Here is a 71,229-nt window from a genome sequence, read left to right on the forward strand (position 1 = left end):
ATGAAGAAGAGGGCGCTGAACTCTATGGTAGTTAGGTAGGAAGTTCTCGGTAGCGCTTAACGCTACCATTCTCGTAGTTTAGGTAGGAAACTCTCATAGGCGCTTAACGCCACTGCTATCTTAGCTTAGTTTAGTTGAGTTGTTGTTTTCTTAGCTTAGTTAAGATAGTTAAATGCTTTCTTAGCTTAGTTCAATGGTTTCGACGGTGGAATTGACGACTCCGCCTTTGGATCTCGACCTATTTCTGGTTTTATGAAGCTTTGGTGTTTATTTTCATGTTGATGATGCTATTTACTCATGTTTCTTGGATGCTTTTTACAATTGAATGTTCGTTTGAAGCTGAGATCGGAGAGATCTAGTTGATTTGTTGGTTGTTGGTTTGATTCCGAGTTGAATCGGGGATTGGAAGTTATGGATCTGAATCTATGTTGGTGGATCTGAAGTTCTGTGTTTCTACTTTGCATGATTATGGCTGTTTACTGTTCGATCTCGCATCTGCTCGACCCAGTAGCTTAGATCTGTTAGTTTAGGCTTTAATTTCATGTTTAAATTTAGATCTGAGATTGCTCTGTTTTCATGGTGTTTAATGCTCTGTTTTGTTCTGTATTTCCCGTTGGATTCATGAAGAAGATGAAGTTTGCTGGTGGATAGAATCAGATCTGCTTTAGTTTGTTAGTTGCAGCTTTCTTGTCAGTAGCTATTTAGGGAAATCTGTTCTGTTGCTTTTCTTACGCTCTGCTGTCTGGCTGTTTTAGGAAACTTATTTGCTTGACCCAGGAAATTTGGTGAATGATCTAAAGTTAATTTTCAGTTTCAAATCATGATTGCAATTACATTTGAAGCACCTTCAGTTCTCTGGATCCAGTAGATAGAATAGATTAGGTTTAAATTCTCAGGTCTAGTAGTTAAAACTCAGCCCTTAATGAATGCGTGGCAGTAGCCGATCCCTTTTCCATTTGTGTCGTAGAAACAATCTCGAGTAGGTACCTAGTCTCTGTGGTTCGACCCCGCTCTTGCCACTTATACTTTGTAATATTTGTTGCATTAGTGGAAAAATTATAAATCTTGTTGAAAGGAGGAACACGTGCACACGACACACGTGTAAAAATCCAATCTTCAGTAACTAACAAATGGAACGGAATTTGGAGACAATTTAGTTTTACTGCAGAAGGGCCATTAATAGTTGTGGACTATAAATTCGTTCCAATAAATTTGTTTATCCCCATTTCTCTCATGCTAGCATTTTATTTTCTAGTCCTAGTACTTGTAATAGCATCCTGAATTTTTCCCTATAAATCTGCTTATCCCCATCTTCCATGTCAACACTATGTTTATTTTTTTTAATATTTGTGTTATCAAATAAAATAAATATCAAAATAAAAAGAATTTAAGAACACAATATGAAAATCTTCGCGATATTATAATGCCAAAAAAAGTACAACGAGAAACAAACTAAAAAAAAGTACAAATATGCTTCAATAGTTACGTAGCCAAATTTCTTCAATCATATCTCGCTGGAGTTGAGTATGGGCTTCTTCCTTGTAGTTAGTAACCAGTGCACGAAGAATGTTAACCCTATTGAAGTCGCTGGTAAACCCTGATTTTGGGGCTCGTGGGCTACACCGAAGCTATGTCCAACGTCCTCCTCGCCCCAATTTATGGTTCATTCACCTTCATCCTCGAATATCATGTAATGCATGATAATGCATGTATACATGACATCAGCGATACAAGATTTGTAGAAGAATCGCGCCGGACCTTTCACTATTGCCCAGCGCGATTGGAGCACACAAAATGGCCGCCCCACACCCTCCTCGCCCCAATAAAGCTCTCTCATCCGTTTGGCAAGTGCGTGTTCATAAATACGAGCCATTTTAATTTGGGCATATGTCGTCAGCTAAGTAGTACCCCATATGACACAGACGACCATTGACATTGAATTTTTTACACAAACATGGAATTTGCGGAGCCTGAAATTGGTTTGGATATCAAATTGGCCAAATTGGGCTCTAAGTGCCAGATTTAGCTTGGACTTGCAACAAGTCGACCCAAGATAGTACTGGGAGATTTCCTTCTTCATCAAGGCGACATCGGAAGTAAACGGATGGATGGCTACAAAAAATTTATGTCCGGATCCATGGTAATTGGTCATCGGGGAGGGAGGACTGCACCCTCATGTCCCTCTCTGAATCTGTCACTAAGGTCATCAAGTATGTCCTTCATCGTAATCTTATTCAATAGTATGTTTTTAATAAATAAAAATAATGTCATACTTACTAATTTATTTTATTAAATATAAAATTAATATAAAAAATGAGATATATATCTATAACTGCTTTTTAGTCACATAGAATGACATTCAGACAGCGGCGGATCCAGGTGGGGACTAGTGGGGTCGGCCGACCCCACCACCCTGTCCCGGAGTGTCGCCGAAAAGCACCTTTCTTCGACCACCGACCCTACGGCGTTCGCGTCCTCGCCCCAACCTCAAGCAGTGTGAGATGAGACCGAGGAGAGAGAAAGAAAGGAAGTGAGGCAGGACGAAGTCCGGAATCTGGCGGCGGCATCATGGCGGAGGCGGCAGATGTCGAGAAGAGGCTTTCAGTTTTTTTCGCCGAAGAGAGAGAAAAGAAAATGGGTTTGGCGATGTGGGTGAGGAGCGAGAAGGGAGTTGTCATTATTGTTTTTTCTTCCCAATATTTACCTAGGGACCAAGACTTAAATTGCATCAACAAAGATGCACCCATAATTTACTCCCTCCGTCCCATTAAATATGCAACATTTGCTTTTCGGCACGGGATTTTATGTAGTTGTTTTGTGAGTTAATGAAGAGAGAATAAAGTAAGAGAGAAGAAAAAGTAGAGAGAATATTATTTCCATTTTTAGAAACGTTTCATTTTTAATGGAACAGACCAAAAAGGAAAACGTTTCATTTCTAATGGGACAGAGGGAGTACTAATTTTAAAAGATTAGAAATCTTGAATTATGTACTCTAATTGTAAAATGGCCTTTGAAATTTTTTTCTTAATTTGTAATAATTTTAATTAATATTACATATACTTTTTTTATATCACTAAATAAACTTATCTAAAATAAACACCTACTTATGTTAAGTAAATATTTCTTATTTTCTTCTAATTTTAGTTTTATAATTTAAAATTTCAACCTTATTATTCATATTCAAATTATTTTTAATTTTTAAAAATTTAGAATGTTACAGAAAAAGTATACTCATTTCATCCCACTATAAGCGACTCGTATTTTTTTTGACGTCTCAACTAATGTAAGTAATTTTTTCTTTGGCAAAATATAACATAATTATTCGTTTACTTTATCGTTTTGCTTCTATTCTTTATCTCATCTTCTATTTTATTTTTTCGTTCACTTAATTTTCTAAACATCATTTTCTTAAATTCGGTACTCAAAAGGTGCAACAAATGGAGTATGTTGTTTTAAGAATATCCATACTCACATAAATTATTGATATTAAAATATATTGTTATAAAAATAATTATATAAATATAATTTAAATATTTATAATGTCGTTCGACCCCACGATATTTAATTTTTGGATCCGCCATTGCATTCAGATGTCAAGATGAATATATACACACGGTATTACCAGTGTGAGTTAAGAAGAAGGGCTCACTCTCCACATATAAAACGTCTATTATACATTAAAACTCTTGCTATTTCAAAATGTGTTATTTTTATGGAACGAAGAAACTAGAGAGTACTCCCGTCACCCACAAAATTAATATTCCCTCCGTACACTGAAGATACTCATTTTTCTTTTTAGTTTATCTCATCTAAGATGACTCATTACTAAGAATAGAAACATTTTTATCTCTACTTTTTTTCCTCTCTTACCTTATTCTCCTCACCTAACACACAAAAGAAAATTGCATAAAATCTCGTGACGCCCAAGAAAGTGGTCATCTTCTTTGGAACGGAAGTACTACTCAATTTGCTATTTTGGGAAGTTCACAATTTAATGTCTCACTCTTTTTTTCATTTTAGATAATAGAGACTCCACACTCTATTTAATACTTACACTCACATTGTAGTATAAAATTAATACTCTATATAAAAATGAGATCTATATTTATCCCTAGGGGTATGGTCGAGTGACATGAGACTCGTCCATCCTTAACCAAATGGTAAGGAAATCGATCCCTGCCTTTGGGTATGGAGCAACTTTAAATCCTTGGGTTAACTGTCTCATCCATTGAAGTGCCTACGAGCAGCTTTAAATTTTTGGGCCAGCTGTCCATCCATTAAAGTGCCTACAAATCAACGCGGTGAATAGTCACTAGGGCACCAGTGGATACCCTTGGTAATTAAAAAAAAAATGAGATTTATATTTTATTAACTTTTTCTTATCATTTTTATCATATTTTTTAAATATCATGTCAAGTTAAAATCAGACTACATAAAAGCTTGGAATAATATTGTGACTGAATTTTTGAAAAATAAGATGAAAATGTCTCGAGTCAAAATTCTCGAACTCTTTAAACACGTGTCATGCCACAGAGTATATGAGTCCTTAATAATACAGATCATCCTTACGCATAACTCTAAATGCACATTTGACCATAATTTTAAATACGAAAAATTCGACTTTGAAAATTTTTGTTGAATGGTAACGTTGGATGGTTTTAATGTATTTTCCCAAATATCAAGGTGCAATTATTCAACATTAAATTTGGCTACGGAGAGTGGACTATTTTGTTTTGTAAACGAGTAAATTTTCATATGCACAGATTTGGCTTTTAACCAAAAACCAAAAGCAATAACAATTAGCCTCATCTCTAAAAATGAATATCACCCAACACTTTTAGGTGACTGGGGGAGGTTGGCCTACTCTTCGTCAATTAATGGATCCCCAAAATGTCCTCTCCATAATTTCCAATCACTCTCCACATACTCTTTTTGTAGAAGCCAATTCAATAATTTCAAAAGCTCACCACTATACTCTCATCTTCTTTAAAACAACTACCACTAGTAACTAGTCATGTACACATCTTATTAACTTACTCAGAAAAATAAAAAATAATAGGAGTAATAATAAAGGAGAAAATCCTCCCAAACTTCAATTCCAACATCCCATGGTAAATTCATATGTAGAATTAAAAAAAAAACAAGGTCAGAGAGATGGGGTTCTAAAACCTCATTCTCTATGATTTTATTTCTGTTTTGGAGTATCATCAACTCAAAATTAAAATCAATGTAAAACCATGTCTAGGTATAGTATGATGGCATCAAGCCATCATCATCATCAAGTGACTAGAATTCGGCTCACATCACGGAACAGCTGGAGGTGTTCTCGTCGTTGAACATCGAGAACTGATCGACCAGCACGCCCGGGGGCGCTGGGTAAGGGTAAGGAGGATAGGGTGGCATGTAATTCACATCCGGTGGCAGCGGAGCATACATCATCGGCTGGAACCCCTCTTTGCCCGCGGCGCGCTGCTGGTTCATCATCATTGGCGCCACCTGCTGTTGATAGAGATGGTTCTCACCCATTTGATTCGGCCCAGGAGGTCCACCTTGGAAGTAGCCTGAGCCAGCACCGCCGCCATTAACAGCAGCCAGATTTGCCATTGGTGGTAATTTGGGCATTGGCATATTTCCCATAGGGCCTACATCATTTCCACCCCCTTTATTAGGTATGAAATTGTGTGTATTTGCAGCCCCACCGCCACCTTTTTTGCCATCCTTCCCTTGATTTTGATTTCCACCTTTTTTCCCAGCCCCACCGTGATTCATCCTTTGAATAGGTATAGTCCCACCACCTGCACCGCCGCCGCCTTCTTTGTTCTTCCCATTTCCACCAGCATTGGCGGCCTTCTTCTTCATCTGTGGCATCATCATGTTAGGTCTTTGCGGCGGCGTCCTTGTCGCTGCATCATCCAGATCTTCATCATCCTCGTCTTCATCGTAATCTTCATCTTCATCGTCGAACTCATCATCGCTCAGTCCCTCATCCTCCGGCAAGCTCGGCTTCATCGCCTTCTGGTTGCCGGGGTTGGGGTTGGCGTTGAGCGGGGGCAGCTTCACATCATTCATAAACTGCGGGCCCAGCTTCAGATCTTGAAACCCTTTAATTTGCTGCGGCGTCAACCCCTGCGGCAGCCCTCCTTTGTTGCCACCGCTGTCCTTAGGCGGAGGCGGAGGCGGCTGGACCTTGTTATTGGCATCTTTGGGATTGGCATTCTTGGATGGACTGGCGTTGTTGTTGTTGTTGTTGTTAGGTTTGGGGGAGCCCCAGATTTCGGCATGCTTTCCTTTTTTGGAAAGCTTCTTGATGAGCGTGCCGGCGTCCACATTTCCGGAAACGGTAACCTTACCCTGCTCGGATTCTACTTTCGTGGTGTAAACGCCTACAATCAACATTCCGTTAAACAACAAGTTTACAAACAATAAATAGATTGTATGGATTGTGGAATTGATAAATACCATCGATTTTCTTCAAGATTTTCTTCACTTTTTGTTTACACCCATCACAGTGTATATGGACTTTGAGAACACAAGTCTGTGTGCACAAGTAAATCAGCAGAGTGAAATAAAAATCAAAACTTTATTACTACTCAAAGGAGCCAAACACAATAAAATGTGGAAAGAATGAACAAACTAAATCAAATAAAAAATGCGTCTTGATTAAAGAGAAATGAGAGAGGGATAAGAAGGTACCTGGATCTTCAAGAACTCTTCTTGACTCATGTTTCGCCACTCAAAACGCAAGAAACGGGACTTCTACAAATCCAATGTGATATATAGTCTATTTTAGAGGCGGTTGTAGCACAACATTAAAACGCATCTGACAGAGAGAGAGAGAGAGAAAATAGTAAACAAGACAAACTGCAGACTGTCGCAGAGTGGAGTGTGTTACATTCTCTTCCGGGATTTATTTATGCTTATTTTTTATTACTATTAAATTTGTGTTTCTAATAGACTTAATGAAATCATATCCATTACATATATATTTATATAGGGTTGCCTCTGTTGGCTTGGCTTACTCGGTTTACAAGTAAGTATGGTTAGATACAGTAAAAAAAGGTTGCAATTTTTGAAAATTCAATATTGTAATCCCCACACAAAAAATAAGGGAGTAGCTTGATTGGAATAGTAATTCATGAAATTTAGGTTTAAGATACTTTGTATTTATCAATCTCAACTTCATAATTTTCATTTAAATTTTATATAGAGTGAATAGGAATGTATAAGCATGGTACTCATTCGCTAATAGTATCTCAGTTCGACCAATAACTGCACTCAAGATAACTGGTGAGTGATAATTGTGATTGATTAGATCGAACAATGAAATAAATACGATGGAATTGGTAATGAATTAAAGGAACGATTTCCTAACCAAGAAAGAACAATGTTTTCCTAATCTCACTTACGGCACTTGCCATAATGAACCTCAATGAGACGTTATGTGTGCAGATGATCGGAGAAGACCCCTGCATGGCATGGCAAGCAGATTACAAGTTGTAGAGATAAAATTGATTATAATTCCTTCGTTAGGAGCGCGTTTATTTATTTCCTTTCACCTTTTTGTGGAAATTTAAATTTAAGGTCGCATCACCAAGGACTCGAACTTGAGACCTTTGGCCTCAGTCAATTTCTCTATCACTTTGTCAACTCACACACACTTTCTTTCACCTTTGGGTTTATTTTTGGGATAATACTCCCAAATCATTGTTATCTAAATCAGTTAGGGTCTTCAGATAATTATAAATAGAGTCGTATCTTTTATAGTGAGATATCGAAGGAAAACTATTTAAACCCTAATCCTTGTCTCACGTTGTTTGGCGTTTCTTTCTTCGTTCTTCACCTTATGTATGTTCTCTCATACATTTTTCTATCTTCTTCGTCCCTTGTATGGAACTTGAAGACGCTTGAAATTTTCCTAACTACTTTTTTTTATTTATGTTCATGTTAATTGTTGCTTTCATTAATGTCAGCCAATTCCTGGACACTTAACTCACCCGTTGAGGTCGACGAACGTGTGAATGCTTTGAACCAATCAATGGTTCAGATAATCCTAAGATTTTGCTACCCAAATGGAATCCTGATTCGACAAGCTGATGATGACGTGGGCTCTCGCTGCAGCGGTTATACAACTCAACTACCATCGAACGGGAAGAGTATTAGATAATGTAATAAATAAATTGGAATGATAAAGAAGAAAGGGACCAATGCCTAGCCGTGAAAGGACAATGTCGAACAAACCTCACTCATCTCGCATGAATACAACTCAATAAACTCAATGATAATAAAAAAAAATTTTATTTAAGGATACAAAAATTGGGATGCAACTATTATAGCTTTTGAAATTTTTTAAAGAATAACCATAATTAGGATGCAAGAGAAAGCGTCTCTATGTTGAGGGCAAATTATCTTAATATTTTACTTTTTTTAGGACGTTTGTATTTGTATATATCTTCTAATTTTAGTTGAAACTCTAACAATAAAAAAACACTTCATAAAACATTGATATTATAAATAGACACATAAATTAGTGTCCATAATATCATTAAAAATTATCATTGGCCTTTCTTTTTGTTGTAATGTGTATCTTTTTTGTTAAACCTTAAGGAGACTTTAATTTCTCAACAATGGCATAATGAAATATACTACAGCTAAACATGACTATAATAGTAAAACGAAATACTAATGAATAAATCCTTCAACCAATTGGGATAACATTGCAATTAAGACTCGATATTATCCGCAAAGGTCTTCGGCTCGAGAAAATATTCAGTGGTCCTTCCACACCACCATGGCACTATGTGGTGGTATGTCCAACCAATTATTTATTCACAAGTAGGAATTTAAAAGAGCACACATCCAACTAGACATGCAAATTATTAAGGAAACATTCATTATACGACTTTTATGGAAAATGCATAATATAAATATGGATATTACCAATATATTTTCAGCTTCTATATATATTTCATATTTATATTTGCACTTATAATAATAATAATTTCCAATACGCACCGCAATTAAAAATGTAATCCTACATCATTTTGTTAATATTATTTTATGTGTGTGATTTTATTTCTCTTATTTATTTACATAAATAAATATGTGTATGTATATAACTAAAAAATTTACAACATAAATTAAAAAAACGTATGGCTATAATGATTTTTCTATCTTTTTTTAGTGCATAGATTAATATGAAAATAGATTTAAATTTTACAACAAAAATTAAAAAAACGTATGACTATAATGTAATTTTTCTATCTTTTTTTAGTGCATATAAACGGTTATATATTCACTCAGATAGATTAAGATGAAAATAGATTTAAATTACATTAATGCTTTATATAATATATATATATATATATATATATATCATATTTATTTATATACATAATTAATAAAAAAAAAGATAATCATACCCATAAAAAAATACCTGCAAGTGTTAGTAACATTTTATTTTTTAATAACGGTACATATAAGTTATTATTATTATATTATGCGTAATATATATGTACATATATTTATTTATGTATATAAAAGTAAGAAAAAGAAAATCACACACATAAAATAACATTGACAAAATGATGTAGGATTACATTTTTAATTGCGGTACGTATTGGATATTTTTATTATTGTAAGTGCAAATATAAATATGAAATATATATAGAAGCTGAAAATATATTGGTAATATCCATATTTATATTATGCATTTTCCATAAAAGTGGTATAATGAATGTTTCTTAAATATTTGTATGTCTAGTTGGATATGTGTCATTTTAAATTTCTACTTGTTAATAAATAATTAGTTGGACACACCACCTCGTAATTCCATGGTGGCGTGTAAGGAGTACTGAATGTTTTATCGCTCGGCTGCAATCTTCCAAATCTCTTCCTTATCTGCATTAATTTGTTATGATACCTGGACATCGGTCCACGTGCTACAGGTAGTCACTTTTTATATATTTTTTAAAATGTTGCCTCGTTTAAGATGTATGTATATTTGAAAAAAATTCCAAGATAAAATCTATTGGAGATTATTGAATATTTTTGGAATTGAAAGTTTTTATTATGATAGTCAAAGACAAGAATTTTACTGTAAATTACATTTTTCTGAAGGTCGAAAATTCATGATAAAAATATTTCCTGCATTTCGACATAAACTGAAATTGGGTAAAATAATGTTTTGATGGCAGTTTTCTTAATCATTTATCAGAACATAAATTAACAATTTGGTGGTGCAAAATTAGATATAGAAAAAGAGTAAATGTGGAGTACAATATTCTAATGCAGGATGAGTATACCTGCCATATATAATTAGTATTTATTTCTTCATTCATTATTAGTTACTTAGTTAGCTCTTCTTATACTTGTACAATATGATAAGGATGCCGGTGATAAATAGTCAATTAAATTTCAAAAAATTATTTTTAAAAATTGAATATTTGGGATATGAATTTTATTTCAATAGAAATGAAATTTGACACAAGATTCTCAAATCGAAATACAGTATTTCAAGGTGACTTGATTTGTCGTTCCTTCAATTTGTTATTCTCAAGTATACTTCAATATTTTAAATTTAAAGAAAATATTTAATAACTAAAGTACAGTAAAAATAACATTATACGCAGAGAAAATGAAACATTGAGTGGCCAAGCAAAAATGATCTCACTCTGCGATTTGCAGTTTCATTTGAACTTGATGCAATTTTTAGTAAATGTAAAATATTATAAATGGAAACAATTACTGAAATAATAATCTTATTTTTATAAATTTATTAAGTATGATGTTAGTGATTTAGTGTAGGGAAAAACCCACGTATGCCTAATGAAAAACAATGAATGAAACTTTTAATTACATAACTAAATAATCAAAATAAGATATTTTAGGAAAGGAGTGTTTGCGAAGGTTTCGAACTTCGAACTATTACAATTTGACCGTTCAAAATTTAACATAGTAAAAAGAAATAACACACCATACGCAGCGTACACCTGGCAAGTAAAACAATACGGTGTGGAAAAATACGTAAATTACAATTTACAATAATGTAGAATTTAAAATATGTTCTGTTATACTTTATAAAAATCTTGAATTCTAAATAAACTAGTATTACATGTTGCACAGATTAAAATATTTTAAAATATTAATTTTTTATTTATAAATTAATTAAACGAAATTAGCAACAATATTACTATAAGGAAATTGTAAACATAAAATATGTATTATACAATTATGATTGTGATGAAAGAAATTATTAACTAATTTTATAGAGCAAATAAAAGTTGCCATAATAAGTTATGATTGTGAGGAATGAAATTTTAAAAATGATTTGATACAATTTATAGGAAAATTTTGGGTGAGGAAAATAAAATGAAAAATCAAATCCTTTGCTATTGATTATTTGTATTTAATGTGATGGATTGATCCAACTGCATGAGAAATGAAATGGACAACCGGTTAATGGAATTAAAAGAGTTTATATTTTACACTGATTCTGTAATTAGTTAGTAGTTTCCAATAATAGTTCTGACGCTTTATGTAATCTATCTGTCTATACATATATAAAAGCCTATACATATATAAAAGCCGAGTTTTAAAAATATTTATAAATTTAGGTCTTATTCTAAAATATTTATAAATTATAAAATAAATTTAAATATTTATGAAATAACTAATTCCTCGGCATGACCAAAATAATGCATACGCGCATTTTAAGATTTCCTAGCTTTCTTTACTTGAATATGCTAGGAACTGTTCATGCATTCAATTGGCATATAGTACATAGATTCTTAAAGTCGTGGATTCACCTGTAAGATTCGATTAAACGTCGTAAACGATTAACATGGCAAGTATTCTTCGACTACGTTTAATTAGGGGTGGCAAATCGTGCGTGTTGTGTCGTTATCGGGTCAACCTGTTAATGACACGACCCAATAAGGACAAATATGAACACGACCTGTTAAGAAAACCTCAAACCCGAACACGAACACGCCCGCTACCCTCAAACCCGAACACGGCACAAACCCAACACGAACTGATAGGAATAATGATCCTAACGAGAACTGAGAGCACACGTTGTAGCAAAAATAATGAAACAAAAGTAACCGAGCGCTTAAGATGAGAAAAATGTTTTTATTTCTTTAATTCTCAATGACTCGATCTATGGGGATTCTATAGTATTTATAGAGATCCCAAAAAGACTTGACTCAATTCTAAAAGGAAAAGGAATGACAAAAATAAGGAAACAAATCAAAAAATAAGGAAACAAATAAAAAAGAAATCAAAACAAATCTATCTCTAATGGTTGACGTAATCCCGATACTTAGAAGGTCGGGACGCGTTTCTCCTTGGTCGATCCCTCTTGGTTCCTCTACTTTTCGGTCTACCTCTTTTACGCACCTCCACCTCCTCGTCTACTTCCTCGTCTATCACGGATGTATCATGGGCATTGGTTGAAGTCGTATCAACTCCCCCTCCCATAGCAGCGACCTTGTCCTCAAGGCGGAGATGAGGAAAATGAGTCTTCAATAGCTCTTCCGGCTCCCAAGAAGGCGCAGCATCCGCGTCAGAAGACCACCGCACCAACTATTGGTCCTGCGGAATCCCACTCACCAGTACCGTGCGCTTCTGCGTGGCATCAATGGGCGTGTCCCAAGGCTAGCTCCGATTGAACTCCAAAGGCAAGGATACGCCCTCGGGCTTATTCGGAACGAACGTCCTTAGCAACGAAACATGGAAGACATTGTGAATTTTGCTGTCGGCAGGGAGCTGTAGGCGATAAGCAACCTTCCCGATGCCTTCAAGAATCACATACGACCCATAATACCGACGAGCAAGCTTATTAGATAGTGGTTTACCCACCGACTTCTGTCTGTACGGCTGAAGCTTAAGTAGAACCGAGTTACCGACTTTAAACTCAACGTCTCGACTCTTTCGATTTGCGAACTCTACCATGGATTGCTGTGACTTTTGGATGTGCAACTTCAGAGACTTCAAAGTTTCCTCCCGTTCCATTAACAAGTCTACTACTTCCGCGTTATGGTAGGGGCGAGCATAGGTATCGAACAAACTTGGTGGTTCTCGACTGTAGAGTGCTTGAAAGGGCGACATCCCTATGCTCGAGTTGATGCTGCAATTGAGAGCCAATTCCGCCCAAGGCAAAAGGGCAAACCAACGCTTCGGCTTCGGGCGATCATAGACAAAGGCGCGCAGATATTGTTCCAAGGCACCGTTCGTCACCTCCGACTGCCCGTTCATCTGTGGGTGATAAGCGGTAATAAACTGTAACTTAGTCCCACTTAAGCACAACAATTCATCCCAAAAGTCGCTCATGAAAATTGAGTCTCGATCCGAGAGGAGCTTCTTGGGAAACTCGTGTAGTTTGACCACCGTATCAACAAAAAGCCGCACGATTGTTGGCGTGTCGAACCCTGTCTTTAAAGCACCAAAATGATCGCATTTAGAGAGTCGGTCTACCACCACCATAATCGTCGAGTAAACAAAAGAAGGGGGTAGCCCTACAATGAAATCCATGGATGTCGCCTCCCAAACCATATTCGGGATTGGCAACGGCTGCATCAGTTCGTTTGGCTTATCACGAACGTATTTCATAGCTTGACACGTGAAACATGCAGTGACATAATTGCGAACATCGCAGCGAAGACCCTGCCAATAGAACAAGGAAGCGACACGGGCAAAGGTGTGGCGTTCCCCCGGATGGCCAGCCGTCGGCGCGTCATGGCACTCCTCCAAGATTGCCCTACATACTGTCGATTCGCGACTTATCAATAAGCGTCGTTTGAAATACAGAAGACCATCAGTGGCAGAAACTTGTTTCGGTCCCTGGCCTGCAGCCACCAACGCATGCAGATTCACCAACTCCGGGAGCGAAGAATTTTCCGCTCGGATAACCTCCAAAACCGCCGGCATAGGCCTTGCATACAATTCAAAAATGTTGGGCACGTCTGGTCTGGAATCGTCCCCTTGACGAGATAATGCGTCGGCCACCTTGTTTACTGCCCCGGCTTTGTACTCGATAGTAAACTTAAACCCCATAAGCTTCCTCACATAAAATTATTGGTCCGGCGTCTGTACTACTTGTGAAAGTAATTCTTTAAGGCTTTGCTGATTAGTCCAGATTCTGAACTCGCAATCCAGCAGATATTGACGCCATTTTTTACCGCTTCGACTATTGCGTAGAGCTCTTTATGGTACGTCGAAGCAAGACGGCGATGCAGGCCCAATATTTTGCTAAAATATGCGATCGGATGATTATGCTGCATCAAAACAGCTCCTATTAAAAAATCCGATGCATTTGTTTCAACGATGAATGTGACAGAGAAATCCGGTAGACGCAGAACCGGAGTAGAGCTCATAGCCTCCTTTAAATCGGCGAAGCTCTTCGTCGCTTCGTCGCGGCCTCAGATCACAGAAACGAGTTTTTTTTCAATAGCTCTGTCAAAGGGGCCGCTATGAGAGAATAATTCTTGACGAAACGGTGATAATACCCAGTTAATCCCAGAAAACTGCAAAGCTGTTTGCCAGTGGTAGGCGTGGGCCATGCAAATATGGCATCGATCTTAGTCGGATCCGCATGCAGCTCTCTCGCGGCGATAATATGGCCTAAGTAATCAATGGAGGCCACCCCAAATGCGCATTTAGATTGCTTAATATAAAAGAAATTGGCCTGGAGTGTAGTGAGAACCTCCGTGATGTGCCTTATGTGATCGTCCATTGTACTGCTGTAGACCAAGATGTCGTCGAAGAAGACTATGAAAAACTTTCAGAGGAACGACTGAAAGATACTGTTAATGGTGGCCTGGAAGGTTGAAGGAGCATTTGTGAGTCCAAATGGCATGACGAGGAACTCGAAATGGCCGCTTGCGTGCAAAAAGCTGTCTTGTGGATATCATCCACATGCATCCTGATCTGATGATACCCAGAACAGAGATCCAGTTTGGTGAAAATTCGGGCCGCGTGTAGCTCGTAAAAAAGCTCGTCAGCAGTGGGTATCGAAAAGTGATCGGGCATCGTTGCAGCGTTTAAAGCGTGATAATCGACACAGAAACGAAAAGATCCATATTTCTTGCGAACCAGTAAGACCGGTGATGAGAAGGGGCTCGTGCTCGGCTGTATTACCCCTTGTTGAGGCGTGTCCTTGACTTGTTTTTCGATCTCTGTCTTTTGAAAATAAGGGTAACGGTAAGGTCTAACATTTATAGGAGCGGTGGATTGTGGAAGATAGATTCTATGGTCCCAACGGCGAGTGGGTGGCAGGCCAGAGGGGACAGTGAAAACGGACTCGAAGGCTGATAGTGTACAAAGGATTTACAGGCAGCATTGGTGCCTTATCCGTCATTGCAACGTGGTCAACATGGATGAGTTCAAACATTTGGGCCTCCGGCTCCTGAGCGATTAACAAAAATAAGTTGTTGTAAGAAACCTTACGCGGTGGGCTATCCTCCCCTTGCAAGCATACCGACCCACTGTCAAGTTCAAACTTCATCTGCAGGTTTCTGTAATTCTTAGCGACATCGCCTAAGTTCTGAAGCCACTGCACACCCACAACTACATCCGGTCCGTTAATTTGTAACAGAAACAGATCGATACTGAAGGCGTGGCCTTGTGGGGCTATGGGGGTGCTCAAACTCACGTAATCACATATCAGGGACGCGCCATTCCCCACAAACACTCGGAATGGGGAAATAACGTGGTGAGGTAAACATAATCTCTCGGCTACGGCAGGCTTGATGAAATTGTGGGTACTGCCTCCGTCAATCAGTACAGATAACGGGGTATCGTTGATGTGGTCGGTCAGGCGAATGGAGCGCGGCTTAATCTTGGGGCCAATGACAAAGATCTGAGAGACATCCCCCGTGATTGCCATATTCGTCCCATCCTCATCCAAAATTTCGTGTCTCGGGTCGCCTGCTCCTCATCGTCACTGTCTGTCCCAACCAGAACATAGAACTTCTACATGATCCGGCGTATATTTTTCTGGACAGTACTAGCATAGGCCACGCGCCGTCCTCTCGGCCCTTTCCGAGGCTGATATGCGGACGACGGGGTAGTCGCGAGGTGCCCCCTCACGTTGTGATTGTAATATTTCTGGACTTTTTTTATCCATAAATTGACCCCCTCACCACTGAATTGTGGGGGTTCGATCTTCATTTTTGGCCATGCGTCGGCGTCGAATCCGACTGGCTTGTCGAGCACGGAACGCGGTAGTGACCACCCTCGTGGTTTTGACGCTGTCACCGTCGTAGTCCAGTCTGATGGTTTCTTGCCCAGATCCTCTACCGCGACCAATAATCGCACCATATGGTCCTCCACGTTTTTATTTAGCGCTGATTGTTGTCGCTCAAACGATTCGTGGGTGAACCTGTTTGCTTAGATTTTTTTTTCATCGTTGGCCAGTCGGACCGAGATGTCATAAACCATCTGACCGACTTCGTTGAGTTTGAACTTGTCGGGTGTCTCGCCTGACATCGAACCAGTTCCTTCCAGCATCACGACTGTACACAGGGGAAGAGAGGCTCAATGATGCACCAGATGATATGAGTAATGATCCTAACGAGAACTGAGAGCACACGTTGTAGCAAAAATAATGAAACAAAAGTAACCGAAAGCTTAAGATGAGAAAAAGGTTTTTATTTCTTTAATTCTCAATAACTCGATCTATGGGGATTCTATAGTATTTATAGAGATCCCAAAAAGACTTAACTCAATTCTAAAAGGAAAAGGAACGACAAAAATAAGGAAAAAAATAAAAAAAAAATCAAAACAAATCTATCTCTAATGGCTGACATAATCCCGATACTTAGAAGGTCAGGACGCGTTTCTCCTTGGTCGATCCCTCTTGGTTCCTCTACTTTTCGGTCTACCTCTTTTACGCACCTCCACCTCCTCGTCTACTTCCTCGTCTATCACGGATGTATCATGGGCATTGGTTGAGGTTGTATCACGAACCCATTAACGACACGAACCACTTTGGGTCAACACGATACGAGAACAACACGTACATGACATGACACTATAACAACACTGCTATTGATTAACAAAAGTTACAAAACCGTGAATCTGATATTTAAGAGTCTAATTAAAAACCTCAAATCTGATAACACAATGTGGTCTGATGAACAATAACACCAATAGATTCATAGCAAAGAAATCCAACAAAAAAAATATTATTTTTAAAATACTAAAAATTAATAATATTATAATATTATTTCTTAACGGGTAACCCGAACACGACACGAATTTTTCGTGTCCTTAACGTGTCGACCTGATAAGAACACGAACCCAATAAGCTTTGACTCAAACCCATTAATTTAGTGCGGATTCATGTCGGGTTATCGTGTCTTGCCAAAAATTGCCAGCCCTACGTTTAATTACTTAATACATACTTCCTCCGTCCCATAATAGGAGTCACTCTTATTGTGGCCACGGGTGTTAAGAAATGTAAAGAATAGTGGAAAAGTTAGTGAAATATGGGACCTACTTTTTTATATTGGTTTTATGATAAAATGTGAGTGAAGTGACTTAGTGGAATGGGGACCTACTTACCATTTGTGGTAAAAATGAAGTGTGACTCTTATTGTGGGAGGACCAAAATGGCAAAGTGTGACTCTTATTATGAGACGAAGGGAGTATTATAAATCCGGTTCATATTTCTATATGTAGTCTCCAGATGATCAACATAAATTCCTGCATATTAATCTACACTTGTTTTATGGTACACTGCGTTGAATCTCCACTCGCATAAGGTTCGGATTATGGAACGAGTTCAAGGTTAAGTAGACATTAATTAGGCTAATTTTTTATAGTAAAATTGCGAAATAATACAATACAGAGTGAACTAGATAAATAGTACTTGAACTTCAAGGTTTGCACATAAATGGAACGTGAACTTGGACTTTTCGGTGGAAAAAATAGGCCAAATAGTGAAAAGTACCCAAACTAAGTGAAAAATAGCATTCAGATATCCAATAGTACTAGAGCGACATAGAGAAATATTACATACCATGTATCCTAAGTGGGTGTTCGGTTTGTAAGATTGTATCTCATGATTAAATTAGTAGTCCGTTTGGTTCATGAGATTTAGTCAATCAACTCAATCCTAGATGGATAATCATGAGATAATTAGTTATAGCTAACCCCCTATGACTAAAATAATCTCACAACTCAATCCTAGATTATATTTTGATATTATTTTATTTAGAAAACCGAACACCACCTAAGTTTATGAAAGTCCAAAAATACTCTCCATGCCTTGAGGGCATTTTCAGTGGAAAAATAGGTCAAATAATGAAAATGTACCATGAATGAAATTAGCGCTATTTCCAGAGAATATCTATGATATATTCAAAGTTCAGGACTAGTACTCATGCACATAAATATGGACACATACAAAAACAGAGGATACAAACTAGTACTCATGCACATTACAAAAGTTTTTTTAAAAAAAAAGAGTGTTGTCACTAACATAAACATTTAGAACTTCCATCTCAAAACAAAAAATCGCATCTAACAGAAACATTCACAAGAGAACTTCGGGAAACAACATTGACGAATTACAAAAGAAAAGAAACAAGAAACAAGAAACAAGAAACAAAGAAGCAAGAATCCTGGATCATAAAATCAACAGAAATCGGGCCTCGATTTCTTACGAACCGTTATGCATCCCCTCTGATGATCCCTAAAGACTTTGATCTCCGAACAATCTCTCAAATCCTCAAGACTAATATACTGCTGCTTAAGCATCCTAGAAAAATCACACCCAGCATCATGTATCCATATGTATGGATGGCATGTTTCATCATAGTAGTAAAGCAAATCCTTTACCCCCTTAGCCTTTCCAGGCATGTACGCCTTGTAGATGTTCTTGCTCTTCAACCTCTTCGATGACCCCACCTTCAATGTGTGAACCTTCTTCAGTATGCACCCGACTCTCACTTGAAGCTCAATGGTCTTCTCCGTGCAGTTCCAGATCCTCGTCCCGGGCCCTGAGACCTGCGTCTGATCCCTGCATACGTTGAAGCAAGAAATCAAGCTCAGATTAGTCATCTTTGGATAAGCTTGTGCATCAAGAGACCCTTGTTAAATAGGTCAAGAAATAAAGAAATGGGTTGATGGTGGGGACAGCATAACTTCCATTTTCTACAGTTGATCAAGCAAGATATTTGGTATGTGAGATTATCAAAAGCTATGCTTTCTTCTTGTTTATAGGAAAGAAAATGAGTGGAGTGGCCACCATGCACTCAAAGCTTGTCCATGGCGTTTGGATACCATCATTGCTATCTTGCCTTTATGTTTACTTTTTTTTTATCACTAAGTTGGTATCCTCCAATTACATGAGAAATACATTCAGATGAAAAGAAATACAGATTATCCATCTTCAACAGTGTACGCGCTTGTTAATGGTGGTCCAGCCCCACCATCCATTAGGTGGGAGTGTAACAGTAAAAATTGTGGATTTAGTTATCTTCAACTGTTCTACATTGATATGAAAACCAAATTTGGAAGCAATGTCATCAATCTAGACCAAAATCGAGCACTCAAAATGCAAGGTCGATCGGTCTCAAACAAGTCGACGTTGCATTGATCAGAAAACTTCTTGTGCTAGCTTTGACATGAACAACAATTACAGGAAGTGAAATTTGAAGTACTCATGGAATAACCATGAAGTTCGATGTAGCTAAAGACTATAGATGAATATGAAAGATCATATAGATGGGGTAGTTACAAATGAAAAATTGGGAGCAGAGAGAATTTACACGTGATGAACTAGTGTTCGTGGTTGTCTTGATCGGTATCAATCTTGATTATCAGTGGCTCGTGGAGGTTGACCGAAGGTGTTGACATGAGAGGTAACGATTGTGGCAAGGCATCTCTATCTAGGCATTCCCCGGTTTCAGCTAAAGCCTTTTCTAAAGCAGATCTTGCAACTCTTGTGATGCATATTATCAACACCACTGCAAGCAAAGCAAATCACACATATATGAATTTGGTATACTGAAAATATGAAAGAGTACTTCTTCAAGGACTGCCATAAATAATACTCCCTCCTTCCCCGAAGAATATGCACTTTGGATTCGGCACGAGTTTTAATGTAAAATTGTTAAAGTAAGAGAGATGTAGAGAGAAAAAGTAATTAAAGTATTGTGAAAAAGTAATTAAAGTATTGTTAGTGGAGAATGGGTCCCACCTCATTAGAGAAAAAAGACTTTCCAAAATTAGAAAGTGCATATTCTTATGAGACGGACTAAAAAGGAAAGAGTGCATATTTTTGTGGGACGGAGGGAGTATTGGTTCCTCCATTGTGATAAATGGTTCACTTAAATGATCGAGAACTATGTATTTAAAGCAGAAGCTCATGACACCCAGCTTTCTGCCTCATTAAGAGCCTAGTATCTTTTGCAACTCCAAAATTCTACTTAACGAACGATAGATTCAAAAGAAACTCAATAACTCGAAGGCCTCATAGGCTCAAGCACACACCATCATGCTTTAAATGATTTGTGTGATAGACAACATAACCAAAGGTAAGTATATGTCAAACTGAAATGACAAAAATGACTTGAAACATACCAGACATCAGAAGACCCAGGAAGATAAATGCCTGCATCAAAGTAGAAGATAGAATCAAAACAACAGAATTCAAACAACGACCATTGCATTCCAACTCTTCAGCCATCAGCTCACAATCTTAGTGCCCAGTCTAAAAGAAAACAGACTTGCAAACATAGTCGCTCAAATATCATATTCAAGATTAACAAACAATTCTCACATTCTGGGAATAACTACTTAACAATGACAAGGATAAGGATAAGCATAGCTTACGAAAAATTTAGTTAAATTTGTAATGGAACAGTTTCCTGAGATTATGCTATTATAATACGGACACATATACTCATATACAGCCATGCCACAAATTGCAAGCTAGTATGCCCATGATTTTCTTAATTAATCTACTTTTAAAGACTTGTCTCTGGTAAGGATAGAATTCAAATGTAGTTTTCCCTCACAAACAACAGGATCAGACATTACAATCATTATTCTTATACCATAGTTCCCCCAAACACTTCAGTTTATATAGCACTAATTTTCAAGAGGCTCGCAATAGTATGCTGGGATACATAAAAGACTGCCCTAATCAGAAATTCACTAGCTTAAAGTTACTTGATCTGGCACCTGTGAAGTTTATTTGATTTTATAAAGTTCATGATCATCATAGGAGCTTTGATGCTAATCCTATGATAATTTTAAACCAATCCAGGGATAGTACCATCTAAATCTGCATCTCGAATAACAATACCGGAAATAAGTCCAAACAAAAACAAATGGCCTCAGAACTATTTTCAGACAGAACTGAAGCATTACCAATCGGGTTCCGGAGAATTCATGCCATCCATGTGTTATATCCGAAAGATCCTTTAATGTAGTTCCCACATAAACCAAAGCAAAAGTGATCGGCTGCAAAAGGACGTTAACGGACACAGTTGAATATAGACTATAGAGAAACATGCATGTAAAAGTACAGGATGTGCATGGCATGGCATGACATCATCAATCTCAAAAAATTATATTAAGAGTGAACGGATTTTAAGGAATTCAAAGCATTGAAAATTTGAATATGGAATCACTATTGCAGATTTACATACCATCATGCCCAACCATGTTGCTAGCATGTAATGAGCAATAGGTACTGGAGTCACGGATAATAGGTAGTTCATCATGTTGAAGGGAAGTAGAGGAACAAGCCGGAGCAACAACACTATCTACAAGTGCAAGTCCGTATCAGCACAATATGAATCTGTATTTATCAGATTACTCAAGCAACAGAATCATATCTGATTATTAATAAGAAGCAGGTTCAGCCGTCCAGCATGTTCTGGAAATCAAAAATAATACTCCAAACTGATATAAACACAAACCTTAAATCCCGATCTCTCAATAGCAATTGCAACTGCTCGGAACTTGGGATAATCTTTTAACTTGGAAATCACAAAGGATCTTCCTATCTGTTTGTAGTAGAAAGCGCAAACAAAAAACAGCAATGAGCATCCAGCAAAATAAATCTCCCTCCACATTGTAAAGGTAAAACATCAGACTATTATGGTAAAGATGCTTCTTACCCTTGAATGTCAAACTCATAGAACTAACAAACTATAGTTCTATCAGAATAGAGAAACTTACTGTTCGCCCAAGAAGAAATGCAGCCCCAGCACCTAATGTTGCACCAATAGAATCAGCAAAAAAACCAATAGGCAAGCCAAAGAGATATCCACCACCCAGCTGAAAAACATAATAAATCGTTAAATAGTCTTCAGCTCAATCAGCAAAGCTAAGAGTTAGCCTATTCCAGCATATTATCACTATGGAAGAATCAAAACAAAAAAAAAAAGAATCTCTTCAGAAAGTTAGATGGCAGGTGATGTGGGATACATGACAACTTCATATCCCTCTTTTTCTACAAATGAGCTTAGGTTGGATGTAACAATTACTAATTTGCTAACATTACATAAAATAAAAAATATAAATCTGTACTACAGGAGAAATAAATATCAGATATGTTAATCCTCACAGTCAGTATGGAAGCTGGAACAGCCAACACCGTTAAAGGAATGTATGCAACAGCCCTGCAAATTCACAACCAATAGGAGATCCAAATCAACATCTAAATAGATAGTTCTCAAGCATTTTTAGTGAAATTAATCAGTCAATGTCTTGAAAAAATACCAAATAAGAAATAGATACAATTTTCTCCCACTATTAAAACAATATTTTACATATCAAAAGCTATAATAGAATATGCTTAAATATTTTAATCAATGCACTTCTAATTGAAAGTTGCATGTGATACGATCCCACATCGGTTTCACACGAAAGTGTGGAATAGCATATAATAGGGAGTCAACCCTTTACCTTTGACCATGGTTTTGGGTTAAGTTAGGGCTTCCTATCTTATATGCTTATCAATTTGGTGCGGTGAACGTGGATCCGGATGTCCTACGGAAAGGGGCTACCCGTAGGTGTGACCAAGGGGTGCCACCGAAAAAAACGTGGGCCCGAAAGGAAAAAGGGCCGTAAAGCGGATGGTGGGCCCGTGGCGTGTGCCGTCCGTGGACGTCCGGTTTAAAAGAGGGATGGATTGATACGATCCCACATCGGTTTCACACGAAAGTGTGGAATAGCATATAATAGGGAGTCAACCCTTTACCTTTGACCATGGTTTTGGGTTAAGTTAGGGCTTCCTATCTTATATGCTTATCAGCATGACATGAAAATGAGGCTTAGGTAGCAAATGAAGAAGCCAATGACATATCAGAATTAATTGAGTGATTGAGTCCAGAGAAGTTAGACAATAAAACTATAAGGAAAAGGATACTAGATTACTAAGCCTGCTTCTTAGCGGTTGGCATTTAAACTCGGCCTCGTATTCACTGGGTAGTCAACGTTCGAAGTTTAAGTCTCGAGTCTTCTGTTAGAGTCCCTTCGTCCGGGATTAAAAGCCCCACTTAAAACTCGGAACGGGTTTTAAGAAGTGTGAAGGAAAGTGCGTGGAAAAAGTCAATGGAATATAGGTCCTACTTTTATATATTCGTTTTATATTAAAATGAAAGGGCAATGAGTTAGTGGAATGTAGAGTCCATTATTAAAGTAGTAAAAGTGAAATGGGACATTTAATGTCTGACGGAGGGTGTATGAAACATGTCCTTGAGCTACTGATCATTGTCTCTGATGATTCTGGTAACCATTACATCAACATTTTCTTAATTTACCAATTTGAGTAATAAAAGTCGATTCAGCCATATCAAGCATTTTCTGTCTTCAAGTAGAAACAACTGGGAAAAAAAAGTAAACTTACTAGTTATGTAATGTATATGAATGTATAGATATTAGATAATACATAAGATATGATCGGATTACATTGGGGAGTCAATACTTTGCATCTTAAGATAACCCAAAGTTGAATTAACGTAACCTGAACACAGTTTTTAATATGCTCCAACTCCAGTTGTAGAAGTGAAATCATGTGTAAGTTTTCTTACTAAATGTAGTAGTATATAATACTATATCAGAAGACATCTCAAACAAAATAAGGGCCAGCAATGCCAGACATGAAATAAAACAACTAACATGCGCAATGAAACCTGCACTTACAGCACTAGGGGACCCCAAGGGCCAAGATCTTGCTCTATCCACACTAAAAAATCCTTCAGTATCTGTTAAAAATCATTGAGTAAGACCAATGTAAGATAAATGACAAAATCTCATACTTTCAGCGCACATTTGAACGAAAGGCTACTGCTACATTTGAAAAAAATAATTTGCCACATTCCAATTAGACATCTCTCAAGTCTTTCTACTTTGAAGTGAAACACATGGAAAGGCTTTTAACTAGCTGGTATTGACATAATTGGCTCAGTTCATGAAAATGACTGATACTGATCTACTAGCATTTCTTATCAACAAAATCAAGACCACATCATCTACAACAACATCAATCAAAGACAAAGACTGAGCAACATATACTACGCAAAAAGCAACCAAGATTTACTACATTGCACAACATAAAAAAAAGTGTTGAAAAAATACCCCTAAATAAGCAGAGTGAAGCAAACTAAAAGATACTCAAAAGAAGAATCCAACCTTCTCGACAGGGAGAGTGAAGCAAGCAACTAAAATAGCCCCAATCAGCAGCAGAAATAGCGAAACCTTCATCAGCGAAACCCAACTAAATTTGAATGCCATAGTTATCGATTGCGGCGAGAAAAATAAGATCTTTCTGCGCCACGGTCTGCACTCTTTGTCGTCTGGGTCCCCCGGTAGAGTTTGCTTCAATGCCAAGCGAGGCCGCAAATTTATCCCCCCTAAATTTGCCAGATTGACTGAATTTGGGTGAATAGTTGAAATTGAGAAGAAACCAGACGAATTTCGATCACTTAGAGAGTAGCAGCTGTTTGGAGACGATGAGGATTCATCCCAAATTTATGCAAGATCGTAGATGTGATTCACTTTGATCTTTCTGTGTTTGTGATGTGAAAAAAAAATGGTTATTTGCAGTCTATGTTGAGTCTTACTATTGCTTCCTCCTTCCTCAATTAATAGTGACATTTGATTGACTCGAATTTTAAGACTCACGACGATATTTTATAAAAATAATAATAATAAATAGTTAAAATAGAGAAAAAGTAATATAATTAAGAGAAATGTATATACAACTCTCTTCTATATTATTCTCTCTTTTACTTTATTTTCTATTCACTCTAACTATTTATTATCATCTTTGTAAAACAGTGGCCTAAAAGAAACGCTTCAATTGTAGTGTGGCAGAGGGAGAGGGAGTAATAGATAATGAATCTTACTTTTATATATTAATTTTATATAAAATATGATTATGATGAGTTAGTAAAATATGAATTTCATTACCAAAAATAGTTCAATTAATTATGAACGATTGTTCAATTAATTATGGACGATTGGAGTACTTAGTCATGGCCTCAAATATAATTTAACCTTTGTCTTTAGAGAATATGTTGATTTTATTCATTGTGAGAAAAAAATTCATTTTGGTTGGAATCGTATTTGTATTTACGTATTGTTGAGTTAAGGTACAAACTATACGACGTAGTATCTCACATTGAAAAATAAGTAAAGTTGTAAATACTGAGATATGTGTTGGAGTAAGTTGCCCAAAGTTTACAGTTCGGGCGGTTAATCGTGAAACAGCAACTTGTTGTTACAGTTTTGAACCGAAAACTGTGAGATTAAAATAGAACCGAAACCGCCACTTTTGGAACCGTGGGCCGGTTCAGGTTCCAAAATTTCAGAATTGAAACCGTGTCGGAATCGCCAGTTCCAAATCGGAACCGCAAAAACCCACCTGGAAACTATGAAATTTAATCGAAACCGCAAAAAAATGCCGGAAATCGGCGATTTTTGAATCGGAACCGGAACCATGAAATACGCTCCAGGTTCGATTCTAGAACCTTGGGCAAGTCTAGTTAGTCCAACTCTGTTAATATGAGGTATTTTGCAGTGTACCCCGAAAATAAAACTATGGAGGCTTAACTCAAAGTGAACTATATCATACTAATGTGAGTTCGGGTGCACATCGCCAAACTTTTACAATGATATTAGTGCCCTGGTTTAAGGGTCGGGCATGAGTGGCCCGAGATGCTGCCAATTGCCTTGCACTTTAATTCAAGATGAAGCATATGGAAAAATTGCAAGTTACTTCGATTATTTGAAAATTCTAAATAGTAAGTTTCCGTATTCGGATGCATTCAATGTTTTATGTGCAAATTGATTAATTTAAACAGATATATATTCATCAATTTATTTGTTTTGTAAATTCCTCCATTTTCAAAATTCTTTCAATCTCCCCCTTGCTTCATAAGAGGCTTTTGATCAAATTTCGCTTCTCCATTAAAATTTGATGGATGGAAGACGGTTTGGAGAAATGTGTGGGGAGTAAGTTTCAAAGTGAATGGGGTAAAGTGCTTTACTTGCCATTCATGATTACGACTTGGAAGTGTTGAAAGCAAGAATAAGTTCGTATAAGAGGTCTTGTACACGGTTTTTTTTATTGCGATTCTTGATTTTAGATCGTGGATTGAGAATGATTTACCAATTTTAAAAAACCATTTTTTACCAAGTTCGAGGGCATTTTCAACGAAATAATGCATTGCTAGAATAATTAAGGAAGTAATACCATATATTCTTCCGTTCTTGAAAAGTAAGAACTATTTTTATTTTAGTCCGTCCTTGAAAAGTAATCCCTCTGCCCCTAAAGAATATGCATTTTGCATTCGGCATGAGTTTTAATGCAAAATTGGTAAAGTAAAAGAGAGGTAGAGAGAAAAAGTAATTAAAGTAGTGTTAGTGGAGAATGGGTCATACATCATTAGAGAGAAAAGAGTTATCAAAATTTAAAATGCATGTCCTTGTGGGTCGGACTAAAAAAGAAAGTGTCCATATTCTTATGAGACAGAGGGAATATGAATTTTCTAATTTTGGAAACTTCTTTCTCTCTAATGAAGTGTGACTCATTTTCCACTAACAATACTTTAAAAACTTTTTCTTTTAATTTTTCAATTATGCATTAAAATTCGTGTCAAACTTAATATTAATATTCTTTGGGGATGGAATGAAGGGAGTGGTAACAATCAAGAAAAATTGTTAGTACTTACTTTGCGGTGATATTATTAGTGACGGGAATAACAAAAAAATGTCATGTACATATGAAGCTTTCACATATTAAGGGTAAAAGAACATTAGGCAAAACGAACTTACGTGTAACGCATGTTATAAATAGTTGTTATATGAAAATTGTTGTGAATGAATTAATGAAATAAGATACTCACTCTTTTTCAAAAAAATTGACAAACTTATAAATGATACTACATTCGTCTCATAATAGATGTCACACTTTTCTTTTTAGTTTGTCCCACAGAAGATGTCACGTTTACCTTTTTAGAAAAAATTCTCCCACATTAATATAAATATACTTATTATTTTTACTCTCCATTCAACACACAAAACTACATCTCCTAAAATCACGTGCCATTATCCAAGTGTGTCATCTATTATGGACGGAGGGAGTATGTGTTTTAATGTGAATAAGAAAGAAATTTGAAACAATAAAAGAGAGATAGGAAAAGGGGAGGGGAATGAGGGTTAGTGGATTGTGAGGTCTACGTAATAAATGATGTGTATGATTATTATTTGTTGCAAAACTTTCCATACTTAGACTTTTTTTAATTTTGGGGGACGACCCAAGATGGTAAAACTAATCTATTTTTTGGGGACGGATGGAGTATGTCATAATAAAATTAATTAAATAAATAATATCAAATTTATTAAAATTAAGTGAAATCGATAATTAATGATATAATTAAATTTATTATTATATGGTAAAACATTTATCGGCAGAAATATAAGAACCGAAGAAAATAATTAGAAGAAGTGAACAATTTTTCAATGGAACAATGAGTACTACCAATATTTCTACTGATGTTATTGCTAATGATGCATACTAGCATTTGTGACAAGACCCAACTCAGCCGTTTCAGGCCCATTGCCAGAAACGGATATTATTACAAAAGCCGTTTCAGGCCCAGTCCAATCAGCAGCCCGTGTCTACTTGATCAATTATGCTATCTCACCAATAAAAATAGACATTCTCTCTATTAAACATAGTCAACTTATATTTTGGGTAATTTTTTTCTCTAATAATGTAAGTCTTATTTCCACTAACAATATTTTAATATTTTTTTTTCTACCTCTATTATACTTTATAAATTGAGCATTAAAAGTCATGTCGCCTCAAAAGTCATGTCGCCTCAAAAGTCTCTATTTTTATAGAACGGAGAGAGCATGAATTTAAATTGAATTAATCGTTTGGTAAATATTGATTAATTAATTGATAAAATAAATTCTTGAAGACGCAAGTGAAACCACTAAAACTCGGCCAAACTCAGCTCGATATCCATCGTCCTATCTTCAAAGCCCTTCGCCTATATCCACCCCCTCACCTCACCCTTCTCCTCGTCCCCTGCCTACATTTCCAAATTCACAATAAAAATCTGATGTAAAATCAATGAACAAACCTAAAACTGGCCAAAATAAAAATCAATAGTGGCGAATAGAGGGTGATGAAGAGAAATAGAGAATAACCTGAATAAATCAATCTCACCAAAATATAAAAATCAACAGTGGTGAATAGAGGGTGGTGAAGAGAAATAAGAATAACCTGATTAAATCAATCTCATCAAAATAGTGAAGGCGTTAATCACGATATAAGAGTGAAAAAGCTTATATTTAGATGCAATACACGGCCGGAGTTACTCGTTCGTTCCAGTTAAATGTCTCATACTTTACCGGTGCTTTTAAACAATTATTTAATGTTGTGAGAAAGTGAGACTAAAAAGTTAATAGAACGTGAACCTCACTTTTATATATTAGTTAATTTTTATAATTATTCTGAGAAGTATGAGTTACTGCAATGTGGGATTCATTTACTAAAAATTAAAAAAAGTGAAATAGAACATCTATTAGGGGCTATCCAAGTTAGAAAATATAAGACATTTAATGAGGATCGGAGGAAGTATTCAAAATAAATGATTCATTTACACAATAGTGAATTAGAATCATATTATATCTTTTGTTACTATATAGTGATTCACCTTAAGGAGATTTTCTATAAAATAAGATGCTACTTCGATAAAATAACTCTTCGTTCCACTATATGTGATGGATTTCTTTTGAGCACAAGATTTAAACAAATTATATTGAACTGAATTAAAAGAAAATAAAGTAAGAGAGATGATTTAGTAGAAAGATAAAACAAAAATAAAATAAAGGGGAGTAAATATGTCACTTTATAATTAAAAATAAAAATTAATAAAAGAAACGAGTAAACATATTATGACATCACTTATACTAATAAAAAAACGAGTACACATATTATGACATCACTAATCATCAACTCTAGACCGACACAGAAATTGCAATTACACTTGCATAATTACATTAATAACATAAACTCTTTGACTATTTATATCTTAAACAAGATACCGAGTCAAAATGGAAAAAAAAAATAGCATAAAGTTGATTAAAATATTAACAGGAGCAGCCAAGATTCATAATTATAATAATGATGATCTAGTGAAAAGACAGCATGCTCGAATTTGGAATTAAAAAAATGCAGTGCACTGAGATGAAGTGGGGTCATTTTTGGAATCACATTAAGTGGAGCCAAACGACCCTTCGATAAATTATCTAGTTAAGTAACATGACTCTTAACCAATAAAAATATGTGATCTGTAACAAGGAATAAAACGTATATGTTTTTTTTATATAAGTTTACATTATCTTAGAAACGGTTCTGCACGGGGGCTTGTTTGTTTAAAGGTGGTTTATTTAAGAAAAATATTATTTTTCTTCCACAACATTGACTTGCTCATGATTGCTTATTAATATCAAATGTATCGAGGAAATGATTCTCTCAAATAGTATAAAGTAATACAACATAGGACAAAAAAGTCCAATTGACATGACTAATTTCCCCCATGAAAAAAAATTACTTTAGGCATATATCTTTCACTCAAATTCTTCGTAATCTTCAATTAATATTCGTTATAGTTATAGGGTAGCGGGGAGGGAGAGGAAGGTCACTCCAATAACATTAAAACCTATAAATTCTATAGTATAATAAGTAATTAATTTTGAGCTCCTTTCTTCATGAAATTAATCCATAACTTCTTTAGTATAATTATTTTTGAGCCCTTTAGTATATCGTGCTCATATTACACATATATAGATGGAATATTTAAATTTAAACTGTTTAAATATAGTTCATTACAATTATATACATAGATAGTCGTACTTGTTTAATAGTAACACTTATTTACTATGATAACTAATTACTCGATACTCTAAAAAAATTTATTTTGTCTTTACTAATACTACTCAATGATATTTTCAATTTGGTGTAGTATCATTACTAATGAAAATCATCATTTACCTATTTCATATCAAAAGTAAACTTCGTATCATTTCCAATTTGATAGTACGAAATTATGATTAATGAAGACCAACATTATTTTTCCCTTTTCAGAGTATCATTCTGATAGTTTTTTTTAGTTTAATAATCAATAATCTAGAAAAAAAGATCCATTTTATATCTCAAATTATAACATTTTTCATGTAACTAATATGATGCGAATTCATAATTAACATATGAGAGAAATATTTACTATAATGACGATACAATATTGCTATGAAAGATGAACATCATTTTCAAGTCGATACAAAACATTACTGATTAAGATGGAGTATCATTTTTCTTTTCCATATTAAAGGCAAACTTTGTCGACATAGCTGTAAAACTATGGATGATGAACTTCCTCGAAAAACAAAACAAAAATGTGATAGTGTAATTATACAATGCTTTCAAAATCATGCGAAAATTACAATTTGAAGTAATGTTATGTATTCATCACAAGTATATAAGAGTCATATTGGTTTATATGTTGCACTGCTAACACGGAGATCCGCGTTCAATCTTGCTGGGACCGCCTTCGCTATAAAATTTGTGTAGTTTTTGTTTATATTCCTATTTGTACAAATGTTGTGATTGTAAGATCAAAAGTAATGTTCTTTATGATCTAAGAGTTAAAAAAAATCTTCAACCACATAAAAATACATATATCATAGTATAATATTAGTAAATTTAATTTTAAAAATAAATTTTTTAAAAAATATATATTTTCAAATATTTCGACACTGACACTATTATTATATGTATCTTTAATTTATATTGTCCATTTATCGCTCAGTATTCATCTCTATTTCAACTGTGTACTATTCAAGTCAGGTTGTTTCTGCCGTAGTTGACACTATATATGCAAAAATTGTTAACAGTAATTTGGACCCCCCAGTATTAAAATTATGTGTCCACCACTATATATAAGGTATATAGGATATATGAACATTTATAAAAATAGCATCATTATTGGTCTTGCATATTCCTTTAGGACTTCGATAGTTTGCCATTATTTTCCTTTGTTAGTTCTTTTTGTTGCTATTTGTGATCACCAGATTACGGTTTAAGGATTTTAATAATTTTCCATGTGGACGTCGCAAGCTTGGATCTATTGTATTTTTTTATAAATATGGAGTATGCTCAAACCAGATAGATACATTTGCATGTCTAACCTCGTCGTGTGGTATTTTTATGTCACTTGTTAACTTCTGTGTTATTCTTTTAGAAAAAATTTAATATTATATTGAATTTTCTATTATATTTATTTTCACCGCTCATGGTATACTCTGGTTTCTAATTCTGGACTTTAAGAAGAATTTTTTCTCTCATAATAATTGGTGTTCGCATATTCAACTATTGACAATCATTAATAACTTATCATATAAAATATGAGACCATGATTCAATGACATAGAGTGGATATCATTTTATAAAATTGCCATATAAGACTAATATACAAGACAAGTGAGAAAGTTTTCTCATTGTTTTCTGATATAGAATTGAATAACAATAAATGAAAAAATGACTAGCTAGCTAGTACATGTGATTTGGCAAGATAATATAGTGGTCGACACCTTTTTATAACAATAATGTATTATGTTTGAAGTGGTTCTTCCATTTGGATTTGTTTTGAAAGTGATTTCTCTCTGAATTCCATTTTGCAAAATAAATATATTTGATCATCTTGTCCTTAATTCAATCAATACTGTTTGACTGCCAAAAAACAATAAAATTGATTATTTATTCTTTTACAAAGATTGGGATATAAAATGTATAACATGTTGGTACTTGAAGATATTGTTAATATATAAGCTCCTAATGATTGTAATAATAAATTAGAAGTTAAATTTGAACTTTTGGGTAGTTTTTCATGAAATTGTGAGTGCGAATTTAGATTGTACATTCCAAAATATAAAGTTTGATGCGATGGCCATTACAATTGTTTTGTCCCCGACCTTTTCTTGTTTTAATTTATTAAGGTGGTTAGGTATAATGATTTTACAGTCTTCTCACATATGATTATAGGAAATTGCATAAAATTGAATTGCTTCTACGATTCATACATTTCAATTATAAGTGGGATCGATATATATAACCACATTTGATGGCGAAGATAACTTCCACTTTTTTCATGGATTAAAAAAACTAATTAATTATACAAGTTTTTATAATGTCAACGGGAGTTTTCACAGTGATAGCATGCCATACAAATAAATGTAAATATATGCAATTTTTTATTATATGGAGATACATAAGTTGATAGAATAGCGTTGATCAACTAAAATGAAAAATTGGGGATTGGAATTATTTAATTAATTAAGGGTTAATCGTTAAAATCTACTTTGTTGTGATTTTGATTTTTCAATAAAATTTTTAATAGTTGCAACGCTAACACTATTTTCATTTTAAGAAAAATAGAAATGTCGATTTTATCAGATGATTGAGAAAATTAACATTGCTAGTTTTGATATAAAATTAATGTTATATATGCACTTACCATGTATCACTCATGAAGGTCATATAAATATTGAAGTCGAAATGTTATTCAAAATCTAAGACCATACGAAGGTACATTAAAACTTAAAATGAGAAAGGTAATTAGCTCCAATAGTACTCCAAAATCAATTTCATTTTTGGTTTTTGAGTAAAAAATACCTATCTTTAGGTTTGCACTAAACCAAAACTAAAAACTTTTTCAAATTTTGTGAGTAAAAAAGACATAATATAGAGAATATTCTTTTAAGTTTGAGTTTAGTGTAAATGGTTGGAGCAAAATCATATTTGATGTGACATTTACACTAAAATGAGTTTGAATTTAGTATAAATGGTTGGAGATGCTCTACTTGGGAATCTATTAGTTGTTATTAATCCTCTAAGTAGTTGTAACAAATGCAAATTGATAAGTAAATTTTAAGTTTTTGTTTTTACTTTTTATTATTATATGAATCTCATTTCCCAAAACTTCAATCAACAAAAGAAGAAGAATTATAATTACAATCTCTTTAGTTTGTGGAGTGTTCCTCTTGGATTCGCTTTTGGACTCGCTTTTCTTGAGGCGGTTGCTAGGTTGTGTTTGATGTATTGGAACTTTTTGGTATTTCTTTGGTTTTGGGGAGTTTTTTTTGTTTGTTCTAGCTTTTATACTCCTTTCACTAAAACCAAAAATCATTAAAGACATTTGTAGCACAATTAATGACGCTAATTTATTTTTCTAAATATACCATCAACGCTTTAAAAATGGTTCTTATTGTTAGTGTTCCAACTAAAATTAAAGTACAAATATAAGCGTTCTAAAAATAAAATATTAAGTTATTTTATCTTTAATTTGAAAACGCTTTCTTTTGCATCCTAATTGTTGTTATTTTTAAAAAAAAATTAACACAAGTAATTGCGTCTCAATTTTTATATCCCTAAAAATTAAGTTTTTTTAGTGTTTGTTCACTATATTTTGAATGATTTGAGTCTTTCTTTTTATTTAAAAAAATGTCTCAATTTTTATATCCCTAAAAATTAAGTTTTTTTAGTGTTTGTTCACTATATTTTGAATGATTTGAGTCTTTCTTTTTATTTAAAAAATATATGCAGATTCCCTTAACCCCCAAAAATGTGGATTTCACTTTCCTAAATTGAATCGACTATTCTCATTTTGAAAGATCTCATTTATACTAATTTATAATTAAACCATGATTGGACGCATGCTGTAACAACCCGAACTTTCGTACCTTATTTTTATTATTAGCCTAAAGATAAATAATAAGTGATCGTTGTAGTATTCGAAATCTGCCATTTTCATGTATGCTAATTTATCTTGGAATTATAAATAATCGTCGCTTCGTTCTCGAACGAATATTTCAAGTAAAAAAAAAAAACTAATAACACCAAATAAAAATTTTAATGTCCGATACATCCAACAAAAGTCCAACAAAATTTAATTTATACATCGTATGGAAGCGGGTACTTCAACATGGACGGCCACAAACTTGAACCGATTATACCTACATCAAATTAAATGATTAAGTAAGCAAATACTCAAATAATTAATAAAATAATAATAATAATAATAATAATAATAATAATTATAATAATAATAATAATAATAATAATAATAATAATAATAATAATTTAATCAAACTTGGCCACCAAGTTTGTAAATCAAGTATTTAATGATTCTTTGATATTTTCCACATCCTTCCCTCTCTCCCATGAATCTCTCTCCCACTCCCTAAATATCTCCCACCATTCCCTCTATATTTTTTCTTTTTAAAAAAATAAAAATAAAAATAAATAATCTTTCTCTCTATCTCTGCAATCAAGATTCAAGAAGAGAAGACTTTTCCTCTCAACCTTAATTCAAGAGACCGAGAACCCAACCCGACGGGGGGAAACTACCGTTCATTCGCTAAGAATTTGCTCAAAATCCGTTCAAGGTATATGATCCCTTGTTTCCTCAATTTCAGTCACATTCTTTGCATATAATGTAACCAACGCAACATACGACAACGATAACTAAATCAAACTAGTAACTCGGGCAACTCAATTAAAAGAAACGAACTTTAACTTCACCAAAACAAGTAAGAACTTATCGGCAAGTCAGAAATCGAGAATTTCGGGGTGGTGCGGGGCTGTTCGGTTAGTTGCGGTGATATTCGGGGCTGCACGACCACCGGCGAGCAGCGTCTTCCTGGCGAGGTGACTGCGCGGCAACGACGGACGGCGACAGCAGCGGCGTCGCGGCTTCCGGTGGCGACAGCAGCGTCTTCCGGCGGCGACGGAGCAGCGGCTGCAGTGGCTGGACGATGACGACGAATCGGCGGCGGCGTGAGCATAGCCGTGAGTCAGAGAGAGGGGGGGAGAAGAGAGGAAGAGAGGAGAGAGAGAGAGAAGAGGGAGGAGACGTCGGCAGACGGTGGTGCTGAGGATGGCGACGGCGGGAGGCGGCGGTGAGGCTGGAGAAGAGAAGCTGCTGCGTATTTGTGAAATGAGGAAGAAGAAGACTTAGGTCTTTAACATATGGTTTCTTTAATTTGGGCTTAAGTCTTGGGCTAATGAATTAAATGGTTTTGGGCCATTAATATAACTAGCATTAGGCTATGCAATTAATTCGAGCCCAACCTCCTTCATATTAATTTTGGGGCTGCATTACATTTTGGGTGTGAGGCCCATTTTCGAATTTAATTAATTTTTGGGCTAAAATAAATAAAAGAGAGTCTTCTTCTAGTTTAGAAAATAATATCTTTGGGAGTAAATCTAATATTAGTGATAATGTTAATTATGTTAATAAATATAATAATAATAATAATTATTATTATTATAATAATTATAATTATAATAATAATAATACTAATAAAAATAATAATAAAAATAAGATTAATAATAAGGTTAAACCTTGAAATTTTTATTTAATTAGTTTTTTTTACTAAATTAGTATTTTCTTTCCTATTGTGTTGTTTCAAAAGGTTATCTCCGCGAGTAAGGTCGGAGTAAGAAATTCAAGTTAAAGGAACTAAACGAACAAGGTGAGTTTTCTTATACTAAAATACAAATCGTATTTTGTGAAAACACAAACACATGTTCGTGGATGTTTTAAAGATGTTGTCTTGCCATAAATGTTTTGTGTATGATGCCTATCTGTTTGGCTAAGGCCAAGTGAATTATGAAAGATGATATATGTGAATCGATTCGATTTTGAGTCCTAGTAGGGTGGTGTCCCTACTGGGAACCTCTGACCGTGAACGGCAGAGAAGATGACCGTGGAAGGTGGCCACCTTCCCGGTACATGGTAACCTCTGACATGATGGGCAGGGAAGGTGACCGTGTGAGAACACCATCTCAACGGCACAATGTGATCAGATATGGCTAAGTACAGGAAAAAGGGGTTGCAACCCAATGTGAATATTTTTAGTAAGCTCGGGTCTTTTCAATAACACCCCCGAGTGTTACTGTGATGATGGCTTGACAATATTTTCAAATGTATATGTGTAATTTTCGGCAATGTGTTCACTGAGTACTTTTTTGTACTCAACCCTGCATATATTTCTAAATGTGCAGGTTGAGCAGCGAAGTGGTGGAGGAAGTGCTATTGAGACAAGACATTTAATTCAGTCAGATTTTGACTCTCGGAGGTTCATGTCTTCATACATGGAACCGCGTTCATTTGCTTCCGTTGTGCATCTTAAAAGACTCAAGTCTATTTTGTTCAAAACTCTGATTTTATTTCGAGCTATTCCCATTTGTTTGGAGCTATGGTCAAAGTGTGTTGTTTTTCCCTTTCTTCCCCGCTTCTTTAACCCTCCCCTAGTCGCGATCAACCGTGTTTTCTATCCTTAGAAAATGCGGTCGTGACAGAGTGGTATCAGAGCATTCTTTCTCGCTCTGAACCCGAGAGTCTTTTTCAATAATCTTTGGTCTAGCCTTGTTCCACTAGACTGTCTAATCGATGAAAATGCTCTTAGCACTCCCACCAATCGCGCTCAATGAGGAAAAAGGTAACTTGTTCTTTTTCAAAAGAAAGTCGAGATGTTTGAAAGTTTGAAATGGAGGAATAACTCATGCAGTTAATTTGAGTGAACAAATGAAAATACCAAGTTTAAAGAAAGAGTTGATGTTACTTGATTTGGTAGCATGCTTAAAGAAAGAGTTAGTATGTCTTTTCTTGGCTAAAGACTGTGAATGTATAAATAAAAGAAGTATCTTTCCTAAATGGAAAAAGGTACTGAAATATGAAAGTATAAAGTATATGAGTCTGGTGTCAATTGTTGAAATGATGTCTCTTTTTGAGTTGGTGAAATGATGTCTCTTTTTGAGTTAGTAATTGATCATGTTGCTAGTATGGGGAAATCGAAATTTCCAAGAACTTAGAATACTTTATGCGTTCCTTCTAGAACACAATATGAACTCTAACTTAGAAGTACAGTATGAACATTTATCGCTTTCCTGAGTGACGAAAAAAAAAGGATGCGATAAGAATGAAACTTCGTCACGAGAAAAGTAATCCAACACAGAACAAAACGATGCTTCTAGAAATGTGGTAGGGGTTAGATGCCATTCTCTACGTTCCAATGACATGAATAATCTGGGTTAGGCATTGTCTTTCTTGACAATCCAATCACTCCAAAGGATCATACCCTTGACCCAACTAAGCGATGTACAAATACATAGCAAGAGAATATGATTACAATGTAAACAAAGAACCTAGCTCTACAATATAAATAAACAGAAACGACGTGTTACGAGGATGAGCGTTATGACGAACCGGGAGTACCAAAGAGTCATAATCCCCACATATGGTCATCTGACGTGATCGTAAGGTGCAAGTAGCTTGTGACCAAAGTTTCTCATAACTCAGTTACCGTTCTTTATGAAGAATTAACAAGGGAGTATCACCATTGTAGTTAACCAAAAAGATTCATCAGCAACTCTTACTTGGATTCCCATGAATTTCATTTTCTCGCATCCCCCTTGATCAAAATACTTTTGTTGAATTAAGACCTTAAATGACTCCTTTTGCAAGGTAACGTGCCATTATTTCCCTCTTCTATGTCAGGGTTGTGAATCACTTTCAGTTCTGAGCTTGCTCCCTCCTGTTTTCTAATAACCTCCAATGACTACGGTCCTTCTTTACTCGTTCTGTATAAAAGCAATACTTTGACTACCTAAATTCTTGCCACCAAACTCCTATACTAGGAGTTACTTTATTTATAGCCTTCAGAATGATCATGCTTCTTAAGCAATTGTTTCTTCAATGATAATATGTTATTCAAAGATCATTAGTGGACTTTTGTGTGTTCAAAAGTGCTTCTTGACAAGCTCTTTATTTTATATGAGTATTTCCCTCTTATTAATTCCACTACAATTATTCCATCATGCTTTGAGCTCTTCAGTAACTCCAAGTCTAGCAATTTGTTTTCTCCCTGAACTAGTTTGCTCTGGTTGTCTTCTCTACTAGTTAATTTCCGTGATTTGGTTATAAACTTTGTGAATTCATTAACGTGATATAGTATCGCGATGTTGTTGACCCAAAAGGGTAGTTCCTTGATTTTCTTCTTTCTCAAATCCACTTGAGACCAATCATTTTCAGTCTTACTATATTGGAACAGCCATCTGGTGAGACCTTAAACCTTTTAATTTGACCCTTTGTGTTTTCAGACATTCTTATTAACAAGCTCTTTGTTTTACATGAGTACTCTCATCTTCTGAATTCAAATATGACTGTTGTCTCTTGATTTGAGCTTTTCTGCAAGCTCCATGTTAAAGCTGGCACATTGTTTCTCCCTTTGCTAGTTTCCTCTTGTTGCCCTCTTTATTAGTTAGTTTTCCTGAATTGCTTATAAACTCTAAAAATTTCGTTGATATGATCTTCTATCACAGTGTTGTCGAGCAAATTGCAATTGTTTGTTTTTCCTCTTCTTTTCAAATCCATTTGTAACCAACCATCTCAGGTCTTCCTGTTATCATCTGGGGATACTTGAACTTTTCTACTTGATTGTTCATTTTGAATATTATTGACAACCTATTGTTGACATCTACATTCTCTTCCTCATACCCTCACTTTCGCAATTTATTCCATCTGACAAGCTCTTCCCAAAATAAAATTCTCAAGTTCTATGGGTATAGCTCAAGCCCTTTGAAGTTGTATCTTTTCTTTTCTGGGAGTGAGCATAATGAGCCCAATTGAGCCTAGTCTTTGCACTTCATGAAAACCCTTGTTGCAAGCTACTGGTGAAAGTTTGTGGTGAACCAAACACTAACGTAATTGAAATAATTATAATCGTTTTATTTTCATGACTACTTTGGAGCCTACACAAAGCAAGAACGATTCGAATATTTCTCTTGGAATCCCAAATTCAGTTCCTATCAAAGTTAAAACGGTTAGATCACCTCTATATTTCCTCCCGTGAGACCCTCATGGGAGGCAAGACGCTGACCACTGCAGAAAAAAAAAAAAACCTACGTCGTGAACGTTGAACCGAATTGAAATTTAACATCGGAGAGAAGGTCTTTTTGAAAGTATCTCCTTCTAAAAGAATAACCAGATTTGGACTCGAAGGTAAGCTAAAACCACGATTCATTGGACCCTATGAAATTCTGAATGAAGTGGGTCCAGTAGCATATCGCTTGGCATTACCACCCAACATTAGGAACGTACACAACGTATTCCATGTCTCCCAACTTCGAAGGTACGTGTTTGACCTGGAAAAAAAAATGTGATGCGTCACGAAGAAATCGCTCTAGAGCCTAACCTGAGTTACGAAGAAAAGCCGGTAGAAATACTAGACCGAAAGGTGCAGCACTTCGGAACAAGTCGATTACTACACTGAAGGTTTTGTGGAAAAACCACGGACAAGAAGAGGCAACATGGGAGCTAGAGGAGAAATATCCCGAGCCTTTAGTCTAAGTACTTCCTAAATTTCGGGACGAAATTTCTTTAAGGGGGGTAGAATGTAACAACCCGAACTTTCGTACCTTATTTTTATTATTAGCCTAAAGATAAATAATAAGTGATCGTTGTAGTATTCGAAATCTGCCATTTTCATGTATGCTAATTTATCTTGGAATTATAAATAATCGTCGCTTCGTTCTCGAACGAATATTTCAAGTAAAAAAAAAAAACTAATAACACCAAATAAAAATTTTAATGTCCGATACATCCAACAAAAGTCCAACAAAATTTAATTTATACATCGTATGGAAGCGGGTACTTCAACATGGACGGCCACAAACTTGAACCGATTATACCTACATCAAATTAAATGATTAAGTAAGCAAATACTCAAATAATTAATAAAATAATAATAATAATAATAATAATAATAATAATAATAATAATAATAATAATAATAATTTAATCAAACTTGGCCACCAAGTTTGTAAATCAAGTATTTAATGATTCTTTGATATTTTCCACATCCTTCCCTCTCTCCCACGAATCTCTCTCCCACTCCCTAAATATCTCCCACCATTCCCTCTATATTTTTTCTTTTTAAAAATAAAAATAAAAATAAATAATCTTTCTCTCTATCTCTGCAATCAAGATTCAAGAAGAGAAGACTTTTCCTCTCAACCTTAATTCAAGAGACCGAGAACCCAACCCGACGGGGGAAAACTACCGTTCATTCGCTAAGAATTTGCTCAAAATCCGTTCAAGGTATATGATCCCTTGTTTCCTCAATTTCAGTCACATTCTTTGCATATCATGTAACCAACGCAACATACGACAACGATAACTAAACCAAACTAGTAACTCGGGCAACTCAATTAAAAGAAACGAACTTTAACTTCACCAAAACAAGTAAGAACTTATCGGCAAGTCAGAAATCGAGAATTTCGGGGTGGTGCGGGGCTGTTCGGTTAGTTGCGGTGATATTCGGGGCTGCACGACCACCGGCGAGCAGCGTCTTCCTAGCGAGGTGACTGCGCGGCAACGACGGACGGCGACAGCAGCGTCTTCCGGCGGCGACGGAGCAGCGGCTGCAGTGGCTGGACGATGACGACGAATCGGCGGCGGCGTGAGCATAGCCGTGAGTCAGAGAGAGGGGGGGAGAAGAGAGGAAGAGAGGAGAGAGAGAGAGAAGAGGGAGGAGACGTCGGCAGACGGTGGTGCTGAGGATGGCGACGGCGGGAGGCGGCGGTGAGGCTGGAGAAGAGAAGCTGCTGCGTATTTGTGAAATGAGGAAGAAGAAGACTTAGGTCTTTAACATATGGTTTCTTTAATTTGGGCTTAAGTCTTGGGCTAATGAATTAAATGGTTTTGGGCCATTAATATAACTAGCATTAGGCTATGCAATTAATTCGAGCCCAACCTCCTTCATATTAATTTTGGGGCTGCATTACATTTTGGGTGTGAGGCCCATTTTCGAATTTAATTAATTTTTGGGCTAAAATAAATAAAAGAGAGTCTTCTTCTAGTTTAGAAAATAATATCTTTGGGAGTAAATCTAATATTAGTGATAATGTTAATTATGTTAATAAATATAATAATAATAATTATTATTATTATTATAATAATTATAATTATAATAATAATACTAATAAAAATAATAATAAAAATAAGATTAATAATAAGGTTAAACCTTGAAATTTTTATTTAATTAGTTTTTTTTACTAAATTAGTATTTTCTTTCCTATTGTGTTGTTTCAAAAGGTTATCTCCGCGAGTAAGGTCGGAGTAAGAAATTCAAGTTAAAGGAACTAAACGAACAAGGTGAGTTTTCTTATACTAAAATACAAATCGTATTTTGTGAAAACACAAACACATGTTCGTGGATGTTTTAAAGATGTTGTCTTGCCATAAATGTTTTGTGTATGATGCCTATCTGTTTGGCTAAGGCCAAGTGAATTATGAAAGATGATATATGTGAATCGATTCGATTTTGAGTCCTAGTAGGGTGGTGTCCCTACTGGGAACCTCTGACCGTGAACGGCAGAGAAGATGACCGTGGAAGGTGGCCACCTTCCCGGTACATGGTAACCTCTGACATGATGGGCAGGGAAGGTGACCGTGTGAGAACACCATCTCAACGGCACAATGTGATCAGATATGGCTAAGTACAGGAAAAAGGGGTTGCAACCCAATGTGAATATTTTTAGTAAGCTCGGGTCTTTTCAATAACACCCCCGAGTGTTACTGTGATGATGGCTTGACAATATTTTCAAATGTATATGTGTAATTTTCGGCAATGTGTTCACTGAGTACTTTTTTGTACTCAACCCTGCATATATTTCTAAATGTGCAGGTTGAGCAGCGAAGTGGTGGAGGAAGTGCTATTGAGACAAGACATTTAATTCAGTCAGATTTTGACTCTCGGAGGTTCATGTCTTCATACATGGAACCGCGTTCATTTGCTTCCGTTGTGCATCTTAAAAGTCTCAAGTCTATTTTGTTCAAAACTCTGATTTTATTTCGAGCTATTCCCATTTGTTTGGAGCTATGGTCAAAGTGTGTTGTTTTTCCCTTTCTTCCTCGCTTCTTTAACCCTCCCCTAGTCGCGATCAACCGTGTTTTCTATCCTTAGAAAATGCGGTCGTGACACATGCATCCATGCCATCACAGTTTGCTTGTATTAAATTATAATTAAACCCTAGTAAATGGGATTAATCACCTAGCATCCTATCATAATATATTACCAAGCTACCTAAAGATTAGTTTACTAACTACTACTCCAAAAGATAGATATTTAAACAGACGAATAACTTCAGTATACTTATTTAAGGACTAACGCAATTCCTTTAGATCTTGAACCTTCAATTCAACTTTTGACTCTATTCTCCTAATACTTATAAAGAGGAGATGTGCCGTCAAGTTAATATATTATGATAGAAGAATCTATGCTAACTTTAATCACTTATTTATTGATCCAACTCATACCCATGAAATGATTATTTAAATAATTAAAAAGAATTAAGTGTGAAAGCATATTATAAGCCTTTAACCTTTTTCCCCAACATATATATAGATTTTAATGAAATCTTTTCCGTACAATAAATGCACGTGATCATCATATATAGTCATGAAGCCTATATTTTTCAAAAGCTTACTGATGATAAAAATCTTGAAAACAAAATCTTCAAACAGGAATTTTACAAAATGAACATATCCTCAATAAAACACACACATATACATATACGATGATAGAATAAGAGCATCCGCAATGGGGCAGACGATGCACGCAATGGGGCAGACGATGCCCGATGCATCGTCCGCCTATTGTGGGCGAAGCGGACGATGGCGCGGATGATGCAACGAGTTTTCGTTTTTTTTCTTTCGAATTTGTATCTATTTAAACCTCGTTTGTCATTCTATTTTTCATACGAACATTTCTCTCATCTCTCACATTCCATACGAATATTTCGATAATATCTCACAAACAAAAATGAACCACGGCGACGACTGGAGTACCTCAGAGGGCGTTAGTCGGACCTTGACGCGAGCTTTATTCGATGCCGTCAATGACGCAATGGCAGATTGCTTAGCCGAAATGCAGTGCGAGGAGGAGGCGGCGGCGGAGCAGGTGGCGGTGGCAGAGCAGATTCCCAGGCCTATTCGACGTTGGACATTTGTCCGCCGCGAACACGTCGTAGCTCACAAACGTCTATTTGCAGACTATTTTGCCGAGCAACCACGGTGGGGCCCGACTGTTTTTCACCGCAGGTTTAGAATGCATCGTTATCTTTTTCTCAGCATTGTTCAGACGTTGGAGTCACGTGATGAATACTTCCAGTATCGGGAAGATGGCATCGGTAGACCCGGACTTACGCCGTTGTAGAAGTGCACGATTGCACTCCGGCAGTTGGCCTACTACACCACGACGGACATGTTCGACGAGTACCTTCACGTCGGGGAGACAACTGGCCGCGAGTGCCTGAAGAGATTTTGTAGGGAGTTGTGGAGGCTTACAACGACACATATTTGCGAAAGCCGACTGCTGTGGATTGCCAGGGCCTGATGAAGATGCACGAGACGGAGCACGGCTTTCCTGGGATGCTAGGGAGCATTGAATGTATGCACTGGGAGTGGAAGAATTGTCCGAGGGCGTGGAGAGGCCAATTTACTAGTGGATACAATGGCAGCCACCCGACGATGATCCTCGAAGCTGTCGCTGAGTATCGGCTCTAGATCTGGCATGCTTACTTCCGTGTAGCGGGGTCGAACAACGACATCAACGTCCTCAACGCATCCACCCTCTTCACCGAGCAATGCAATGGCAACGGCCCGGCCATCGAGTTCACTGCCAACAGGCGCCAATATCACATGGGGTACTACTTGGCCGATGACATATACCTAAGGTGGCCTGTTTTTCTGAAGACGATCAGTTGCTCAATGGGTGAGAAGAGAGTTTTATTTGCGCAAAAGTAGGAGGCGGCGCGGAAGGATGTGGAGCGGGCATTTGGTGTGCTCCAATCAAGGTGGGCAATAGTGAAAGGGCCGGCGCGTCTCTGGTTCAAGGAAGTCATCGCCGATGTCATGTATGCGTGCATGATAGTCGAACACAAAGGTGGAAGCGTCACCGATTGGGCCGATGATGAAGGTAGATCTAGCTCCAGCATGGCAACCGCGGCCCACGCTCGAGGATTACCGACGGGCTTCAATGAGGTTCTGTCTAGACAGGCATCAATGCGCAACCAACAAGACCATGCTCAATTCATGAACGACATGGTTGAAGAAGTTTGGGCCCGTAACCGCCGTCGTTAAGAATGCGTATTTTTTAATCCGTATTGTAATGTATTAATTTTAAATGAAATGAAGGTTTTTTTTCCAATTTTTGTAGTTATTTAAATATTCAAATAAAGAAAATGCTTAGGGCGACCTTTAGGGAGGCTTATATGGCGCCCCACTGCAGGTGGAAGGGTAGGAGGATAAAATGCTGAAGTGGCGGTGCATAGGACGGGCTTTAGGGCGTCCCTTAGGGCGCCCCATTGCTAATGCTAATAAAACATTATAAAGACGTACAGTTTGCAGTAAAGGATTTTCCCGCGTCAATAACTTTTATACCTATATAAAAATAAATCAAGTAACTTCGCATCCTCTTAGAGCATCCGCAGCGGTGGCGGTCGTCGCCACCGCCGTCCGTGCCAGCGGCAAGGAGAAGGGTCGCCGCCGCTGCGCTCGCGCCGCTGACACGGCGCTGCTCAATGTATCGAGCACGTCCGTGCCAGCGGACGCACACGTGGCGGCACGGGATTGGGCAACGGCGTAGCCGTTGCATTCAAATTTTTTTTTAAAATCGGTATTTAATTATAAATAATGCTAAAAAATAAAAAAAAAATCCCAAAAATATGGCCGTTTTTTCCCGTTTTTTTCTGAATTTTTTTGATTTTTTTTGATTTTTTTTCCCAAAATCATCTATAAATACACACATTCATCACTCATTTATCACATCAATTCATCTCTCATTCATCTCTCATTCATAATTCTTATACAAACTATCAACACATTCAACCTTCACTCAAAACATCAAATGGATTTCACTCATCTCATGGCGGAAGCGGAGCGCGAAGAACAAGAATACTACGAACAACATCGTGCCGCTTACGAAGCATATGTCGCGGCGAATACCCCCGCTCATCCTCCTCAACGCACTAGATCAAATCGGCGCTACATCCATCGTGACCGGGAGGGAGCCCACGAAAGGCTCGTTGCCGACTACTTTGCCGACCATCCGCGGTTTCCGGCAGATTACTTCAGGCGTTTAATTTTATTTAGGATTTTAATTATGTAATGTTTAATTTTATTTATCATTTGTAATATTTATTGTGGTTTTTAAATGAATTTTAATATTATGGAAATGTTATTGTTTAATTGAATTTTAAATTAATTGTGCTCGTACTTGCGGAAGAGCACAGTTGTGGGTGTTGTGCTCTTGCCAGAGAGCAGGCATGAATAGTACCGCCCGGGCCCACAACCGTGCCGCTGGCAAGAGCACGGTTGTGGATGCTCTTATCTTTTAGGGTTAATAGGTATAGTATATATATTAATTTAGTTACCCAGGACGGACACCTTTATTTTGCGATTCAATTTAAGCTTTCTAGTGAATATGACAGCAAAATTCTTTGAGATAAACCGATCGACCTAAGTTAGTCAATTTAATTAATTAGGAAATTAAAAATTAAGTAATCGTCGAGCAAAAAGTTGAGGCTTAGGATTTATTAGTATAATTAAGGTGGGGTGCCTAGATAAGATATAATTAATTAGTAATTAATTGTGGTAGCTAAGCACTGTATATATGTACTAGAATGATTCTCGCCGCTACTTTTTGGAAAACAACTTGCCCACCTAATGTTGATAATTAATGTGATCAGTGCTTATAGTTAAATGGCAAGATAATGACAAACCTGAACAAACTGCAATAAAGCTATTAACTAATTAATTATACGCAGTGTAATTATCTGCCAATTTTTTTATTTGTTGTGCTAGCTAGTGTTCTTTGTTTATTTTATTTCTCTTTTGATATTTAGGTAAATCTTGCATTTGATTGTAATAATACACAGGAAATGAATATCTGTTATTTATATTATTTCCTAATACATTTTAAATTCATTTTATGTTAGATTTGAAACCACTATGCATAAAATGGAAAATTGACAATAGCTGGCTAGAAAATTGACATGAAATGAACTGCGCCATTGGACGTGCTAAGTCCTATCTTTAGATTAACATGGTAGTTATATTCATGCTTTGTTGTTTGTCCTTGATTTTTATGTGGTTTATACCTTAATCAGTGCTTTTGTTTTTATAGGGAGTTGATTTTTTGTAGTATTTTATTTTTTGGCTTTGTTTTGCATTTGTTTTTTGTTCTATAAAAAATTCTTACTGACTGATTTTGATGTTGTAATTTATTTTGGTTTATACCTTAATCAGTGCTTTGTTTTTATAGGGAGTTGATTTTTTGTTGTATTTTATTTCTGGCTTTGTTTTGCATTTTTTATTTCTATAAAAAGTTCTTACTGACTGATTTGATGAACTACTTTTCACTACACCTCAGTGAAACAAGAACTGAAGAAAAATGCAACAAAACAAGAATGATTACATATGAACTTGATAATCAATTAACTTCTAATAAGGGTAAAATTAAGGTACGACTATTTTAGACCACGAAGATTTATTGGAATCTTAGATCATTGCGTGACACGACAATTGCCATGCCTACTTTTAGAATAATAAACAGAGACTAGGTCTTGATGTCTTTTATTTTTATTTATGGAAGTAGCCAATATCTGTAGGTAGTAGGACAACATAAACATTACGGTAGGATAAGAAAACCTAATTATTCATATATAAATCAGTCAATCACATAAGCTACTATGCATATCAATGGCCATTCAGGGTTTTTCTATTTTTGTTCTATTTTTGGGCTGTTCTAAATTTGTTGTTTATTTTATTATACTTTTATAATTTATTTTTATACATAAACAAATGCATGCTAGTAGTTATATAAAGCGGAGATAATAACATGGAATAACATATGCAGTAGTCTACTGTAGACCAGCATTCTTCAACAAAAATAGAAATGTATTGTTTACTCAAAATTATACGAACGAATCTCTTAAGGGGGTAGAATTAGAAGTAGACTTAACTTCTAATCCCAATTGGAAGCAACTTCAAAGAAATTCAATCCCTTAAAGGGTAGAGAAATTGACTCAAATAAAGCAACCGAAATTATATCTAAAATTAGAAAATAACCAACAGATAAACTCTCATCACAAGTCTTCATTTTTATCGCAAGAGACCTTAAACATGCATTAATTAAGGATTTTGTTTATAAAAGCATGCTATAGGGTTTAGTCTTCATCTTCATCCCAAACAACTAGTACTATGAATTATGTTGATGCAAGAATCATTTATTACTATGAATTATAGCATTAAGCGAAAATCGTGGGTGAATATATACGCAATTCCTTTCCAAGGGTAATTGCAATCCGAGATTTCTAGAGAGGATTGTCATTAAGTGAAAGGATTATTTGATTTCTTTGATTATTAAGGAAAGAAAATGGACGCATGTGTATATTTATGGTTTGATATATTATGGACTATAAAAATCAAATCAAATTGTTATAATTAATTATTTAATTTGATTTTGGTATTACTTGGTCAAAAAGAAATTGTCCTAATTAAATAGTCACTTTGATGGAAAGAGCTTTAATGTTTTATAATAAGGGTTTGTCCTCTCTCTGCCTATATATACAAGTGTGGTGATCTATCAAATCACAGAGAACACATAAACAAAGGAAAGAGAGAGAAACAAATCATTGGAGTTGGAGTTGGAGTTGCGCTACTACGCCAAAGAAAATTTGAGGAAGTCCTCTTCATCTTCCCCAATCGCTTCCGCTCTGGATCGTCAAGGTAAGTTTTCGATCCATTATGTTTATGGTTAATTACGTGAAATACATGTTATTCAAAGATCTTGCTCAATTTATATTCAATTATGTAATCTTGAATATATGATGATAATTAATTTCTCACATGACATTTATTTTGTACATGAGATTTAAGAAAATAATATTGAAAGAGTAAAGAGTTAAGTGGATATATAGTAAAAAAAGAAGAGATAATAAAGTAGTTGAATGAATAAAGTAAAAACGAGAAAATATATTTTTTTTTGCTAAAAAAGAAAACAATTCATTTAGATGGGATGTCTTGAAAAGAAAGGTGATTCACTTATAGTGGAAACGAAGGAGTATATTGTAAAATTATTATCATAATATCATGGTTCTCAAAGCATACATGGTTTATTTATTAGTACACTTATATCAACTCAAAGCTTAATCTTTAAACTATAAACACAAACATTTTTGTGTTTTAAGATCGTAGTCAGTGTACCCGTGGCACGCCGAAGTAGCTCACAATATATTCAAATGAAGATACGGTTGACACGTGTAAAGCATTGACCAGTTTACTTGCATGGGTACACTCTCCCCCTCCAACTAGTATAAATACATCACACCACTCAAACCAATTCAAACAACAAAGTATTAACTTATCAACAACACTTTCTCCATACTTATCTTCACTCCATCACTACGCATAATTACAGTTGCCAATAAATCTCCCCATTTTCAGCAGCGGTTCGCCGCATCTGTGTCAAACACACATCCAAAGGTGCATATAGTGATCCATGATTGTTTCATTTAATTCAAATTTGATTATGTGTTGGTTTTTTGATTAAAAAAACTGATTAATTTTGGTAATGAAACAGGAGTAAAACAGAGTATAAAGATATAAGCATGAATATTTCACTCTCGGCCGCGTGCAAGCAAACGCAGCCGCCGATGGTGAACTTCCCCGGCGGTCTGATCAACCTCATTCCCCGCCCCCGGCGGAAGGAGAAGGTGGTGGTTGTAATGGGCGCCACCGGGACCGGAAAATCCCGGCTGTCGATCGAGCTGGCGATCCGATTCGACGCTGAAGTCATCAACTCCGACAAAATTCAAGTTTTCAAGGGACTCGACATAGTAACGAACAAAGTCACAGAGGAGGAATGCGGCCTCGTGCCGCATCACCTCCTCGGATTCGTGGAACCCACCGCGGACTACTGGGCACACGACTTCGTCCACCACGCCACCGCCGCCGCCGACGACATCACCGAGAGGGGGCGGACGCCCATCATCGCCGGCGGCTCCAACTCCTTCATCAAAGCGCTCATCAACGACGACCTTCACTTCCGGTCAAGGTACGACTGCTGCCTTCTGTGGGTCGACGTGGCGAAGCCTCTCCTCAACTCGTTCGTGTCTGCCCGAGTCGACCAGATGGTCGACTCGGGTCTGGTGGAGGAGGCGCGCGAGTTCTTCGACCCCGCTGGAGAGTACAGCCGCGGGATCCGCCGAGCCATCGGCGTGCCGGAGCTCGACGAGTACTTCAGGAGCGAGGGTCGCGCCTCCGCCGCCGCCAAGGCGAAGCTCCTCAGCAGAGGAATTGATCAGATCAAATTCAACACCCAAATCCTGGCCTCCCGCCAGCGGCAGAACATTCGGCGGCTGCTGAACATTCTGCGGCAGGCGGAGCACCTTCAGTGCCGGATGCACAAGCTCGACGCGACCGAGGTCTTTCGCAAACGCGGCGAGGAGGCGGAGGAGGCGTGGCAGAGGCTGGTGGCGGAGCCCAGCACCAGCCTCGTCGGCCAGTTTTTATACGAGGACCAGATGGTCTTCGCTGGGCCGCTGATGCTGGGCCCCGCAATCACTGCCCCCGTTGTAGTATGAACTACAAAGGCGGCGGAGGTACTAGTAAAAATACAAATAACGGTTGTGAGATTCGATTGATCACAGCAGTAGCGTAGGTGAATCTTTTTTTGAGATCCACGTGGCGGTGTTGTGGGCCCGCCACGTGGACGAAGGGTGGAATCTAGGCTTACCTTTTCTTCTGTTCCTTAAATTTCGTAACCTTTCATTTTGCAAAGGTTGTTGTCTCTATCTGTCAGTTTGAGAACCTGAACCTTGGTCGGCCGTACGGTTGGAAATCTTGGTGGAGAATTTGCTGCTGAAAAGGAAAAAAAAGGATGAAGAGCTATTCACTTTTTGTTTGTGAAAATATGAAATAAAAAATAAATGCAGTGAGTGCACTGCAGAATGGAGCAAAACAGTATACGGAGAAAAGAGGGAGGAGTGACTTAGTATTTATTTTTTGGTTTATTTCCTCCTATTTTTTTTCAAAGTTTTTTTTTAATAATTTGGGGTTTTGGGTATCTTTAATTATGATTGGTGTCTATTTGTGTAATCTAGCTGCTTTGTATAATGAGCTGTATTATTCGCGGATATGACAACTTTGTGGTATATATTTATTTGCTATAAATATATATGTATAAGTTGAATATATTCACTCAGTGGTTCTGTGAATATTTCATTTTCGTGAAGGTTAGAATTTTATTGATCTTGATGGCTTTGCTGGGAATCACATTCACGCGCAAAATCTTTTTACTTTTTGTTTTCCAGTCTTGTATTTTCATTCAATCACATCATTAATTATATAAGGATTATTTGAATGTAGTAGAACTTTCTGTATTTTTTGGTTTTTTTCTTGAAGTTATTTTTTAAAAATTCAAATACATCGAACTTTTAATTTGTCAGATTCTGTTGAAAGAAATCGGGGAAGAAAATCGAAAGTGAACTAAAAAATTAAAACTTACTCCCTATGTTCCATAGTAGTAAAATTATTTTTTTCGGTACGGAGATTAAGAAAGAGATTTTAAATATATTAAGTGAAGAGATAATAAAGTAGTAAAGATAGAAAAATAGAAAGAATAAAGTAAGAAAGTGAACAAAGTAAGTGGGAAAAATGTGTTACTTTTTGCTAAATAAGAAAATGTCTTACTATGATGGAACGTCCCAAAATGGAAAAATGACTTCACTACCGTGGAACGAATGAAGTACATAATAATTACATATCAATTGAAAGGAAGTAATGTTGGTGCTATCACTGAACAAACAACAAAAAATGAAGTAATTTGATGCTATTTTTTTTTAACCTGGATTAAATTAATTCATTTGGATATTTGGATTCAAATTAAATAAAACTACTTAAGCCTTTGTGAATGCATCTGCCCTTATTTTTCATATTTTATAGCTACTTTTTAGTTTCAATTCTTCTCATATGCTATTCCTTTCTCCTTTGAAATTTCGAATTTTCTAAATTCCACTCACCGAAAGCAAAATATTACAAAAAATGAAAAAATAATACTACTAGTTTGGATTGGATTCTATTTCCCAAAACGCGAAGGGCACACGGAATACAAATTAAGTATTGTGGTTTAGACATATTTTTTCGTTTATTTTATTCAAATTTGTTACATAAACCAATTAGGATACCTATTTAGGTTGAATGGTGGTTGATCAACTCAAAGTCTCAAAGACTCAAACCATACATATAAATAGAGCTCCGAGGTTATCTTCGTCCACAAAGTTTTCAATAATTAATTAAGTCTATGTTATTTTCATAACATATTGTAAATTTCTGAAAAATTTTATAGTTTTCAGTGACGGATTCAGAAAATGTAACTCATGTGGACAAAATTTTAATTCTACTTTATACAACTAAGACGCCATGCTCTCTGTAATATCTAACTCTACACCCCCATCACACAACTCATCAAACAATGACATAAAAACCTTGCAGCCCATTTCATTACAAGACCAATCACCAACTTCCGGCGCCGATAATTTTCCAATCAATACAAAAGAAATTCTCTCGAAAGCGCATTGCTTTTACACAAAGCCAAATGAATTCGAGCAAAAAATAAAAACTTTGAAAAAGGAAAAATTGTAGACGAAAAAATTGATTTTGATTCAATGCAAAAATTATGCTCAATCGAATTAGAAAATTAGAATTTTGTAAATCAGTAAACCAATTGCACCATTTGTGTCCATAAACGATTAAACAAACCTAAATCCATATACTAATAAGCATGGATTTGTTGTTGAAACATCATCATCCTCCAATCGAAAAATAAATAATTAATATTCTATTTGTCCACCAAAAATAGTACTCCCTCCGTTTCTTGTTAATAGAGACATTTCTTTTCGGCACATAGTTTAAAAATAGTGTGTTAAATGGATGGTGAATAAATGAAGAGAGAATAAAGTAAGAGAGATGAAGAGAGAATAAAATAAAAGAGAGAATTACTTTTTCCCAAAAATAGAAATGACACAATTATCTTGGAACTTCCTGAAATAATGACTCTATTAACATGGAACGGAAGGAGTATCATTAGTGGACGACAAGAGTCTTTAATGTGAAAATGGTAAAGAATGTAAGAGAAATAGATGTAGTGGATAATACGAGAGACAAAAAGAAAATATGGATAAAATAGGGTGTGTACAATTTTTTGTGGGACATCTCAAAACAACAAAAAAACACTATCCCTCTTTTACATTGTGAATATTGGAGCAACGTATCCAGACTAGTCCTAAAAATGTATGCAAATCAATATTCTTCTCAGTCCTAATCTTAACGAAATTAAAGGACTCCAAGGTACTTGTACGGCATAGGTGGGCATAGTTATATATACCTTTGATATAAATGATGGAAAAAATGGAATATTTTGTGAGGTACCTAGCTAACAGGTGACGACAATTATTTTGTGTCCATTCAAGTGATATTAACATGAGAATCAAAGGAAAGGCACAAAACAATCGTAATGGTAAGTGTTGCATCCACAAAAGAAATCCTAATGAATAAAAACTTCTTCTGACTAAAAAGATATATGGGCTATTGAATTTATATAATCAAAACAACAATATTGGATAAAAACGATTTCTATACATATATAAAAATGAATTTTAGAAAAATATAAAAAACTGTCATTATAGATATTTTAATTATATTAGGGAAGTAAAAAGATTTTTTATTTATATGATAATTGAGGAAAGTGGAAGTGAAAAGATTTTTGTGAGTTAAATTGAATACTCATCTAAAAAATTTGTTTAATATATAAAAAAATAATATTTGACGAAGATAGTGAGCCTGAAATTTGCTAATTAAAGCTCTATAAATACCATTTTTGTGAATCAAGAATAGATGAATAAGAATAACTTTGTTCGTCAAAAAGTTTTTATATGAAACAATAAAACATAAAGTTGATTAATAATGAAGGTTGGGCAGTGAAGAGGAGGGGAGAGCACGATGGGTGTCGACGGGGATGTAAGGAATAGTCAGTGGATCCAGGATTCTTAGTTTGAGGGTACGGAGTTGTATAACAAAGTAATTACGAATATAAAAAAATAATACTATTAAATATAAAAATAATTTAAATAGCAAGACTTTTTTTATTTGAGATATAAGTTGTACTAAAAAGTAGTATTATATAAATTGATAAAATAATAGAATATAATATAAAAAAAATCAAAGCATTTTATAAAAGTAAAATTTTTATTCAACACGAGTTTTACTGCAAATAAAATTACATAAAATGATAAAAGTGATAAGAGTATATTATAAAAATCAAAGCAATTAAAAATTAAAATAATTAAAGCATAGTAAACAACTTAATATCCAGAAAAGAAAATAGGAGTACAAATAATTACATAAATAAAAAAACAAATATGCGTGCAGAAAAAAAAAGAGTGCAAATTACTAGTATATAACTAAAAACATTAAAATGGACCGTAAAAACTGAAACATATGTGCCCCTGCCGAGAATAGATCCAGGTATGGTGGACAGAATGTGCAACCAAGTTGCCACTGGATCACGGTAGATATATGTAAATGCACAGCAAACATGATATTAATGTTGTCTGTTGGAAGGAAAAGATCACGAAGAATCAATGGGCTGATTTTCCTACAATCACAATTAATAGAAAGATTAGCATTTGATATTTACCATGTATATGGAATTAGGTTTAGGGTAATGAAATTTACCTTAATTGTATTATGCTTGTAAAGCCTATAAAAGGGCGTGTATAGCTGCTCCTTATAAAATAAGATCGAATGAAATTCTTCCCCAAAACCTTGTCTTAAACCTATTTTATCATGGCTTCAGAGTAGTGTTAGAACTAGGGCTCAGATTGTTACTTCATCATTGCCCATACCAATCCCGGCCAAATCAACAAAATCAGTGAGCAACCAATTCAAATCATACCAAAAACATGTCAGACGACAACACAAAACCAGCAACAGAGACAGAGTCATCAAACAACAAGATACGAGCGAGTAAGAACGTGACAATAGTGTTCAAACTCAATGGGGGAAATTACCCTTTATGGTCGCGGCTGATGAAAGTCGCGATTGGGAGCAGGGGAGGCTACTCCCATATAACCGGAAAGCCAACTCCACCATTGCCAGGGAGCAAGGAGTACGACGATTGGGAGGAGACGGACTTGATCGTTTTCTCCTGGATTGTGGATAACATCGAGAACGATATTATTGCTGACTTCGCTCATCAACAATCGGCCAAGGCGATTTGGGACAACCTAGCCACCACTTACGAGAGTGAGGCCGACCTCTACCTTGTTTACGACCTGGAAGATAAGGCAAATACAATCAAACAGGGGAATATGGATTTAGAGACATATTACCGCAAAATCCACGGAATGTGGATCAATATTGATCGGTGCCAAAAGCAACCGGTCGATTGCTGTGAGAAAGGCGTGAACCAGTTCAGAGTCTACACCAACACCAAGAGGTTACTCAGATTTCTCGCGGGACTAAACGATGAACACGAGGGAGTCCGGCGAGACATCCTCAAAGAAGTATCGCCCCCTCCTCTAGAAACTGCCTATGGGTGGGTTAAAAAGGAGGCGGCCCGACGACGGCTAGGGCCACCGGAATCCCCAAACCAGGTCACCCACGGTCACGGAGGAGGAGATACGCAGGGGATCGGACATGGACTGGCGACTCAAGGACATCGACCAGGTGGTCACCGAAATGGACCCCCGAGGCAAACCACCACCGCTCACCGCCCGGGGAACAAACCGGTGGACAAATCAAGATTGTGGTGTTCCCACTGTGGAATGCAAAAACACACGCGTGAAACGTGCTTCCAATTGCACGGATATCCCGAGTGGTGGGAAGAGAGACAAACGGCTAAAGCAAGAATGGTGGTCGGAATATCCGCCGGTGAAGAAATGGTTAAACCGGCTGGAAATCGCGACATAGTCGGACGGGGGAAACAAAGGGATGAACCAGAAGCTCCCAGCGGAGGCGGGAGCGGTGGAGGAGTAATCGGCGCCGGCAATTTCGCCGGCAAATCAAGGAGCAGGCAAGGGGAAGACGGCGCAGCTTTCAGAGGTAACGGGTTAGGGGTTGAGAACCCTAACCCATATTTCATGCTTATACCCCAAAAACACCACAATTCACATAAACCTCCCCTAGACTGTTCTAAATTATGCCCAGTACCCCATGTCTTGCATGCAAGCCCTCAAACATATTTTAAATTGCAAAATGGACCCCAGAAATAAGATATGTTACATCATTGCCCCCAGATTATAGATTATTGTGAAAAACCCCCTGATTGTTCAAAAAATGTGAAAATTAGTCCTATCCCATTGAAAAATCGATTTGAGCCTTTGGACCATATTTCTGCTGCATTTACAGTAAAACGGGATAATGGGGATGAGAAAAAGGGATGGATATTTGATTATGGAGCAACCGACACCATGACACCAAATAAGAGTGATTTTGTTAGTTTCAGTAATATCACTAAAACATACATACAGACTGCTAGTGGTGAATTGATTACCGTAGCTGGGGCAGGCACGATTGAAATATCCCCGACTTTGAGATTATCAAATTGTCTCTATGTTCCTACTTTGTCTCAGAGATTGATGTTCATTAGCCATGTAACTAAAGAATTAAACTGTACATTGCTGATGCACCCCGACTTCTGTATTTTGCAGGATATTCGGACGAGGAAGATACTTGGGCGTGGCACTGAGAGCCAAGGACTCTACTACGTGGATGAGATAGCTCAATAAGGCAGTGCGATGCTGGCTCACGGGTCCACGAAAAGAGAGATTTGGCTTTGGCACCAACGACTGGGACACCCTTCCCCTGGTTATTTTAGTTTACTTTTCCCTAAACTCTCTATTCCAAAAGATTTTAATTGTGAGACTTGTGTTTTGGCCAAGAGCCACAGACAATCGTTTAAACCTTCAAATACTAGTATGAATTCTGTTTTTTCCCTTGTTCATGCTGATGTGTCGGGTCCTGCACCTATTGTTGGGGGGAATGGTTTGCGATATTTTGTGATTTTTGTAGATGATTGCACTAGGATGACATGGATATATTTCCTAAAACACAAGTCTGACGTAGTAGATAAATTCATTCTGTTTTTTAACCTTATCCAAACCCAATTCCAAACCACGATAAAAACTCTTCGATCCGATAATGGGAGAGAATTTGTGAACCAAAAAATGACAGATTTCTTCACTGAAAAAGGCCTTATCCACCAAACCTCATGCCCCTATACTCCAGAACAAAATGGGGTAGCAGAAAGGAAAAACAGAACCATTCTCGAGATAACCCGAGCCTTGATGTTTGAATCCAAAGTCCCCACACACTTCTGGCCCGAAGCAATTGCCACTTCTATCTTCCTCATAAATCGACTTCCCACGAAAATCCTAAATAAAAAAACCCCTCTTGACATACTCTCCAAACTCACCAAAATACCTCCACACCTTAGCCTTCAACCAAAAGTTTTTGGGTGTACCGTTTATGTCCATATTCCCAAACATAAGAGAACAAAATTGTCACCATGTGCTACCAAATACGTTTTTGTGGGCTACGGGGTTAACCAAAAGGGATATAGATGCTATGACCCCACTACAAAACGAGTGGTCACCACAATGAATTGCAACTTCTTGGAAACCGAGTTTTATTACCAAAACCACCTTAGTAGTCAGGGGGAGAGTAAGTCATACAACACAGTAGACTACCTAAGTTGGTTTGTGCCCGAGTCAAATTACTCCAACGAGGATCCAACAGAACCAGTTAGCACTGCCGCCGAGCAGGTCTCGATCACTACAGAGTCCTCTCAACCGCGTTCCAATATCTTGCCTCAACCGATATCCGAGGCATCCGAGGTAATTTCTGATCCACCTCAAGAGAATAGCACTACTGATCATGTTGTTACAGAAACTGTTGATGAAAGCACTACTCTCGATGAGAGTACAGGTCGATACATCCTCCCACCACGAAGCAATCGTGGAATTCCACCAAAGAGATTCTCACCCGAAAGAACGGGCAGAAGAAGCCAGTATGCTGTGGCTAATTTTGTGAAAGGGAACCTGGCCAAGATGGCTAGAGCATTTGAAGCAGCACTCTATGAGGAAGAGGAGATCCCCTATACAGCCGAGGAAGCATGGAAAGTTAAACATTGGAGAGATGCCATGTTTGTAGAGATGGATGCTTTGTTAAAGAACAAGACTTGGGAAGTTAGCAAGTTACCAAAAGGGGCTACTACAGTAGGATGTAGATGGGTATTTACAATCAAAAGAAGACCCGACGGATCCATTGACCGATATAAGGCAAGACTCGTAGCAAAAGGGTACACGCAAACCTATGGTGTCGACTATGCAGAGACTTTCTCACCAGTTGCGAAGATCAATACAGTGAGGGTGTTGTTTTCGATAGCGGCTAATCGGGACTGGCCGTTACACCAGTTCGATGTGACGAATGCATTTCTGCATGGAGAATTAACCAAACCAGTTTATATGGTTCCCCCACCTGGATTTACGGGAGACTTTCAAAACGGGGACGTTTGCAAGCTCAAGAAGACATTGTATGGTCTCAAACAGTCTCCGAGAGCATGGTTCGGGAGGTTCACTGAAGTAATGAAGAAATATGAGTACTGCCAAAGCAACTCAGATCACATTGTTCCTTAAGAAGAAGAATGGTAAGATTACATGTCTTATTATTTATGTTGATGATATGATTATCACTGGTGATGACGAAGAAGAAATAAAGCAGCTAAGGAAGAACCTGTCCAAGGAATTTGAGATGAAAGATCTTGGTCACCTAAAGTATTTTTTGGGGATAGAAGTACTTAGATCAAAGCAAGGGATCTTTATCAACCAAAGGAAATATGTGCTTGATATCTTGGCAGAAACCGGAATGATCGATTGCAAACCAGTGGACACTCCAATAGTCCAGAATCATGGACTACAGATCCGTGAAGGAGCTAAACTCGCTGATCGAGGGAGGTATCAGCGGTTGGTTGGGAAACTTATATATTTATCCCACACCAGACCAGACCTTGCGTATGCAGTTGGAGTAGTTAGCCAGTTCATGCATGCTCCACAAGAAGAACATTGGGAAGCAGTGTTGAGAATAATACGATACTTGAAGGGCACCCCGGGCCATGGAGTGCTGTTCAAGAAGCATGGGCATTTGGAAATACATGGTTATACTGATGCAGATTGGGCAGGAAATCCGAATGACAGAAAGTCGACAGCGGGATACTTCACCTTTGTAGGGGGTAACTTGGTGGCGTGGAGAAGTAAAAAGCAAAAGGTAGTGGCATTATCAAGTGCCGAGGCAGAATTTCGAGGAATCAAGAGTGGATTGACAGAAGTACTATGGCTCAGAAGATTGATGACAGAGCTCGAACTCAAATCCACGCAACCATGTCGACTGTTGTGTGATAACAAGGCTGCCATTAGTATCTCGGAAAATCCAGTTCAACATGACCGAACTAAACATGTGGAGGTAGACCGACACTTCATAAAGGATACAATTGATGCAAAGATAGTGGAATTGCCTTATGTCAAGTCAGAGGATCAATTGGCAGACATCTTGACAAAGGCAGTAAATTCGAACTCTTTTCGAGGTGTATTGGACAAGTTAAGTATTGGTGATCCCATCACTTAACTTGAGGGGGAGTGTTGGAAGGAAAAGATCACGAAGAATCAATGGGCTGATTTTCCTACGATCACAATTAATAGAAAGATTAGCATTTGATATTTACCATGTATATGGAATTAGGTTTAGGGTAATGAAACTTACCTTAATTGTATTATGCTTGTAAAGCCTATAAAAGGGCGTGTATAGCTGCTCCTTATAAAATAAGATCGAATGAAATTCTTCCCCAAAACCTTGTCTTAAACCTATTTTATCACTGTCAAATTTGGGGGTACAGTTGTATCCAATACTGGGGGCGGTGGAGGATGTGAAGCTTGAGGTTGTGGAGAGAGAAGTAACAGAAGAAAAAAAAGAGGAGAGAAAAAACAAAATTAAATGAAATGGTGTGAGTTGGATGGAGAATAATGAAATGCATGGTTGAATTTATTTTGCTTCAACTTATGCCATGTTCATGTTTGTTTGACGATAAAGTAAAGTTGGTAGAAAAATGATGCATGGGGACATGATTTTTAACAATTTTAATTCCCTGTGTTTGAAAAATTATCAAGATTTTAAATTCTATACTATTTAATATTAACACTAAACTAAAAATATTATAATTAAATATTTCATTAATGAAATTATTATTATTAATAATCTTACTGTAATAAATAATTTAAAAATTATATTTTGATTTTTTCAAAAATTAATACTTAAAAATATAATGATAATAATTAATTATTCTATTTATTATTATAAATATAATTTAAATATATAGATTTAACCAGTTATTAATTTAATATCATAATAATAAATGATACAATAATAACATACTACTATTATAACTATAGTTATTTAATATTAACATAATTGAGTATATTACATAATTTTAAATTTTTTATTAAAATGGTTATTAATTTAAAATAAAATAATAAATAATCAAATACAGTAATTATTTAATAGTATATAATTCATAATTTAAATCATAATGATTATAATTATTTAGTATATTATTAGTTTTTAATAAATAATAATAATAATTAAGTTTAATGTTAAATATAATTACAATTAAGTACTACTATTTATAATTAAAATTATATTAAAAAATAAATTAATTATTAAGTTATAACATAATAATAATAATAATAATAATAACCGTTGTATAAAATAATAAAATTATAAATTAAATACTTAAGTATGTAAAAATCTTAAAACTGGAAAAATGAATATCTAGAAAAGTTAGGAATCAGGAAAGTTAAACTATTTTCCTTGTTTTTAAAAGTCTTATTATTTTTCAATTTGATTGATAATCAAAATAATCATTGAATTCAAAATATTATGGAATTAGATTATTTTTTTGAATAAAATCCTAACAAACAATATAGTCTTAAATGTTTAGTTTCGAGTTAAATTATCTGCATAGCCAGTGCCAATGTCAGCTTCCAAGACTGATTTCCATATTTTGAGGGTTATTTTAACCTATATTGATTAGTTAATACGTCCTCTGTCCCACTACAAGTGAGACGTTTCCTTTTTGCAGTTGTTTTGCGAAGATGATAGTAACTAATTAAAGTGGAGGAAAAATAAAGTAAGAGAGAGAATAATATAGAAGATAGTCGTATATTCATTATTATATTACTTACTTTACTTTATCTCTACTCTAACTATTTATTATAATTTTTTTGCAAAATAACGTCTGATTTGGAGCGCCTCACTTGTAGCGGGACGGAAGGAGTTTCTTATTAAAATCCCAACCGCAACTAAAATTAATTTGCGTGCATACCATCCCCTTTTATAACTGTACTCTTTGTCTTGCATGCCATTAAAATAATTAATTTGCGTGCCACCAAATTACTTAATTAATTATGTCAACTGTATAAAATTCTTCGAAAAATAAGTCTTGTCTAAACTTTACAATTAAATAACACGCGGTCGACAAAAATGAAAAAAAATAATTGACTGCATCTCCATCTGTAAAACCCTATATTTTTCTACAGATTGATGGGTTTCAAAAGATAGGAAAACCAAATTAAAAAGGCTTAGCTTGAGAAGATTATCACTCTCTATATATGATAAAGAAGACAAATTAAATGACTTTTAGCGAAAATTAGAAGGGTAAAACAAAAGGGGAATTATAAAGAAAGGGATATTTTTGGTGTTTTGGAAAATACCGGTATCATCTTGTGTTTGCTTGCATATGACTAAATATTAGTGTTGCAATGTATTCCAGTTTTTTTCAAGTAAATTAGTGATTTTTAGTTAGAGTAATTTTATCCAATCACAAAACTGAGTAATTTAACATTATTTTTATCTAACCAAACTAATCTCAACTTATCTATCAAACGAACACTTGTAGAATAGTGTATCAACTAATCTTGATAGTTGTCACTTGTCGAAGTGATTAAATTGAATAATAAATAGTATGATTTTATTTTGATTAATGTATGTATTTGTTTAATATACCCACTCACTTAAAAAGGGTGTAAAAAGACATAATTTGTTCTTATACTTTTACTTAGCCTTTTTCACATATGGAGTAGAAGTTCACAAAGTTAGTGGTCAAGATTAACTTTATTTAAAAGTGGCTTAATCTCATTGTATTCCATTTGCAATAATCCTTCATTGAAAAGGAGACAATGATTTCTAAGCCTTTCGTGGGAATCATGGATTCTCATTCCATTGTCGTCTGTAAAGTTTTTCATAAGGTGAAATGTGTGCTAATTGTTATTGGTTCTATCTTCAAGCATATATGTATTCCAAGATTTCATTTAAAGACATTTAATTTCTTTGGATTGTTGTTATAAGATAATGGAGAGGTAAAATCAAGATTTCAACATTTCCCTTGATTTCATCAAGCTTATATTTTGGCTCGATTTTGAATTTAAGAACTAAGCTGCACGCAGTTTATACTATTGGGATATGTTTGTTTATACTATTGGGAACTGTCGACTGCACATTAGTTTGATATTGTCCACTTTAAGCTAAGTCCGCCTGCATGAATTGTTTTTGGATCACTCCGAAAAAACTTTAAACTAATTAGAGTTGGACAATAACTTACCTATGGCTTCCAACTTCCACTCATCCAATGTCCAATACTAATAAGAAAAAATTAAACTCCGAGGACCATAGATAGGTGTATAGTTCTCAATCAAAGAAATCTCATTGTAACATAGTAATAAAGAAACATTAATTTGCTCGTAACCAAAAATAAATTACTCCCTCCATCCCATAGTAAGAGTCACACTTTGTCATTTTGGTCCGTCCCATAATAAGAATCACACTTCATATTTACCATAAATGGTAAGTAGGTCCCACATTCCACTAACTCAATTCACTCACATTTTATTATAAAACCAATATAAAAAAAGTGAGTCTCATACTCCACTAACTTTTCTAACCCACTATTCTTTACATTTCTTAAAACTCGTGCCCACAATAAGAGTGACTCTTATTGTAGGACGAATGGAGTATGATTTATTAATCTATATAAATGTCATTCATATATAACATCGCATACACTACTCAATTCCATTTATTCAGAATAATCAGTACTCCATATATTATTAGCATAGAAATTATAATCAAAATTTTATTTGAAAATTTAAGAATAACATCCAGACAATGTTGACAGAAAAATTATTGTTTTTAGATATAAATTACATTTCATATTACGACAATATATATGATAAATGATTCCAAATTATTCGCATAGTAAGCTAGCTAGGTAGTAAAATTTAGACTGTATCCAAATAAATTGAAAAAAAATAATCCACACTCAATCTAACCAAAACCCCCTCACTAGAGATGCTATAAGAGCTAATATTTTCGAGTTATATTTTGTACAACGTAAATTAAAAACATAAAATATTAAAGTGAATAATGTGATATCAAATTTAAAAAAATCTAGTGCGCATATGGGAACCACAAGAGAATTTGTGGATATATCTATAACAATGATTTCATTTACATTTGTCTTCAAGACATCTATTCTAATCTAAAGTGATAGTTTATTGAAAAGTCAAAAATGCCCTTTTGACGGGAAATTGTGAAGCCTAATTTTTTACCCTTTTAATCATTTTGTGGGCATGTTATTAATTGCAGAATTTGTGTTCACACTATATACGTATATGAGTTGTGTATGTGGCAGCGTGTATCTATAATAAAAGGTAGCATCTATTGGAAAAAAAATGCTGAAATGAATTGCTTTAATTTAATGTGTTGAAATTATTTATAAATATATATTCAAGGTGGGAGAGTAGATGTGGAGGCGTGGGTTTAGTCAATTAGGGTTTAGTTTGGGCTTTTTTGTGTATTTAAAAATATGGGCTTTTAATAATATAGTAGAATTTTAAATTGAACACATTTTTAAAATTACATTTGGATTGTTATTGTATATAATAGTATATATTTTTAAAATTATTTAAATATATTAATTTAATTTAATGTGTTGAAATTACTTTATAAATATATATTTACATTCAAGATATATATATATATATATATTTATATTTAAATTACTATAAGTAGTATACATAGTTATAATAGAGTTGATTTTGATTTATTCTACTAGCTAAGATATTGTTATTTATGACTGAGTTCTATTTCTTTTTTTATGATTCTCAAAATATTATGTTTATGAATATTATCATGCATTATTGAAATTAGTATTTATAAAAGTGAATTTATTATTTGTGAAAAATATGATTTTTGTATTTGTTTGCTCATGCCTTCTTAATTCTAAAAAACACAATTTAAATCATGAACTATGTAATCAGGTTTGATGGTACTAATAATATGGAAAAGAAAATATTTAAAAAGTTTGAACTTCATATCTTTAATTTATTTATTATTTCTAATTAGCTCTAAAAAAAATTTTGGTAGTAAACCACTCACCAAACATGACTTATAATATCACTTCACCGTTGAACTTTAATATATTAATTAATGCCAAGTTTGGAGCAGTTGAATGGATACTCACAATTTATTTTTCTTTTTAAGTATTAATAATTAAATTATTAAATTAAATTAAAATTAATAATGGTGTAGTATTTTTATTAATAATATATTTCTTTAGTTTGAATTGTTAATAGTATATATAAATTAAATGTACATATTCCAACAATATCTAAATTGATATCTAGAAATAATGCATTTAAATGACAACATAAGCGTAATATTAAGTTTATAATTTAAAAATAAATATCTTGATATGGAAAAATGATAATATGATGTCATGTGAGACTAATGATTAAAAAATAATATTATTAATGAGATATTTATAAATAATTTTGGTATGAATTTGATTATAAAAAAAAATTAACCTATGGGATGGGATGGGATGGGATGAGAACCTTCCACACCAAGTATCTCTATGGGACGGGACACCCGCAATGGGGTCTCGCCGGATTGTCCCGACGGGATGGGTCCGAGCTCCCATGCTGCCATTGGGTGCGCTCTAATAAGACACATTGCAAATATACAAATTTATAATTGTATATTATTCTAAAAAAATTTATTAATTAAAAAAATAAAAAATAAATTAACCTATGGGATGGGATGAGATGGGATGGGATGGGATGGGATGGGATGGGATGAGAACCTTCCGCACCAAGTATCTCTATGGGACGGGACACCCGCAATGGGGTCTCGACGGATTGTCCCGACGGGATGGGTCCGATCTCCCATGCTGCCATTGGGGGTGCTCTAATAAGACACATTGCAAATATACAAATTTATAATTGTATATTATTCTAAAAAATTCTATTAATTCTATATATCTTCCTAAACCATGAATTCTATTAATTTGTTGTACTTTAAAATGTTGAATTTTTTTGTAGTACATTTAATTTAACTTGAAAGGTGGTAATAGTCTATAAATCATGCATATACCTGTTAGATTTCAATATAGATGTTAGATTTCAATTTTTGAGAGATTTCAAATTGGGTTCTCCAACAGAGAAGAAATAGAAAAAAAGATATTATACTGATAATAATTCAACATACTATGGTGGAGCAATGGAAATTGTGATGTTTTTTTCCTTTTAATAAATTGGGGTGTTAAATTAATCGAGTGGAGATAACAGAATGACATTTTAATAGCCTTCTCATTTACTTCTATTTTTTTCCTTTTTTTTCTTTTTTCTTTTGGACCACTTTTTTTAATTAGTATTTGGGTTAGCTTGGATAAAATTTGAGCGACTGGCCGGCGTCGCCCGCGACGCCTCGGGCGGCCACAGAGAATGGAAAGAAAGATAGAAGAGGCAATTAAAAAAAATCAAGGGATCCAAGCCCCCTAGCTCAAGTGGTTGAGGAGGGTGGCAAAGATACCGCACCATCCAGGAGGTCTTGAGTTCGAATCCTGGATAGCGCAACTTGGGATTAATTTCCCCTGTGGGCCTTTGCAAGGCTGGTTGCCTTGGGGCTTGGCAAGCTGATGGGCCTGGAACCCGTCTCGGGTGGCGGCTGTTCATGGGCGTAGACCCGTCTCGGGTGGCGCCGTCTCAGATGGCGGCTGTTCACGGGCGTAGACCCGCCGGAGGTACCCGGCTGGTTGGCGGCCTGTCTACGAACCACAAGGGTGGCAGCCTGTCTACGAACCACGAGGTGCTGGGGAAGGGCTGGTTAGCTTGCCGAATGTATCTCGAACTCCTAAATATGTATGTCCAGAGGAAAACAAAATAAAAAAATTAAAAAAAAATCAAGGGAGAGAAACATGGATTAACTTAATTTTTTTATTTAAATAGCTAGGTATAATATATTTTTTCGATTAAAACTATTGAGCTATTTATTTTTTCAAATTATATAATTTCTTCCTCTTTAATTCGTAGTCGCACATTTTCCTTTACTTGCATATCTTATTCTAACTAACACGTACTATTTGATCTTTAGTCGCACATCTTCTATTTATCGTTTATTTTATTTTATTTTGCTCCACTCATATCAAATTAAAATTGTGTAGCATCATTTGTCGAATATGAAATATTTCATTTAGAAGGGGTTTAGAGATGCACATTTTTCTTTTTGTTATTGTTTATAGTGTTATGAATACTTAGTGTAATTAATACATATTCTTAATTATAAACATCATTATATTTTTTTTATGATCTTTTTTTAATCTACTTACCTTAGAAGATATCTTTAATGTTTAAAAATTTTATGTCCCGTGCATAGCACGGGTGAAAACACTAATTCTTCAAAGCTAAGGTTGACTGATGTTAACATTTCATAAATGAAATATTGAACGAAACAAAATTGCTCGCGCCAGAAGACAAATTACAGATCAAACTTATTTTCAAAAGAAGGAAGAAAGAAATAAGTCGAAAGGCTTATAATAATGATCGATAACTACTATAATTATGTCCATCCTATTATATCATGATAATAAAATATTCAGTCAGTTCAAGCGAGAATATCATCTTCTTTTGTAAAGGACAAAAAGGAAAACATGCGACAATATTAATACCCTTATTTTGCACAAAAAAAAACGTACTCCCTATAAGATAATAATAAGTTGAGTAGGACAAGAAAGATAAGAATAGAATATTCGAATTATATTTTATTTATTTTATAGGACAGAGGTAAACAAAATACATTGTGTACGATTTTTCCAAAATAAATTCAAATTGCTAAAATTGGCCGTACACATCTGGAAGATTATACGGCCCAAATTTAGTACTACTAGTATTTTAATTTTCTAAATAATAAGTATTTCATATATATCAAAAACCAACATGGATAATCACGAGGAGCGATCAATTGTTAACTCATCATTTAATTGCTAACCACAACTAATTTAAGACTATAGAATTTTAGAAATCTTATAGTCTAAAATTTGCCACCTGTAATTTTCATTTTTATTAATTAAATCGAAAAAGATAAAAAACTACCAAATTAGGGGTTTGGATGAAAATGTCAATATAGTGTTTCGAAAATATTAACACAAAGCTTTAAGAATGTCAACACAATGCTTTGAGAATGTTAACACATTGCTTATATTGACATTCTACATGTATTGTATTAATATATTTTATATACTATGTTGATATTTGTTGAGGTAAAAATTGAAATTTTTGATTTTTTTTTTCAAATTTTGACGTCGAAACATATGCAAGTGAGATCTCGTTAGAATCCTTATGAAAGTATCTTTAATTTGATATATGTTGTGCCAAAACATAATTTAAATCGAGAAAGTTATATGCGTTTTAAAGTTATGAGATATTTTTCAAAAGTTAGTTATAAGAGCATCTCCAATGGCGGCGTCGGTACCGGCACGCCGATTTTTTCGCGGACGCCGATGCTGACGCCGAACTATTGCGAGCGGCGTCGTCGAAATCGGCGTGCCCACGCCGATTCTTGGGCTGACGCCGATCCTCACGGCGCCATTGTAGGCCCCGGATCGGCGTCAGACCGGCGTCAGATTTTTAATTTTTTTTAAAATTTTCCGAAACACTATATATACGCGCTTTGGACGTCATTTTCATTCGCACCGCTTGTTTTAACGAGTACTCTCTCTATCTTAATTTCTGTACAAGATCAACAACGAGAAATGGAGAACAACTACGAAGGTACTCCAGTGACGACCGAGTCTCAGACTCCCCCGACTCCCGGGGGAGTGTCTCAGACTCCCCCGGCTCCCGTGGTAGGTGGTTGGCCTCCGATGACCGGGTACCACAACATGTACCCGTGGCAGCAGATGATGCCACCGATGGCCGCCGGGGGAAGTGTGCCGGCTTGGTAGGGGGTACCGCCGATGCAACCCCCTATGCAGATGATGCCGGGGTGGGCACCTGGGATGCAGCCACCGGCGCAGCAGATGATGCAACCGCCGCAGGGGACGCCCGGTTTGGAAAACGTCTATTGGCCGTCTTTTGATTTTTCCGCCGGTTCTTCGCACACATCGACCCCAACGGATGCACAGTACACGCAGTATGAGACCTTCTCCTTAGAGGAGTTGGGTTTTGATATTAACGAGGTTCCGGAAACTCCCATTTAAAGCCGAGGAGTAGGACGGGGTCGGAGCGCCCCTAAGAAGAAAGGCAAGGCGAAGAAGGTCGGCGAGTCGTCGCAGCCGGATGAGGATAGCCGGGTCCGGAGGAAGTGGACGGATGCGGAGAACGTTGCGCTGGCCAAGGCGTGGGTGAGTGTATGCGATGATTCTCTCGTTTGAAACAACCAGAGGATCGTCAACTTGTGGGCCAAGATAGCCGCAGCCTATAGGACATTTTGCCCTGAAGGGAGACCGCTCACCGGGGAGGAGTGCAGGAAGTGCTGGGACCGCATCAGGTCTGGCGTCTCTCGATTTTCGGGTTTGTACGCCAACGCCCTCCGCATGCAGACCAGTGGCCAAATAGAGGAAGAATGCAAGAGGATTGCGGAGAGAGCCTACCCCGATCCGCACGGGAAGTACTTTGAGTTCACCTACTGGAACTGCTAACTTATGCTCAACGAGTCGGAGAAATTCCGGGCAGGTGTCGACGCTGGCTGGCCGAAGAAGCAGAAACTGAACTATACCGGTGAGTATAGCGGCAGCAGCGGTGGTTCCCACGACCTCCCCGAGACGGCCCAGGAGGTCCCGATCCCTCGTTCGTTCGGTCGCCGACCTCGCCTAGTTGGCCAAAGGCGGGCGCAACAGGATGCGAGGGGGGCACCCCGAGGTCCCAGGAGGTCCAGTCGGCATCCCCCCTCGGCAGGTCCATCGAGGAGCTCAAATTCTTCACGCGTCAACAAACGCGCGCTCAAATGGTGAAGACGTTAGCCGACTTCCGGACGGCGGTGGACCCCGAGGAGAATGCTTATCTTCGCGTATTGCTCCGGAGCATGCGTGAAGAATTGGAGGGGTTTCAGAGGGATACCAGCGGGAGTAGCCGCGACGTTGGTGGCGACGGAGGCGACGGCGGCGACGACGAAGGGCTGGGTGACGACGGAGGCGAGGACGGCGGCGAGGAGTGATTTTTTATGTAATTTTTTTATTGTACTTTTTAATTTTTGTACTTTTTTTTTAAATTAATGTACTTTTTTTAAAATTATTGTACTTTTTAAATTTTAATAGTATTATTCAATTTTCCCGTATTTATCTCGTAAATTAAATTCCGTATGTTGCTACGATTGTAAATTAAATTATATAATAGTTATTAGTGATGTGGATAGGCTATGAGAAGGCTATGTGAGGGCTATTGGATGTCCAGTTGCATGTCCAGATGATGTGTCAGGAGGATTTTAGTGCCGATGATGTGACAGTGGGAAGGCTATGTGTGGGCTATTGGATGTCCTCCACCATTGGAGATGCTCCAACTAATTTGTTGTAAATTGACCTTAATACCCTTATTGACGTTTTTGTTGATCGTATTGACATTCCGGGGCTGATGATCTAGGCCCTTGATTTGAATATCAAATGACTATTATTTAATTATAGTTAACAATTAAATATTGAGTTAGCAATATAACACTCCCATACTAATCATATATTATATTTCTTAATTATTCTATTAGAGCATCCACAATGGCGCCTAGCGCACCGCCTAGCCGAGCGCCGGCGCTAGGCGAACCATTGGAGAATCCGAAAACCGCCGAGCGGTTTTTCGAAAATCAATTTCACCTTGCGCTAGGCGGTCGAAAACCGCTGGGCTATGCGCTGGGCGATCCGCTCGGCTCCATTACAGCGCACGGATCGCCCAGCGCATAGCCCAGCGGATTTTTTTTTCGAAACACTATATATACGCGATTTGCACTTCATTTTCATTCGTACCACTTGTATTAACGAGTACTCTCTCTATCTTAATTTCTGTACAAGATCAACACCGAGAAATAGATTTGAACAACGAGCCTAGTTCAGGGACGAGCGGTTCTCAAACTCCCCCAATCCCCGTTGGAGGCGGATGGAATCAGATGCCCGGGTACTACAACATGTACCCGTGGCAGCAGATGCTACCCGGGATGCCGACTGGAGGGAGTCCGCCGGAGGGGTTCCCAGCGATGCGGGGTTGGGCACCCAATATGCAGATGATGCCGGGGTGGGCACCCAATATGCAGATGATACTCGGGGGAGGTTCGGCGACGCAGGGGACACCGGGGGCGTACCGGCGACGCAGGTGACGCGGGGGGACGTCTATCGCCCCAGTTTGGATTTTTTGACTGCTTCGTCGCACACATCGACCCCAACGGATGCGCAGTTCACGCCCAGCGGTTTTGATGATTTTGCGTTGTCGGATTTGGGGTTTGATAGTCTCGGAGTTCCAGAAACTCCCGTTCAAACGGGGGGAGCAGTGCAGGGTAGTGGCGCCCCAAAGAAGAAGGGCAAGGGAAAGAAGGTCGGGGAGTCGTCGCAGCCGGGTGGGGATGACCCCACGGTACGGAGAAGGTGGACGGACGAGGAGAATGTTGCGCTGTCAAAGGCGTGGGTGAGTGTTTGCGACGATCCTCTTGTTTCTAATAACCAGAGGATCGTCAACGTGTGGGGCAAGGTAGCAGCAGCCTACCAGCTATTTTGCCCGGAGAGGAGGCCACACAACGGGGAGGATTGCCGGAAGGTGTGGAACCGAATCAGGGCTGCCGTCTCCCGATTTTCGGGTTTGTACGCCAACGCCCTCCGCATGCAGAGTAGTGGCCAAATGGAGGACGACTGCAGGAGGATAACGGAGAAAGCCTTCCCCCAGCCCGGGTTGTATAAGGACTTCACCTACTGGAACTGCTATCTTGTGCTGAACGACTCCGAGAAATTCCGAGTAGGTGTCGACGCTGGATGGCCGAAGAAGCAACGATTGAACTATACCCGGGATTACAGCGGCAGCAGCGGTGGTTCCCACGACCTCCCCGAGACGGACCAGGTGCTCCCCAACCCTCGTTCGTTCGGCCGCCGACCTCGCCCGACTGGGCAAAATCGGGCGCAACGGGAGGCGAGGGGGGTCGCCGGGGGTTCCCAGGAG

At 36.5% G+C, this 71,229-nt stretch overlaps 4 protein-coding genes and 4 long non-coding RNA genes across 8 annotated transcripts; 3 read left to right on the top strand and 5 right to left on the bottom strand.

Moving 5' to 3' along the window:
• Positions 1 to 5,062: 5,062 nt before the first annotated feature.
• On the bottom strand, positions 5,063 to 6,938 carry LOC121793970 (heavy metal-associated isoprenylated plant protein 32-like). The gene is made up of 3 exons (XM_042191988.1): positions 6,694 to 6,938; positions 6,460 to 6,535; positions 5,063 to 6,383 (listed from the first exon to the last, which is right to left on the bottom strand). Exons 1-3 carry the CDS (start codon positions 6,721 to 6,723, stop codon positions 5,299 to 5,301), a joined length of 1,191 nt encoding a protein of 396 aa, XP_042047922.1. The 5' UTR covers positions 6,724 to 6,938; the 3' UTR covers positions 5,063 to 5,298.
• Positions 6,939 to 18,477: 11,539 nt separating this feature from the next.
• On the bottom strand, positions 18,478 to 19,355 carry LOC121795885. Its single transcript, XM_042194543.1, has one exon. The coding sequence runs from the start codon at positions 19,060 to 19,062 to the stop codon at positions 18,637 to 18,639; it is 426 nt and encodes a 141-aa protein (XP_042050477.1). The 5' UTR covers positions 19,063 to 19,355; the 3' UTR covers positions 18,478 to 18,636.
• Positions 18,478 to 25,092, bottom strand: LOC121795884 (TVP38/TMEM64 family membrane protein slr0305-like). Its single transcript, XM_042194542.1, has 11 exons — positions 24,652 to 25,092; positions 24,163 to 24,224; positions 22,583 to 22,637; positions 22,195 to 22,293; positions 21,933 to 22,019; positions 21,660 to 21,776; positions 21,379 to 21,471; positions 20,587 to 20,617; positions 19,773 to 19,970; positions 18,841 to 19,021; positions 18,478 to 18,760 (listed from the first exon to the last, which is right to left on the bottom strand). Exons 1-9 carry the CDS (start codon positions 24,751 to 24,753, stop codon positions 19,783 to 19,785), a joined length of 834 nt encoding a protein of 277 aa, XP_042050476.1. The 5' UTR covers positions 24,754 to 25,092; the 3' UTR covers positions 18,478 to 18,760; positions 18,841 to 19,021; positions 19,773 to 19,782.
• A 9,330-nt stretch (positions 25,093 to 34,422) lies between these two features.
• LOC121795886 lies at positions 34,423 to 35,783 on the bottom strand. The gene is made up of 2 exons (XR_006049649.1): positions 35,108 to 35,783; positions 34,423 to 34,544 (listed from the first exon to the last, which is right to left on the bottom strand). It is a non-coding gene; the product is annotated as an uncharacterized LOC121795886 (long non-coding RNA).
• LOC121795888 lies at positions 34,543 to 36,661 on the top strand. Its single transcript, XR_006049651.1, has 3 exons — positions 34,543 to 34,976; positions 36,006 to 36,065; positions 36,598 to 36,661. It is a non-coding gene; the product is annotated as an uncharacterized LOC121795888 (long non-coding RNA).
• Positions 36,662 to 40,162: 3,501 nt separating this feature from the next.
• On the bottom strand, positions 40,163 to 41,467 carry LOC121795887. The gene is made up of 2 exons (XR_006049650.1): positions 40,825 to 41,467; positions 40,163 to 40,284 (listed from the first exon to the last, which is right to left on the bottom strand). It is a non-coding gene; the product is annotated as an uncharacterized LOC121795887 (long non-coding RNA).
• Positions 40,640 to 42,345, top strand: LOC121795889. Its single transcript, XR_006049652.1, has 3 exons — positions 40,640 to 40,693; positions 41,690 to 41,749; positions 42,282 to 42,345. It is a non-coding gene; the product is annotated as an uncharacterized LOC121795889 (long non-coding RNA).
• Positions 42,346 to 49,018: 6,673 nt separating this feature from the next.
• LOC121793788 (adenylate isopentenyltransferase 5, chloroplastic-like) lies at positions 49,019 to 50,773 on the top strand. Its single transcript, XM_042191817.1, has 2 exons — positions 49,019 to 49,141; positions 49,239 to 50,773. The coding sequence occupies exon 2, from the start codon at positions 49,267 to 49,269 to the stop codon at positions 50,239 to 50,241; it is 975 nt and encodes a 324-aa protein (XP_042047751.1). The 5' UTR covers positions 49,019 to 49,141; positions 49,239 to 49,266; the 3' UTR covers positions 50,242 to 50,773.
• Positions 50,774 to 71,229: the final 20,456 nt, after the last annotated feature.

Source organism: Salvia splendens, chromosome 3 (genome assembly GCF_004379255.2).
Source record: "Salvia splendens isolate huo1 chromosome 3, SspV2, whole genome shotgun sequence".
NCBI classification, from domain to species: Eukaryota; Viridiplantae; Streptophyta; class Magnoliopsida; order Lamiales; family Lamiaceae; genus Salvia; species Salvia splendens.

Coding starts and splice junctions, on each gene's coding strand:
- LOC121793970 (XM_042191988.1), bottom strand. CDS start 6,723: ATGAGTCAAGAAGAGTTCTTGAAGATCCAG. Junction 6,536..6,693: donor AAGAGTTCTTGAAGATCCAG/GTACCTTCTTAT, acceptor TTGTGCACACAG/ACTTGTGTTCTCAAAGTCCA. Junction 6,384..6,459: donor AATCTTGAAGAAAATCGATG/GTATTTATCAAT, acceptor TGTTGATTGTAG/GCGTTTACACCACGAAAGTA.
- LOC121795885 (XM_042194543.1), bottom strand. CDS start 19,062: ATGACTAATCTGAGCTTGATTTCTTGCTTCAACGTATGCAGGGATCAG.
- LOC121795884 (XM_042194542.1), bottom strand. CDS start 24,753: ATGGCATTCAAATTTAGTTGGGTTTCGCTGATGAAGGTTTCGCTATTT. Junction 24,225..24,651: donor TCACTCTCCCTGTCGAGAAG/GTTGGATTCTTC, acceptor GATTTTTAACAG/ATACTGAAGGATTTTTTAGT. Junction 22,638..24,162: donor CCTTGGGGTCCCCTAGTGCT/GTAAGTGCAGGT, acceptor GTGAATTTGCAG/GGCTGTTGCATACATTCCTT.
- LOC121793788 (XM_042191817.1), top strand. CDS start 49,267: ATGAATATTTCACTCTCGGCCGCGTGCAAGCAAACGCAGCCGCCGATG.